Source organism: Wolffia australiana, chromosome 9, assembly GCF_029677425.1.
Source record: "Wolffia australiana isolate 7733 chromosome 9, ASM2967742v1".
Classification (NCBI taxonomy): domain Eukaryota; kingdom Viridiplantae; phylum Streptophyta; class Magnoliopsida; order Alismatales; family Araceae; genus Wolffia; species Wolffia australiana.
In genome coordinates this window covers 2,953,290-3,024,640 of record NC_135843.1, presented here as the reverse complement: position 1 = coordinate 3,024,640, position 71,351 = coordinate 2,953,290, and the positions used below count along the sequence as shown (strand labels likewise).

At 42.6% G+C, this 71,351-nt stretch overlaps 3 protein-coding genes, 1 long non-coding RNA gene and 1 other non-coding gene across 9 annotated transcripts; 2 read left to right on the top strand and 3 right to left on the bottom strand.

Moving 5' to 3' along the window:
• Positions 1–7,195: 7,195 nt before the first annotated feature.
• On the bottom strand, positions 7,196–10,380 carry LOC144707831 (putative polyamine transporter At3g13620). Of its 2 annotated transcripts, none has more exons than XM_078581078.1 (2): positions 8,844–10,380; positions 7,196–8,029 (listed from the first exon to the last, which is right to left on the bottom strand). In XM_078581078.1, exons 1-2 carry the CDS (start codon positions 10,316–10,318, stop codon positions 7,492–7,494), a joined length of 2,013 nt encoding a protein of 670 aa, XP_078437204.1. In that variant the 5' UTR covers positions 10,319–10,380; the 3' UTR covers positions 7,196–7,491. The 2 variants fall into 2 exon arrangements, with proteins under 2 accessions (XP_078437204.1, XP_078437205.1); XM_078581079.1 differs by having other exon boundaries at positions 9,466–10,380.
• Positions 10,381–21,370: 10,990 nt separating this feature from the next.
• On the top strand, positions 21,371–22,940 carry LOC144707349 (uncharacterized). Of its 3 annotated transcripts, XR_013582460.1 has the most exons (3): positions 21,372–21,389; positions 21,850–21,907; positions 22,464–22,940. It is a non-coding gene; the product is annotated as an uncharacterized LOC144707349 (long non-coding RNA). The 3 variants fall into 3 exon arrangements; XR_013582459.1 differs by lacking the exon at positions 21,850–21,907 and having other exon boundaries at positions 21,371–21,389; XR_013582458.1 differs by lacking the exon at positions 21,850–21,907 and having other exon boundaries at positions 21,373–21,389; positions 22,461–22,940.
• On the top strand, positions 21,817–21,950 carry LOC144708136 (small nucleolar RNA snoR74). Its single transcript, XR_013582676.1, has one exon. It is a non-coding gene; the product is annotated as a small nucleolar RNA snoR74 (small nucleolar RNA).
• ADSS (adenylosuccinate synthase) lies at positions 22,480–26,405 on the bottom strand. The gene is made up of 4 exons (XM_078580450.1): positions 25,986–26,405; positions 23,882–24,574; positions 23,465–23,776; positions 22,480–22,784 (listed from the first exon to the last, which is right to left on the bottom strand). Exons 1-4 carry the CDS (start codon positions 26,301–26,303, stop codon positions 22,614–22,616), a joined length of 1,494 nt encoding a protein of 497 aa, XP_078436576.1. The 5' UTR covers positions 26,304–26,405; the 3' UTR covers positions 22,480–22,613.
• A 7,139-nt stretch (positions 26,406–33,544) lies between these two features.
• On the bottom strand, positions 33,545–61,160 carry LOC144707799 (ARM repeat superfamily protein). 2 transcript variants are annotated; one of them, XM_078581046.1, is made up of 25 exons: positions 61,091–61,137; positions 60,815–61,019; positions 60,636–60,736; positions 59,944–60,136; positions 56,170–56,254; positions 55,759–56,053; positions 55,572–55,674; positions 55,341–55,480; positions 48,960–49,133; positions 46,277–46,479; positions 46,043–46,186; positions 45,878–45,966; positions 43,923–44,070; positions 43,742–43,827; positions 43,353–43,408; positions 37,078–37,238; positions 36,369–36,559; positions 36,210–36,261; positions 36,062–36,134; positions 35,878–35,979; positions 35,683–35,779; positions 35,534–35,608; positions 34,625–34,839; positions 33,959–34,099; positions 33,545–33,863 (listed from the first exon to the last, which is right to left on the bottom strand). In XM_078581046.1, the coding sequence occupies exons 2-25, from the start codon at positions 60,996–60,998 to the stop codon at positions 33,645–33,647; spliced, it is 3,327 nt and encodes a 1,108-aa protein (XP_078437172.1). In that variant the 5' UTR covers positions 60,999–61,019; positions 61,091–61,137; the 3' UTR covers positions 33,545–33,644. The 2 variants fall into 2 exon arrangements, with proteins under 2 accessions (XP_078437172.1, XP_078437173.1); XM_078581047.1 differs by having other exon boundaries at positions 55,341–55,477; positions 60,815–61,160.
• Positions 61,161–71,351: the final 10,191 nt, after the last annotated feature.

Below are 71,351 nucleotides of genomic sequence, written 5' to 3'. Positions count from 1 at the left end.
GGCATTTTCGTCTCCCAGCAAAAGTACATTGTTGACCTGCTAACACTTAGTGGTATGACCGACTGCTCTCCACTCCGGACACCCATTGATCCCAACGTGAAGTTGGGTGAAGGGGGTGACTCTCCGCCGGTCAACCCCTATCAGTATCAGCAGCTGGTGGGGAAGCTTCTGTATTTGACTCACACTCGCCCCGACATCAGCTTCACCGTCAACCTCCTCAGCCAGTTCATGCATGCTCCGCATGAGATTCATCGCCAGGCCGCCAATCGGGTTCTTGCATACCTGAAAGGCTGCCCCGGGAAGGGCCTCCTCTTCCCACGAAGCACGGACACCACTGTGAAGGTTTATACGGATGTTGATTTTGCCGGGTCCGTCGTCGACTATCGTTCCACCACCGGGTACTGTGCATCCGTGTTCGGTGGTCTTGTCAGTTGGAAGAGCAGTAAGCAGGACAAAGTGTCCTGCTCCAATGTCGAGGCAGAATTCCAGGCCCTTGCCGATGGGGCTTCGGAAGGCCAGTGGATCTACGGGATCTGGCGCGAACTTTGCGTCAAAGTATTCCGGTCCGATTCACTTCTACTGCGACAACAAGTCAGCCATTACCCTGGCCAGAAATCCTAGCCAGACCGGTCGGATCAAGCACATGGAGCGTGACCGCTACTTCTTTAAGGAACGGATGGACGAGGGCATCTTCGACCTCAACTTTGTGTCTTCCTCTGACCAGGCCGCCAACGTCCTCACCAAGGGCCTGTCTAACCCTCTTCTGGTACGTGCGGTCTCCAAGCTCGGCATGGATGACATCCATACCTCTCTTGCGGGGGGTTGTTAGTGAGATAGGCCCTATATGGCTAATGGGCCCTGGTCTATTAGCCCATTAGTCTTACTCACATTCTCTCTCCTAGGGTACAAGTACACGTTCTCGTGTAACCTTCTAGGAATGAGATTATAGTTCTTCTTCTCCTTCTGGTCTCATCATCTTCTTCCTCCTAACCTAACCTAGGTTAGGATTGCACAGTTGAGATAGAGAAGTTGAGAAAGGGAGAGAGATTGAGAGAGATAGAGATAGAGATCGAGACTCGGGAAGGGTTGAGAAAGGGACAGAAAGAGATGGGGACAGAGAGATATTGAACTAGCTTGTCGGCTATCCAAAGGCTAGTGCGGGTGGGACGAGAACAGTTACCAACCCACAAGAGAATCTACTAAAATCAACTGATAACATTGAAAAAGACCGCCTATTCTCCTCCCGCGCTTCCTGGCCCTCTGACCGGCGTGGTTTGGCATGTCGTGGCTGGCCATCATCGTGTCGACGGCTGTCACGCTGGGCTTCTTCTTCATGAGCTTCGACGACATGTTCGCTGTGGCTCGCTGCCATGTTCGTTGTGCCCTCCGCCTTCATCGTGCTTGTCATGCTCAGGGGAAGCTCAAGAATGTATGCCGTCAGCGCCGGCATGGCAGCGCTCGGCGTCGTCCCCTACTTTATTTCCATGACCCTCAACGCCAAGAAATGGCTCGTGATGGCGCAGCCCCAGCAGCAGCCCCAGAAGCGTCTTTGGAGACGTCATCGTCGTCCCCGACGGTACCTGCAGTAGCCCCGAAAACATCTTCGGAGACGTCACCGTCGCCCCCGACAGCACCAGCCGTCTGTGTTCAGCCCGCCCGGCAAGCCAAGGCGACGGTACGCACACCCGGATTCAAGTATTCCGGGTAATGAACTCTTTATATTCATCTTTACGTCCTCGTTCGTTCATGTTTTCAGTTTTGAACTTCGTCGTTGTCATGTTTTCTCACACGTCTTGATCCTGTGTAAGGAGGGAGGTTCGACCCTATAAGGATCTCCCCTCCCCCCCCCACCATGTTTCGTCATGATTTTCCCGAGTCTCCCACCCTGTTTTCATGTCTTAAGGTCACAGGGTTTTGATTCAGTTTTGGGTCATAGGATGTTGGTCTAAGCAGGTCACTCCCTCTTCCCCTATATAAGGGAAGAGGGTTGCCCTAAACAGATATGCATCGTTGAATTTGGAATAGACTTGTTTTCTTGTTGAAGAGAATAGGCCCGATGGATAATTAGGGTTTCGACCCCAGAAGAAGAGGAGAAGGAGGAAGACGAAGGTGAAGAAGGTGAAGAAGAAGAGAGAAGGACGAGGAGCAGAGAACCCTGCCTGCTGCCCCTGGTGCCCGGCGTCTGGAGCATCTGCCCCGAATTTTCCCACTCCCTGGACCACCGCCATCCTGCCCAGGACCGCCGTCGACCCGCCAGCGAAGTTGCACTCGAGCCAGTCGATCGTCGGCCCTGACGGACGCCGGAGAGCCCAGCCAACACGAGCCCGAGGGGATCGCGCGTCCAGCCACGACCTGCCACCTGTAGCTCCCGCGCCGCCGCCGTTCCCGTTGGGTTCCACTCGCCCGAACTCGTCGCCGTTGGTGCACTTTCGTGCACCCGGTCCGTCGCCGCCGGTCACGCCGACCCGCGGCGGCCCCGGCGCCTTCCAGCTTTCCTGGCAAGTGCGTAACTCCTGGCAAGTGCGCATCGTTGTCACCGCGATTCGCGTGAACAACGCCCGGCCAGGCTGCCCTCCTTCCCGCTCGCGCCCGCGAACCGCGACGCGAACGTCGCCGCTCGGCGTTCTCTAGTGCCTGGGTCCCGCTCACGGCGTCCCTTACTCCGAGCCGCCCCACCCCGGTGCACTGCACCGGACCTGCCACGAGATCCGAGACCGCCCGCAGGGAAGTCAACCTCTGGAAGTCCAAACGAACGGTTCAACAACCCGGGTCGGACCGCCATCGACCTGTCGCCCTGTTCAGTCCAGTCGGACGGGTCGGACCGTCCTCGACCGGTCGCCCTGTTCAGCCCAGCCGGTCTACGTCGGTGCCCCTCCCTGCTGCGGAGCCACGCCACCGACCCCGCGCTTGTCGTACCGCCTTCCCGCGCCTCGCGCCGTTCCGCACAGCGCGCCCGTGCCGCGCTACGTTCCCGCGCGCCGCGTCCTTGCCGCACAGCGCCCTGCGACCGCGCCGCGCCTGCTAGAGAGAGAGAGAGAGGTCGGGTCTCTCTAGAGCGCCTCTCTCTCCCTTTCTCTCTCTACAAAATGCCTCTCTCTCTAGAGCACCTCTCTTTCTATAGAGAGAGAGAGTTCGAGTCTCTCTAGAGCGCCTCTCTCTCCCTTTCTCTCTCTACAAAATGCCTCTCTCTCTAGAACACCTCTCTTTCTCGAGAGAGAGAGGTCGGGTCTGATGCCGGACGTCCTCAAGACGTCGTCCGGTCGACACCGAGGGTAACGGCTCAGTATCAAATCTGGTTCTCAATCGGGAGACGATGGGTAGTGTCGTCCGAGAATGCTAGTAGACAGGTAAGGATGATGACGTGTAATGCGAGAGCGCCTAGGTATAGTACGTGCATGCGCCGACGAGCGGGAAGGAGCCGTTTCAGAGTTGACGGGATCGCTCTAAGTGAGGTCAGACGGACCTCCTGAACCTCGCCCGAGAGGGTCGAGAGCGAGTACGTCGCCGAACGGGGAAGCCCCGCTAAAGTGCTCACGCGCGTCGGGGGGACCCGACTCGTACCGGGCAGGTAAAACTCTCGAAGAATATTCGTCGTTTTCTCAACCTGTCTCGCTCTCACCTATCTATCCCGAGCGCGGAGGAGGCAATACGAAAGCGCACTAAAGAAAGTAAGAGACGTAAGAGCAGGGTAAGGGAGTATCTTCGTCGCGCTGGCGACGGATATCACGAGTTAGGGGAATCTCAGGGAGAATAAGAGGTTCGACGGAGCCAACGTGAGCCAGGTGCAGAGCGGGGGCGGCGGCGGAGGTAGCGTCGATTGGTAGCCGAACGTCGTCGCGAGCAGGACACCAAGCGACCGCCAGGACACGGTGAGAAGTCAGGGCCGGGGCGCACGCCGGGCGCACCGGGCAGGTGCCGCGGGGCGCAGCGGCCGCTCGCGAAGGATGCAGCGCCGGTCGCGCGGTGCCCGAGCGGGCGCGCTGCACACGTCCGGCCGCGATCGACGGCGGGCAGGCGCGCGCTAGCGCACACGCAGGCGAGTGGGCGCAGGACGAGCCCACACGCGGGCGGCGCGGCGCGGGCTAGCGCACATGCTGGCGGCACGGGCACTAGCGGGGCGGAATCGCCTGGGAGACGAGCAGTGGCAGGGACGGTGCGGGCTGGGGTTGTGAAGACGTGGCGGAGCGGGGGTGGGAAGTCGCGAACGCCAGCGGTGACCGAGGTGCGGAGGCGACCCGCTGCGCATCGGCGGCCGGGGCGTCGTTCTGGCGCGCAGAGGAGGCGGCGAAGGGTGCCCGGCCGTTCAAAGGCGACAGCGGAGTCGTCTGGGCGAGCAGAGACGACGGCGGCGCCTAAGCGAGCAACAGCGCAGGCGACGGGGTCCGGCTCTCAAAGGCGGCGGCAGCGGCCTTCAGACAGGCAGGGATGGCGACGGGCGGCGGCGACGTTCCGACAAGCAGGGACGGCGGCGGGAAGGTCGGCGGGCGACAGTCCTAGCACGGGGGGGCGATACCGCGGAGCTCCGTGGACGGACGGTGACGCGGCGATTACCGGCGGTGAGACGGCGGCGCGGCGCAATGGGGAACCTTCTCCTCTTCCTTCTCTTCCTTTCTCCTTCCTCTCCTTTCCTTCTTCCTCTTCTTCTTCTTCTTCTTCTTCTTCTTCTTCTTCTTCTTCTTTCTTCTTCTTCCTTCCTCTCACGATATGACTCTTCAACTTCCACGATAAAAACTTCCAAATTCAAGAGTGTCTGTCTTGGGCGCCCACCCCCTCCTTATATAGGATGGTGAAGATGGGCCCCCTTTAAACAACAAAGAAAGAAAAGAAGATAAAAGGAAAATGAGGCTTGTTAGGCCCATGGGAGGGGAAGATGTCCCCATATGGGCTCTTCCCTCACTACACGACAACAAGGGAAACGGCGATGACAAAAGAAAAGAAAAGAGAATAAAAGAAAATGGATAAGTGGGATGCTCCGACGATGCGGTGGCGCGTGCGTCATGCTGAGTATCTGAACCCGGGGTCGCGCGTCGCTGCAGCGGCTCGTTGTGTCAGCTTAACACGTGTCGGTGCCGGGCTCGGTGACGATGGTGGCTCCTCGCGTGACGGCTCTACGGTGTCCGGCGGTGCCGCGCCATCAGGGTCTCTCTAGAGCGCCTCTCTCTCCCTTTCTCTCTCTAAAAAATGCCTCTCTCTCTAGAACACCTCTCTTTCTCTCTCTATAACCTCTCTCTCCTTCTCTCTCTTGTTCCCTGTTATCGCAAAGGGAGAGAGACCCGACTAACGTCTGGCAGAATGCCTCTCTCTCTATAACACCTCTCTTTCTAGAGAGAGAGAGGTCAGGTCTCTCTAGAGCGCCTCTCTCTAGAGAGACCCGACCGGAGTCCGGCAGAACGCTTCTCTCTCTAGAAAACCTCTCTTTCTAGAGAGAGAGAGAGGTCGGGTCTCTCTAGAGTGCCTCTCTCCCTTTCTCTCTCTACAAAATGCCTCTCTCTCTAGAATACCTCTCTTTCTCTCTCTAGAACCTCTCTCTCCTTCTCTCTCTAGGCCACCTCTCTCTCTCTCTAGAATGCCCCTCTCTCTCTTATCGAAAAACCCTTGGCAGGTCGACATATCCCGGTGATGACGTGGAATCCAGCGTGGCTGCCAGGTGGGTTCCGCCAGGTCAAAATCTGACTGGAGATCCACCTGGCAGCCACAATGGACTCCACATCATCACCAGGATATATCGCAGACGACTTAGTGAGTTTGGGATCTACCGTACCAAAAAAAAAGCTAAGGTTAGATCGCAGACTTTCGACCTGGTTTGGGCTGTACCGTGATATTAACCCTAAATATAATATATGTTCCTTTGCTATTAGTCTAATGCCTGCATAAGATCGAAGTTAAGATTTTGATTCATAGAAATTAGGTGGGATTGGTATTTTATAACTCAACTAAAAGCCATAAAAACAAACACTTGTGTCGAAGTTGAATGACACATAAAATATGGTTAAAATGTCAAAGCAATATCTTCTTTAAAATACGGTAATTGCATGCTGTGAATATTACTACCAATACATCTCATCAGATCTTGTTCTTCTTGTCGACCGCCTCTAGAACTTATTTAGTACACTTTTGGAGCTCCCACATCACACTTCCCATTGCTTTGACCCCGAATTCCTATGTATTGAATTTATTTGTTATTCTAACAAATTATTAGATATTATAATTTATAACAAGTTTGAAAACGACATATCTTTTTACCCGTGCCACCTAAATAATTTATAACAAGTTTCGTCTACCCGTCTTTTAAATATCATGGTGACTATGCCAATTTTTCTCATGGACAACGTGGGATATTTTGCCAGATGAGTGCAACTACAATTATTAAAGTTGCACATGGTTCGGCTTCAGTCGGTAACAGATGGAGCGATTGACATCACACCGTCACATATCTTAATTCGCCCACAGATGCCACAGATAACACCAGCACGAGAGATAGATATAGATAGGTAAATATATATATATGGATGGATACAAGATAGATAGATTTGATGGATGGAAAGATAGAGTAGATAGATAGATAGGTAGAGACATAGATAGAGAGAGCGAGAAAGGTTGAGTGACACACAGAAAAGATAGGGACAGAGAGAGAAAGGGAGAGTGAGACAAAGGTAGTGAGAGAGATATAGACAGCAAGAGCAAGAGAGCTGTAGAGCGAGAAACAGAGAGAGGGAGAGCGAGAGACAGAAATAGAGACAAGATGAGGAGATTTCAAGTGGAGAAAGAAACCAAATCCAAATAGAACTAGGCAACGTCAAAGACACTTATAAACGCGGCATTAGACTCCGTTAAAATCAAGGAAGCGCGAAAAAGAGAGAATAACGAATATAGTAGTAGTCAATTCTCAGAGAGAGCGAGAGAGAGAGAGAGAGAGACACAGAGAGATAGAGAGCGAGAGCGAGAGAGAGGTAGAGAGAAACAGCGAGAGGGCTAGCGAGAGACAGAAAGATAGAGCCAAAACGAGAGAGAGAGAGAGAGAGAGAGAGAGAGAGAGAGAGCTATCATAGTAAACCCGTATAATAGGAAGATTTCAAGCCGAGAAAGATACCAAATCCAAATCGTACAAGGTAACCTCTAACACTCACCAAGGCAGACCTGGACACCTACGTCTGGCGTTCTCAAATCAGCTAAGTTAAAATCAGCCAAGCAAGAATGAGAGAGTAATGGAAAAATAGCACTCTGGCATTCTCAAAGAGAATCGTTACATATTCAAATGGAGTAAAGAGATGGAGAGATAGAGGCAGAGATAGATTGGAGGAACTAGAGACACAGATAGAGGGACACCGACTTCCCACCAGGTTTCGGCCTTCCCTGAGAGAAAGAGAGAGAAAGAGATAGATAAATAGATACAGAGAGATATAGAGGCGAGAAAGGGAGAGAGAGAGGGAGAGAAGGGAAGGAAGAGAAAAATGATAGAAGAGAGAGGGAGAGGGAGGGAGATACTAGTGTTCAGTGCAGGGGGGGTCGGCGTAGGCGAGCCATTTCTTGGCCTTGAGGGCCTTGGATAGAAAGTAGAGAACGGCGCCGAGCGAGGTCATGCCGGCGCTGACGGCGTACATTCTCCAGCTGGCCATGAACATGACGAGCACGATGAAGGCGGAGGGCACGGTGCACATGGCGGCGAGCCACGGCGTGCTGGCGGGCACTCTGAAGGGCCGCTTCAGCAGCGGCTTCTTCTGCCGCAGCCAGAGGAAGGCCGCGAACTCCAGCAGCATGCTCAGCGCGTAGGTGAAGTTGGCCGCCGCGACGATGTCTTCGAACCTCATGAAGGTGAAAGCCAGCGTGATGGCCGTCGACACGATGATGGCCAGCCACGGCGTGCCGAACCACGCCGATCGGACGGCCAGGAAGCGCGGGAGGAGGCCCAAATCCGCCATGCCCAGCAGCTGGAATGAGCACGCGCTCAGCGCCGCCTCGTACAGCCCGATGGCCGACAGAACGGCGCCTACCTCCACGCACACCTTGAGCCATTTGCCCACGATCATGCCTGCCGGGGCCACCCCAAGAACAAACCAGATTTTATTTTTCCTCACACTCATGAAATAGAGGGAGAGAGAGAGAGGTTTGGAGAGGGACAGAAGTTAAGTGAGAAAGAGAAACAGTTTAAGAGAGAGATAGAGAGAGAGGCGGAGAGAAAGAGATACGTTGAGAGAGAGAGCGTTAATGGTGGAGAGAGAGCGAGGGATTGAGATGTTGAGAGATGTGGAGAGAGAGAGATAAGAAATGTAGAGATATCGAAAGAAGTTGAGATAGATAGGCTGAGAAACGCAGAGAGAGATTGAGATATTGAGATATTGGGACATATTGAGTTATAGAAGTTGAGAAGGGGAGAGAGAGAGAGATCGAGAGGGGTTGAGAAAGGGACAGAGAGACTCAGTGAGTTAGAGATAGAGATCGAGACTCGAGAGGTGTTGAGAAAGGTAGAGAGCGAATGCGATTCTGAGATACTGGGAGAGGTTGAGATCGGGAAGTATAGAAAGGGAGAGAGATTGAGAGAGATAGAGAGAGAGAGATCGAGACTCGAGAGGGCTTGAGAACGGTAGAAAAAGAGATTGGGACAGAGATATTGAATTGAGATTCCGATAGGCCGATCTTGAGTAAATATTGACTTGGTCAGTACCCCTGTAGCCAAAGGCAATAATGTCTATTCTCTTGCGTGTTAGAAATATTTCAGACAATGGGAAGAGCTACTCGAGTTCGCGGCTAGTGTTGTGTAGAGAGATTACACGAATAATATAGTATACAGACAGCGTAGGGAGATTTCTAAGGCACAAAACTAGATACGCACAGAAACAACTAACCTGATTTTCGGGCCCAAAGATAGATACTGGATGGATCGATAGGTGGATGGATTGACAGAGGGATAGATTTGGCGAAGAAAAACAAAGTGAGAAAGTATGAAGAGCAGAGAGAGATAGAGACAGAGGGAGAGTGACGGAGACTGGTAGAGAGATGGAAAGATGTATAGAGATGTAGAGATGGCGAGAGGGATACATATAGATGGACTTTGAGAATGAGAGTTATAGACATTGAGAAAGACGGAGAAAGTATAGAGCGACACTGAAGGAGAGATATACAGATACGTAAAAAGCGAAAGAGTCGAGGAAAAGAGGGCGAGAGATTCGTTAAGAGAGAGGGCGACGAGGATCGAGGAAGAGAGAGGGAGAAAAGTATCGGGGCGGAGAGATATCGAGGGGGAGGAGAAAGTGTGTGAGAGAGACAGACAGACAGACAGACAGACAGACAGACAGAGATATGAAATAGATGGAGATAGAATAATAGGTAGAGACTGATATTTTGGGCGAGGAAAAGAGAAATATCGATAGATAGATAGAGAGAGCGAGCGAGCGAGAGAGAGGGAGAGGCAAACAAAGAGATATCCAATAGAAAAAGAGAGATAAAAAAGGAGGGATGAGCGCTTACCGGCGGCGTCGGCGAAGAAGCCGTCGGTCCATTGGTCCTGCGAGAGCTGGAGAGCACCCGTGGTGGCGAGCAAGGGGACCAGATAACCGATGCATATGAGAAGGCCGGCGGTGAGCAGCGCCCTAGGCAGCGTCTTCTTGGGGTTCTTCACCTCCCCGGCGAGCGTGCTGACGCTGTCCCAGTAGTTCAAGTTCCAGAAGAGGGTGTTGAGGTAGAGACTCCAATCGGCCCTCGTCATCCTCGTCTCCGGGAGTCTGAGCCACCTCTCCGGCCGAATCTTGGGCAACGCGGCCGCGGCCATGACGACGAAGGGCGCCATCGCCGCCAGCCCGAGCGCCACGGAGCCCCATCCCACGATGGCCAGGCCGGTGTAGTTGACGAGGGAGAGCACCACGGCGAGGCCCGTTATCGTGCCGTCCCTCACGGCGCTGCCGCCGGAGAAGCGGTGCGATATGCGGGAGAGATAGTCGGCGCAGAGAACAGGGTAGGCGGCGTTATTGATGACGCAGGTGAAGTACTTCCAGGTGCCCATGAGGAAGCCCGGGAAGGGGCCGAAGGCGGCCGTGACCCAGCTCACATAGCCGCCGTCTCCGGCGAAGGCGGTCGCCAACTCTGCCGTGATAAGGGCTTCCGGGACGCTCCATACAAATGGGAAGACAACGAACCCAATCATCGCCAGCAGAGGCCCTGCGGCTTGGACAGTTGGCTCGGCGCCGTAGGCCCCGCCGGAGACCTCGAAGAAGATAATAAATATGAGGGGAATCAATGAGAGAGTCTTCTTCCTGCTCTCCTTCTCTCCCTCGTTCTCGCCGGCGGCCGCGAGTTCCACGTCGACCAGGGCGGGGGCGGCCATCACGAAAGAGAATCTCTGGTATTTCGGACGTGGGTATTAGTTTTTTGGATTCCGGGTGATGAATATATTGTGGTAGATCAGTCTCTTCCTTCTCCTTTACTGTAGAGAGAGACACAGAGAGAGAAGGTTGATGCACGTGGTTGAGTTCTTCAACGTGCTGCCCATGTTTTCGGAGGCGGAATAGTTGCCCCAACAGGGATATCGGGATCATTAGTCCCGAGTATAATTGTCAGAATACCATCTGAACCGGACGGGCAGTTAACAAAGGTGAGAGAGAACCAGAGTGAGAGAGAAGAGAAGCGGGAGAATAGGGAGATATATATATATATATACGAGAGAGAGAGATATAAGGATAGATAATAGGGAGAGAGGGAGAGATATGCAAGAGAGAGAGAGATAAGGATAGAAAATAGGGAGAAAGGGAGAGATCTAAGAGCGAGAGAGACAGAGAGATATATAAGGAGAGAAAATAGGTAGAAAGGGAGAGATATACGAGAGGGAGAGATAGAGATAAGGAGATAAATAGGGAGATAAAGAGAGATATAAGGAGAGAAAATAGGGAGAGAGGGAGAGATAGAGATAAGGAGAGAAAATGGAGAGAGAGAGAGAGAAGGAGATAAATAGGGAGATAAAGAGGGATATAAGGAGAGAAAATAGGGAGAGAGGGAGAGATATACGAGAGGGAGAGATAGAGATAAGGAGATAAATAGGGAGATAAAGAGAGATATAAGGAGAGAAAATAGGGAGAGAGGGAGAGATAGAGATAAGGAGAGAAAATGGAGAGAGAGAGAGAGAGAAGGAGATAAATAGGGAGATAATGAGGGATATAAGGAGAGAAAATAGGGAGAGAGGGAGAGATATACGAGAGGGAGAGATAGAGATAAGGAGATAAATAGGGAGATAAAGAGAGATATAAGGAGAGAAAATAGGGAGAGCGGGAGAGATAGAGATAAGGAGAGAAAATAGGGAGAGAGAGAGATATACGAGAGGGCGAGAGAGAGATGACGATAGATAATAGGGAGAGAGGGACAGTTGTGCGAGAGAGTGAATGATAAGGAGAGAAAATAGGGAGAGGGGGAGAGATATGGGAGAGAGACAGAGGGATTGATAGAGAGAGTACATGTGGGAGGGACGGAGGGATCTAAGAGAGAGAGAGAGATAATGAGAGAAAATAGGTAGAGACGGAGCAATCTTGGACAGAGCGAGAGATGAGGAGAGAGTTAGAGATATACGAGAGAGGTAAGACAGGGAGAGAGAGAGAGAGTGAGAGAGATAAGGAGATAAAATAGGGAGAGAGGGAGAGATATACGAGAGGGAGAGATAGAGATAAGGAGATAAATAGGGAGATAAAGAGAGATATAAGGAGAGAAAATAGGGAGAGCGGGAGAGATAGAGATAAGGAGAGAAAATAGGGAGAGAGAGAGATATACGAGAGGGCGAGAGAGAGATGACGATAGATAATAGGGAGAGAGGGACAGTTGTGCGAGAGAGTGAATGATAAGGAGAGAAAATAGGGAGAGGGGGAGAGATATGGGAGAGAGACAGAGGGATTGATAGAGAGAGTACATGTGGGAGGGACGGAGGGATCTAAGAGAGAGAGAGAGATAATGAGAGAAAATAGGTAGAGACGGAGCAATCTTGGACAGAGCGAGAGATGAGGAGAGAGTTAGAGATATACGAGAGAGGTAAGACAGGGAGAGAGAGAGAGAGTGAGAGAGATAAGGAGATAAAATAGGGAGAGAGGGAGAGATATACGAGAGGGAGAGATAGAGATAAGGAGATAAATAGGGAGATAAAGAGAGATATAAGGAGAGAAAATAGGGAGAGCGGGAGAGATAGAGATAAGGAGAGAAAATAGGGAGAGAGAGAGATATACGAGAGGGCGAGAGAGAGATGACGATAGATAATAGGGAGAGAGGGACAGTTGTGCGAGAGAGTGAATGATAAGGAGAGAAAATAGGGAGAGGGGGAGAGATATGGGAGAGAGAGAGAGGGAGTGAGAGAGAGAGGACAGGGGGGAGGGACGGAGGGATCTAAGAGAGAGAGAGAGATAATGAGAGAAAATAGGTAGAGACGGAGCAATCTTGGACAGAGCGAGAGATGAGGAGAGAGTTAGAGATATACGAGAGAGGTAAGACAGGGAGAGAGAGAGAGAGTGAGAGAGATAAGGAGATAAAATAGGAGAGAGGGAGAGATATACGAGAGGGAGAGATAGAGATAAGGAGATAAATAGGGAGATAAAGAGAGATATAAGGAGAGAAAATAGGGAGAGCGGGAGAGATAGAGATAAGGAGAGAAAATAGGGAGAGAGAGAGATATACGAGAGGGCGAGAGAGAGATGACGATAGATAATAGGGAGAGGGACAGTTGTGCGAGAGAGTGAATGATAAGGAGAGAAAATAGGGAGAGGGGGAGAGATATGGGAGAGAGACAGAGGGATTGATAGAGAGAGTACATGTGGGAGGGACGGAGGGATCTAAGAGAGAGAGAGAGATAATGAGAGAAAATAGGTAGAGACGGAGCAATCTTGGACAGAGCGAGAGATGAGGAGAGAGTTAGAGATATACGAGAGAGGTAAGACAGGGAGAGAGAGAGAGAGTGAGAGAGATAAGGAGATAAAATAGGGAGAGGGAGAGATATACGAGAGGGAGAGATAGAGATAAGGAGATAAATAGGGAGATAAAGAGAGATATAAGGAGAGAAAATAGGGAGAGCGGGAGAGATAGAGATAAGGAGAGAAAATAGGGAGAGAGAGAGATATACGAGAGGGCGAGAGAGAGATGACGATAGATAATAGGGAGAGAGGGACAGTTGTGCGAGAGAGTGAATGATAAGGAGAGAAAATAGGGAGAGGGGGAGAGATATGGGAGAGAGACAGAGGGATTGATAGAGAGAGTACATGTGGGAGGGACGGAGGGATCTAAGAGAGAGAGAGAGATAATGAGAGAAAATAGGTAGAGACGGAGCAATCTTGGACAGAGCGAGAGATGAGGAGAGAGTTAGAGATATACGAGAGAGGTAAGACAGGGAGAGAGAGAGAGAGTGAGAGAGATAAGGAGATAAAATTGGGAGAGAGGGAGAGATAAGCGATGGAGAAAGAGCAAGATAAAGGAGAGAGAGAAGTGGAAAGAGAGAGCTGGGTACGACGTTGAAACTGTATTTAGGCGTGCCGCCTAGGTTTGATAGGTGAAATACCCACCCAGTTGACGTTTGACATTGTTTTTAATTTTTTTCATTTGTATGTTGGAAGGAGGGGAGAGAGGAGAGGCAGTTTAAGGAAAGGGAGAGCAAGGAGAGGGAGGTGGTATCAAATGTCGGAGATGACGAGGATGAAGGAGAGTGGAGAACAGAAAAGGGAGGCTATTCATGGCAGAAACTCCTAAAAGAGTAGTAGTTCCATCATAAATTACGGTTCCATAGACTAGAAAGAGATACTCGTCAATAAAAGTGATTTCACTATATTGAAGTGATGTGTCAAGTATATGACTCCTGACTTTAATTTCTCAAATTGTAAAATGTTTATCAATCTTGATGTGCTTTAATTTCTCGATTCCAGCTTTGTTGCCGTGATCTAACATGAGTGGAGATGCACTAGCTAGAACTAACGATGAAAAGTCATCCAGAGCCACAACTTTATTCATCTTCCTTCTCCTTCACTAGAGAGAGAGAGAGATATGATTAATTTTTTGGAGGTAGAATAGTCGCCTGAGGAGATATCGGGATTCTTGGTCCTGACTATAAAACTCAGAATGCCATCTGCGGGCACCCACTTGATGTAGAGGAGTTCTTCGAACGTGGGTTGCTATATTGAAGTGATGTGTCAAGTATATTGCAATCTTTCAGCCTTCTGGCCTTCATGAATTAACAACTGACAATTGACTGAAAGAAAAAGTACCATTACCACTAAAAGGATCTAGTGTATGATTTGGTTTGTTGATAATGGAACTTAAATCCAAAAGCAATATATCAGCTGTCCAAGACCTTTGACCATAAGATGTTTTCAAGTTTATTCTTCAACTTGGTTATTTCTGCACCATTATTTCCTTAAATAATATTCTGCATATCCGCATTCGGATTTACTAAAAATAGTTATTAAATTCTTAATTTCTGCATATCTCCTCTCATTGCCTAATTACTCAAATTAGTTTAAAAACCCTAATATTCATTCCCTTAGAAGATGGCACTTGCTCATCACGAACCAGTAAAATTATTTTATGAGTCAACATTTATATTTTTTTATTGATTAGCCCAAATGACCCATAAATTTTATTTCATTAGTGGCCTGTAAATACCAAACCAAACGCGGGTGTCTTTTATAAATCACAATTCAAGCCATTTATTTTCAAATGCTATACAGATATTGATGGCAAAGCCCTCTAATATCTAGTTTTTTTCCTAGTTTTAGTTAAAGTTTCATGTTCCAATAAACCATGTATGTAGTGGTCTTAAGAGGGGACCTTTTCCTAATGGGTTCCCGCTCTTTTGATCCCTCCTTAGGGCCCATTATCCTCCCTACATAAGGGAAGGAGAGGGCGCCCGTTCTCCTAAGTCTATTTGGAATTTTTGGAAAAAAAGAAGTCCCGTTCCATTTTGAGAGTAGAGAGTAGGAGAGTGAAGGGCGGACGGACGGGGCCGACTTTGGCCGTCCGTGCCCGCCTGCCGTCAGGACAGACCGACGGAACCCTAAGCGGCCGCCGCCGGGTCCCAGGTCGGAGGGGCGCCGGATCGCGGAGCCGCCGCCCGAGCAGGCGGCGCAGCCGCCTGACCGCGCGCCGCGAGTAGCGGCCGTGGCGCCGAGCGGCCGCCGCCGCCGCAGCCACGCAGCCACCAGTAGCCGAGCGCCGCAGCAGCTCGCAGCCGCCGCAGCCGCTGGAGCGGCCGCAGCAGTCCGCAGCGACCGCAGGCGCCGGAGCGCCGGGCGGCGCTGCCCGCCGGGCGCTGCTCAACGCGCCGCGCGCCGCGGATCAGCCGCAGCGTCGCGATGGCCGCAGCTGCCCGCAGTAGGGCCTCAACCGCTGTAGCGACTGCCACTGCCTCGGCGCCGCCGGAGCCGCTACCGCGGAGCCGCACACGCCGCCCGCCGCCGCGGGATCGCGACGGCGCCCAGACGCGCCGCAGCGCCTCGCGCAGTGCCACACCCCGGGCCGCGCCTCGGGCCGCGCTCCACACTGGTCAGTCCTCAGCCATGCCAACTCCGCCCATTGGGCCCGAGCACTATGGGGCGGTGCCACTATTCCGGCCCAAGGGGCCCACTCGACGATCCGGCTCCCGCATCCCGAGGCGCCGCATCCCGCGCCCCAAAGCACTGCCGCCGCCCTCCCAATCGCCGTGAAGTCCAACCGCCAGCATGCGCCCCGAGGCACCGCAACCGCTCTCCGGGAAGCCCAATCGCCACGCAAGCATCTCGAGGATGCCACGACAGCCCTATGCCCGTTACGGGCCTAATTTAATGGGCCGCCGCAAATCTCGGTGGCCCGCTCCAGCCCAAGCCCGAGGCCTGTTACCCCGAAGGAGGCCCATTACCGCGGCTCCATATCCTGGCTATCTCCAGCCGCCGCGGCCGCTACATCCGGTTGCTGCCGCCGCCGCCATCCTGGCCGCCGCCACCTTCGGTCGCTGCCATCTCCGGCGGCCGGTGCCGCCACTGTTGCTGACCATCGCCGCTCGCCGCACGACGTCGCCCATGGCCGTCGTATGCAGCTGCCAGTTTGTCATTGTCCTCGTCATCCGGCCGGCTGAACCTACCCGCCCACCGGTCGTCAGGCCCACCAACGCCTCGACAACGACCCCATGGGTGCCGACTAAGTGGAGAACGGTCTCCCTCGGCTTCTGAGAATTGAGGCCCCGCACAGGATCTTTCCGGGACAACCACCGACAAGCGGGACGTGCAGTCTAAGATTAACGTCCTCGGAGAAGGACAAACAGATGAGCACTCCCGCCGAAGGACATCGACCACGTCCGTCCTGCATCAGATATAACTGACACTTGCTTGCTGATAGACTGAATATATTGGACGCTGCAAAACATCGTCATCATGTCAAAGCTTAGTCTTTTACCATACGTTTACACTGATCCACAACTTAAATCGGACCCATGGATCAGATGGTATGGGTGGAAAGAGGAGTTGAAGACAAAGCATCCATGGAAATTTTTCAGTTAAATCGGACCTATAGATCGTCAGATGTCAAGCCTTGAAGTTGGAGCAATCCAAGCTGTCCATTTTTTCTTTCTCCTCATCATCCATGCTGATGCTTCCTCATTTTTTGGTGGAAGTTGTGATGTCTAATCCTCAGCTATTAATGCACCAATGCATCGTCTAGTTTTCTTCAATTGCACAATCCAAGAATTCCACATGTACTTGCGACAAAGAGAAATAAAATAATGCTTTTAATTCTTGTGACATGGCATCACATTTATAAAGCAAAAATTATTTATTAATCCATTACAAAATTAATACTAAGTCATAAAAATATAATAAATACTCTTTTACTATGAGTTCATAATAAAAATATAATAAATCCATATTTGTACAAATATAAGGTCTAACAATTCATAAAAAGTATATTTTAAATCAGAAAACTAATTTCTTTAAGAATATGGTGTCATAAAATCCTTTAAAATGCCATTAAATACACAAAATCAGAAAGTATGTAATCCTTTAAAGTACCATTTAAAGGTTGATAACACCTATTTATCATTATTTTAATGTATAAATATGTGTGTATTTTACATGCATAACACAATAACTTATGTGTTATCAGGTAGGTCAAGGAAAGTATACATAGCAATCGTATAATAAGTTTCACTAGCAAGATAGCAAGGAAAGTATGCCGGATCATCTAATAAGAAGGCGATGGTGTAGTGAGGTCCACACAATTTACTCATCATTCCACTTTGTTGGTCAAAGTGCAATACGTTGATATTTTTATTTATACCCACTAGAGTAGGTAATATTTTTATTTATTCCCGCGGAAGATGGCCCTTGCTCATCACGAAATAGTAAAATTATTTTATGAGTGAAGGTTTATATTTTTTATTGATGAACCTAAATTACAATGCCATGTACATGCCCTAAATATGAGTTCATTAACGGCCTGTAAATATCAAACCAATCATGGATGTATTTTATAAATCATAATTCAAGCCCATTTCTTTTAAAATCAAATGTGTATATCTCTATACAGATCTAACTTATGCTTGCTTGCTGACAAACTCCGAATATTAGTGTTTACCCGTCCCGATACGGGTATTGGATTACAGCATCAGGATGGATGCTGTACCGGATACCAAAAATCAAATTTTTGGTATCCGTTTTGCCGATATCCTGATATCGGATAATGATATTGAATATTGTTTGCTATAGAGTGGTTGACGATATCGGATATCGGTGGTGGATATCGGATTCCGATATCGGATTCTGATATCGGATTATGATATCCAACTTAGACTGGTTTTATAAAAATTCAATTTAATCATTATCAATAAGCCTTTAAGCAAGTCAACGTGCGGAAAAGGTTCGATGGGAGCTTTTTATTTTAATGCGAGGCACGTTTAATATATATAGCTTAGCCCGTTTTTTCTTCCATATGGGATAACAGCAGGATTCCGAGTTTAACATCAAACTCCGAATCCTTATCCCATATGGAAGAAAACAGACAATTTGGGCTGTATTTATCGGACGAAATAAACATATTAAATATATTATATATATAACCGGCTTAAAATATATTATATATATAAATATATTACTATATGATGTAATGAATATTATACCTTGTTTAATATATACATGGCATGTTTTTTACTTTCTTCCATATGGGATAACGAGATTCGAAGTCCAATGTAACTCCGAATCCCGTTATCCCATAAGGAAGAAAATAAAAAACTTGCACTGTATAAATTAACCGGGGTTGAAAATATTACCAAATCGTATGGCCTTGCATGTATTTAAATCATTGAAAATGATGATTAATATTTTTTTTTTCTATGCAGGATATCGATGTCCGGATATCTATGTCCGGATACCGGTTCCAATATCCGGATATTGAAATCTGATATCTGGTATCCAATAGCCGGACTATCATAACCCCTTCAATCTCCGTCACCGATATCTGTCCACATCTAAAAGACGGATCCTATGTTGACCGCGGTTGACTGGGGGGACCGTCCTCGCAGCTCAAGGGAGGGTACGCATCAAGGTCGAGCCCGAGGAGCTTTCGACGGGAGGCATCCAGCTCGTCGGTGAGGTTCCTGACTGTGCGATCATGGAGGGAGAGGGCTTCTTCGTGATCGGCGATGCGTTCCTGATCTTGATGCATCTGCTGGTCGGCAAGGAGCTTGAACTGGCGGGATTCCATGATCGTGACTCTCTCTCTCTCTCTCTCTCTCTCTCTCTCTCTCTCTCTCTCTCTCTCTCTCTCTCTCTCTCTCTCTCTCTCTCTCTCTCTCTCTCTCTCTCTCTCTCTCTCTCTCTCTCTCTCTCTCACACACACACACACACACACACACTCACCGCTTTGGCGTGCAACCCTATACTGTGGTCTCCATAGACACCCTGCCCCCCCTATCTTTACTGTTGCTTCTACCACAGCCAGCTGTAGCAGCACGAGGCCCTGCCTAAGGCTTCGCTTCAACTTGCCATGCACCCAAGGACACCCGCCACCAGTATCATGATCGTAATCGTTGGTCCCTTAATACACAGAAGCAGGATGCCCCAGTGCCATCCCCGCTTGCAGCTGAGGTATCCCTCACCCGGACACCCTTAATAACTACCGGTCGCGAATCGCCTTTGAGAAGCCGAGCCCAAGCCCGCAGTTCACATCTCTCTCCCCCTTATTCTAGTATTATTACTTTCATCAGTGGTGTCCTCATCTGCTCTGTTGCCCAAAGATTACAATTTGTAGGTTTAGCCACTACGTCGAGGTATAGTGAATTCATTCTTGGTCCGTCTCACTCTCAACGACGGTTGTGGGTGCCCATGGGCAGTTACCGTCCCCTACCCATCGGTCTTCGAGCTGGCCCGTCGGGTCATCGGGGGTGTGTCTGCTACCCTAGACCCCTCGTGTCCCTATCTAGACTATCATCCCAGGTCGGTCAATTTTCCGTCATTCTTCTCATTATATTTATTCGATTTATTTATTGTGTCTAATATGTTTAAATACACTATATAATAATTTATTCTGCCGTAGCATTTGCTGGAATCTGATTTTTTTGGTTGTGGCCAATGATTAGTCGTGGAAATGATTAGTTGGGTTGATCATTGTGCCAATAATTACAAAGTTTTTATTAAAACATGAGTGAACAATGAAAAGGCCTGGTTTAATTTTTAGTAAATTTAATTGGACATGAAACAAACATTGTAAATGGATAAAAGTTCCTAGTTTAATCTGCAATAATTTCACCCCAAGAATGTTTATTGCATTTGGCACACATGAAAAAATGCAACTTAACATGAGAAAGCACAATAAAACTGTATTAATTACCATTTATTAAATTATTTTTCAGGTCAACATGAAAAAATGTGATTGAATGAATAGGTCAAATGCTTCTTTTTTATGTCAGCCATCGGTTTCTTTGGTGAATCTGAGGACATGAGTCAATAATTAAATAAAATGGATTTTCAAGTGATGGTTTAGATGTAGAATATTCAAGGAATCCAAGGTTTGTGTGTCAAACTGGTGACTCGTGATGTAGATCGAGAAGGGAAAAATAATCATCGACCGATAATTATCATCCAACCATAATTAAAGGACCAAAAAATCTGATCAAAAGTCTTGAAGAAAAAACTTCACTCAGCTTACTGGGCACATGACAAAAAAACCATTGTGATCGTATCTGTTTTCAAATATGAATTACTCATCCTTTTTTCTAGGTTATCTTCTTAAAAAACATCTTTGTTCTTCACATTTCCGCTTTTATCTACCATCAGCGCATATCTGCTATCTGTTTTTGCCACATTCATCAACACTTGTCTGCATCTCTTGCTCCATTCTGCCACTTGTCAATGCATATTTGTCATCAATTAGTGGCAGATATTTGCAAACCCTGCTCAACATATCTTCACATACACTGCATGTGGTACCACGGTCAACTGCCATCTACTGCTCACACAGTCAACTACCCAGCGGACGGGACGATTTTTTTCGTCCTGGGACGAAACAACCATCCCGCCCTTGAGGTTGGATGAAAATCAGGACGGAAATTCATCCCGAGACCTCCGAATGGGACAGTTTTCGTCAAGGGACGGAAAAACCATCCCGCCCTTGAGGTTGGACGAAAATCAGGATGGAAATTCATCCCGAGACCTCCGAACGGGACAGTTTTCATCAAGGGACGGAAAAACCATCCCGCCCTTGAGGTTGGACGAAAATCAGGATGGAAATTCATCCCGAGACCTCCGAACGGGACAGTTTTCATCAAGGGACGGAAAAACCATCCCGCCCTTGAGGTTGGACGAAAATCAGGATGGAAATTCATCCCGAGACTTCCGAACGGGACAGTTTTCGTCAAGGGATGGAAAAACCATCCCGCCCTTGAGGTTGGACGAAAATCAGGATGGAAATTCATCCCGAGACCTCCGAACGGGACAGTTTTTGTCAAGGGACGGAAAAACCATCCCGCCCTTGAGGTTGAACGAAAATCAGGATGGAAATTCGTCCCGAGACCTCCGGACGGGACAGTTTTCGTCCACTCAGAAGAAAAAACCGTCCCGTCCAGAGGTATCGGATGAAAAAACTGTCCCATCCGCGTCCCTGCACTGATTCCAGACATCAAACAGGACGATCTTCGTCCCGTCCCATCCATTGTCCATGCCCGGACGATCTTAGAACTATGCGGACAGGTCCCATTAGGGACCAGGGAAAAAACAGTCCTGAACGGATGACGACCGAATATCCCGTCTCGTTAGTCCCGTCCGACCCAAGTCAGTCTCGTCATCCGTCTGTTAACCCAATTCGGATCACTACCGGATCTAACCATTCCGCGGCGACGGATCCGCGTTCCGGATATTTCCTATAAATAGTTCCCGTATGAACCCTAATTTCAAATCTCCATCATCAGGAGCAGATAAGAGGTGCGTTGATCTTCTTGCCGTTGGTTGAATAGCGTCCGTGCAAATTGTTGCCTTCTTGGTCATCTGCTGTTTGCTCAGTAGATTTTTAACAATCGAGTAGTGCGCTTTGTTCTTGTTTTTGTTCGCAACCTGACCTGTCTCGTTCGGATCTTCGCATGAAATTTCGGATCTATTCATCGTGCACTCGTTTTAGGTGCGGCAAATTGTGTGGCTGTTCGCCTGTGGTAAATTCGGAGAACGATTAGTGGTGAAAGTTTGTTGATTATCTTCAATGTCCGACCTCAGTCTGGTCGCAGTTCTGTTTTTTTTGCTTTGAACGTGATTACATTTCTGAGGCGCTGTTTCTCGTTAAACAGTTAATTGCTTCTCGCACTATCCGAATTTGGTGATTACTTAATAGATAAGTCTTCTGTGAAGCACCTGAGTACAAAAAGCAGGGGTTTGCTGTTTTCGTAAGCAGATCCTTCGTAAACCTCAGGGAAATCGAATCCTCATCATTAATGGGTGAACCTTATGAGGTAATTACCCTTGATTATTGGTTCAATCAATGATGTTACATAATCCAAGTCTATAACTATAAATTCATTTGACGGAATTCAATTCGTTAAGTCAGACATCAGAGACCCAACTTGTTCACGGAAACATGTTAACACATCTATCTATGAATTTATCAGTTAAAACATGATATTTCCGGAGCAACAGTAATTCAATGTAGTATAAGAGGAGTATCCGGATGTTAGAGATCTTCGTCATGTTAATGACATAGTGGAATTTTGAAATATCTGGAGTCCCTTAAACTTAACAATTTTTCCAATTACAATGGAATTCTTGTTCAGAATTTTCTTTATTTAATAATTTTATTGAACAGTCATTTAATTTCAGATTTCCAAGTATTTTTAATAAATTTCGAAGATCGACTTCTTTCAAAGACTCCGTCGACAGTGCATGAAAATTTAAAATTTAGAAATCTTATACAATTGACCACAGATTTTCCTCGACGCTTGATACGCTGAGATTTTCAAAACTCTATTATAAATCATAATTCGAGTTTCTACCATTATTTTGAAATAGCAGAAGAAGACAAGCCGGGTCAACAGAATCGGGCGTTGACTTCTCTCAAACAGGCAACCAACAATAAGAGTGTACCCAATCCAATCAGTTGACCGATGGAAAAGAAACTAAAAAAAAAAGAAAATTTGGAAAAATTGATTTAACCCATTAATCTCACTTGTAGATGAGGGCGTCTCGGCCGGGACCGACGCCGATGTAGTGGATGGGCACGCCGACGAGCTCCTCCACCCTCTCTACGTATCGGCGGGCGGCGGCGGGAAGGTCTTTGTAAGTTCTCACAGAAGAGATGTCCGTCTCCCAGCCCGGCATCACCTCATAATCAACCTGAAGGTATTAAGACCAATGCCACAGATAAATATTAGTGACTTTCGAAAGAAAGATAGGGGAGATCAATAAATATCAGAATGTTAACAAAAATTGAATATACTCCAATTACAAAACTTTTTCATTCAATAAATGTTTAATTTAATATTTTTTCCATTAATTACTCTCATCCTATACAATTGAAATGGTTCGTCAGTCGACATGGTACGTTAATTACTGTTCTTGTTCCTGAATTCCCATTTTTAGTCTATCTACAGTGAAGAAAATTCATACTCTCAACAGACAGAGCAATGTTGTTGTAAATGATGTTGAAAAAGACCATGAATCTGAGGTGATAATAGGATCATCTGTGCTGTAAAAACATCTTCCATTTCCATTATTAATTGACAAAATTGTTGCAGTATATGATGCAGGGTCATACGAGTATTAAATTTCCTAAATGTTGCAAAATTAGAGTGAATTAAAACAAACTATTACGAGGGTATCCTTTCTACAGAGTACGAAATATATAAACGTACCATACATTTATTGTCTTAAATGAAATGTTTTAAATGAAAAAACTGCAATTTTAAACTACATTTTTTAAAAAGCTTAGAATAAAAAGAGAAAAAGAAAAATAAAGGCCTTAATATCGTCGAATATGATATGAAAAGGAGGGCTAGATCGAGGAAAAGACTTGCCTGCAACTGATCCAACGTCTGCAGATCCGAAGGGAACGAGTCCAATACTTTGCCGTCAATAAGACGGTACGAGACGCCGAGCTTGACCTCGGAGAGATCCGAGAGCACGTCAAGCTTGGTGAGGTTCAGAGACGAGAAGCCATTGATCTGGCAGCAGAACTTGAGAGCGACAAGGTCTAGCCAGCCGCATCGCCGCGGCCTGCCAGTTGTCGTCCCAAACTCCATTCCCGCTGTTCGAAGAAGATCCCCGCCCTTCCCGAGTATCTCCGTGGGGAATGGCCCTTCCCCAACCCTAGTCGTATAAGCCTTCACCTGACAAAACCCTAAACCTCAAACCCTAAACCTCAAACCCTAAACCTCAAACCCTAAACTCAAGAAAAATAATAATAATAATAATCGTCGTGTATCGGGGCCTACCACCCCGATAAGGTCCCCGAGTCGTCGAGGCGCGAGACCGAGACCAGTGCAGATCCCGCCGGCCGAGGGGCTCGAGGAAGTCACGAACGGGTACGTGCCAAAGTCAATATCCAACATCGTGGCTTGGCCCCCTTCCACGAGGATCTTCTTCCGATTTAATATGCAATCATTGATCACATGGACTGTGTCTGCAATGTATGGCTCCAGCCTCTCAGCAAACTTCTTGTATCTTTCGATCTCATCCTTGAGCATGTCAGGGCTGTAATTAAACCCGGGAAATCGAGCAGAGGCATCTCGCATTAGAACATCGAGCTTGTAGCCGAAGGAATCCATTCGTCGTAGATCGCCGACCCGTAACCCGTTCCGAATCATCTTGCTTGCATAGCAAGGGCCAATTCCTCTCTTTGTGGTGCCAATGAAGGAGTTGCCCAGCTCCGCCTCCCGGAGGCCGTCGACTGTCTGATGGAAATCAAACAGAAGGTGGGCGCGATCTGAGACGAGGATCCGGCCCTCGCAGGAGACACCGTTGGCCTCGAGGCCGTCGATCTCTTTAAACAGCCCTGGGAGATGGACGACGACGCCATTGCCGATGACGCAGAGGGTCTGCTCGTTTAGGATTCCGGACGGGACGAGGTGGAGGGCAAACTTCTTCCCCTCTGAGTTGTATATCGTGTGCCCTGCGTTCGCGCCGCCCTGCCGGAGAGAAAATTCTTTATTTTTTATTAATCAGATTGAATATTTTAATTACCAATTTACTAATCAGACCAGGTTAAAGTGCAGCAGGGAGTATAATTTTTATATTTTTTATTATGCCGAAAAAATTATTGTTGAAGATTGAAAATACCGGGGACATCGTTTTCCTTTTCTTAGAATGGGACTATCATTGACAAATAATCACAGAGATAAATCAAACCAAGTAATTTATGTCTGGTGTTGAATAAACGTGACTCTATTGTTGAAGATAAGAAATACCAGGGACATTGATATAACTTCTAAAGATTAAAGGAATGAGCTTCTGATACAAACACCACGGACTTCGTTTCAACTTCTAATGATTACAGGAATGATTGTCTGAGAATGGAGAGATCATTTTCTAATAATCACAAGAAATCATAAGAGCAGGTTAAAATTCCTCATTGCGTACAATTCTTAAGCGTAATTATGCCAAAAAAAAAAACGAGAGACGTTATTTCAACTTTGCAAATTATAAAAAAAGAACTTTGCAGGATTACCACGCCAGATCAACCTCCATAAAGGGCATTTTACAAACTTAAGCTTCCAAAAAATTAAGAGTTCGAATCAGCACGTAGGAGTAGATGAAATTAAAATCCAGAATACAAAACGTTCCAGATTCACATTCATCATCCAAAACACGAGTAACGTTAATAGATGTAATTACGCAATTATGCAAAAGAAGGAGAACTTTGCAGGATTACAACCCCAGATCAACCACCACAAAGGGCATTTCACAAACTTAAGCTTCCAAAAAATTAAGAGTTATAATCAGCATATTAGAGTAAATGAAGTATAAAAACCAGAAATACAAAAGTTTCCAGATTCACAATCGTCATCCAAAACACGAGAGACGTTAATAGATGTAATTACGCAATTATGCAAAAGAAGGAGAACTTTGCAGGATTACAACCCCAGATCAACCACCACAAAGGGCATTTCACAAACTTAAGCTTCCAAAAAATTAAGAGTTATAATCAGCATATTAGAGTAAATGAAGTATAAAAACCAGAAATACAAAAGTTTCCAGATTCACAATCGTCATCCAAAACACGAGAGACGTTAATAGATGTAATTACGCAATTATGCAAAAAAGAACTTTGCAGGATTACCACCCCAGATCAACCTCCACAAAGGGCATTTCAAAAACTTAAGCTTCCAAGAAATTAAGAGTTCGAATCAGCATGTTGGAGTAGATGAAATTAAAATCCAGAATATAAAACTTTCCATATTCACAATCATCATCCAAAACACGGAGAACAAAAAAATTTAAACAGATATCATAACGCAAAAAAGAATCATCCATCTCAAGAACAGAGAAAAACGAATAGAAAGCAGCCCCAAACGAAGTAAATCAACAAGAGAAGGTAACCTGGCATCGAGCGACGACATCGAACTGCTTGGCGAGAATGTCGACGAGCTTGCCCTTGCCCTCGTCGCCCCACTGACAACCCAACACCCCCGAGACCTGGCTCAGCGAGCCAACGCGGTCCACCTGCCCCTTCACCGCGGGCTCGGCAGAAGCCGAAGCCGAAGCCGGAGAGGAAGAAGCCGCCACGGCGAAACCCTCGACCTTGTCCCGGCGCTTCGCACACCTCATAAGACTGCCGTTTTGAGGGATTCGACGAGCTTTCCAGCGTGCAGGCGAGGCCGAGAAGGCGCAGGGGTCGAGCCTGAGCACGCACTCCATTGTTGTAGAGCTTCGAGCTCGGATCGGACGGCTATGGCGGGGGCTGAAGAGGAAGAGTGAGAGTGGAGGGAGGAAGAAGAAGATGAGGAAGAAAGAAGAAGAAGCTGAAGAAGAAGAAGAAGGCTTTTTATTCTTTTTTAAAAGGTGGGGGGAGAAAGGAAAAAAATCTTTTTTTTAGGCCAAGTTAGGATGAGACAGATGGCTAAGGGTGGGACCCACCTGAGAATTTTATGTATTTTAGTGAACAGATTTCAGAAAAGAAAAAAAGGGGTGGAAAATTGGTGCCATGATTGTGTTTTTTATTTTGTGATTTTCATGATCCTTCTTTAAAAAAATTCTGGGTTTCTTGAAGGTATTCTTTCTTTTTTTTGCTTGGGATTTTTAGGTATTGGTAAATCTTGGGATGTATCTTTTTTCTTTCAAATTTCTTTTCACCTGGTAGACTTCTGTCGGCAAACTTCCCGCGTGGTCATCCATCCTGAATTGCTCTCACCTCAGCACGCTTAACTTGGGAGAAAAATCTTCTTTTCTGGGCCAAGTCAGGATTAGACAGATGGCTAAGGGGTGGGACCCACCTGAGAATTTTATGTATTTCAGTTATTTCGGGAAAAAGAGGGGTGGAAAATTGGTTATTTTGTGATTTTCATGATCCTTTTTTTTATTTCTGGGTTTCTTGAAGATCTTTTTTTTGCTTGTAGTTTTTAGGTATTGGTAAATCTTGGGTTTTATCTTTTTTTTTCAATTTTTTTTTCGCCTGGTGGACTTCTGTCACCAAACTTGCCGCGTGGTCATCCATCCTGAATCGCTCCCACCTCAGCACACTTAACTTGGGAGTCTTATCTTTGGGTTTCCACTTTGGCAAGCCAAGCGGATGGTTTTAATTAGCCTGCTCGAGTTCTTTTTAAACTATTTTGCCTCAGGCTTTTTGAAGGTTGGCCAAACTTGTCATATAATTTTTTTCCCGAGGTCAGTTGGGAGTAAATATATGTCAAAGGTGGGGGCCATGTCTTGGCCAGAATATTTTTTCCAGGCATGGTTGAGTGTAAATAGATGTTAGAAGTGGGATCTATGTCTGACATTATTGAAACATATCTTTTGGAGGGATGTATAACATAATTTATTCATGTAGATAAAATGATGGAATGGATACTTTACGATTGTATATAGAGAGGCTCTCTTGTGGTGGGTGGTTGGGTAGTTTACGGGGCTTCCGTTAGATCATTTGGATTGCCTCCTAACAAGTATACAATATGTTTCCCTTTGCCTTGTAACACACCCTATCTTGGGATGAATGGGAAAAATATGGTCAAATTTTTAAAAGAAAATTTGCAAAATCTCTACAAGCCAAGTTTGTGAGAGTCAACACTACTTTGGCCTCTGGGTCCTCTCCCCTCCCCTTCTGATTTATTCTCACAATTGTGGTCATGTTTGCCTCAAAAGGTTGAATGTTTGCAGCAGATTCACAGCCCTATAGTGTCTCGGCCTCTATACTTTTTTGAATGCCAGTTACGTTTCCTTCTGCTAGTTTTTTAGTAAATGTGTCCATATGCTTTGATTCTTACATACATGTATCATTTTATGTTTTCCCATTAAAATCATCTTTGAGTCTAATTTTCTAAAATGCTCTATGATGTCTAAAACGTTTACAACCCCATTTTTCGTTGATTGTGAGCTTTTTAGGACAGGAAACCTCAAGTGGTAAGGAGAGTAACTACATCACAAAATTAATAGAGATTAAAAGATGACTTACACGATGACAACTTCTCAGTCAAGCCTTGGGTTCAAAAGAGCTGCAGCATCATGAGTAATTTCAGCATGAAATTTACAGAGTTCAAAACAATGATAAAATGATGACTATTTACTTTTTTCTCCAATAGCAGGTTCTTAGGATATTCATTTCCGTGTATGGGATATTGGTAATGAGAGAGAGCACCCAATATTTTTGCCATTATGTCTCAACTTTCAATCATGGATTCCATGATTTAGCCTGTTGTTGATCTTTGTTTGAATTCTAAAATCACCTATAGAAATGGGTAAACCTTACAGACAAAATAGGATTTGAAATAAAAAACTAGTATACATTTCCATTGAATCATCCGTTATCCCTTAATCCCTTATATCTCTATATCATAGATTACTCTCCAATCTATATTCATGTTTGGCACTCGTGGTATTCATCTGCTCAAGTGACCAACCTCTAATGTATAGACGTGATCCCAAACACATTGAATCCCCTCCTCTATTCTGATAAGCCAAGTTATCTCTTGATATGCCAAAAATAGGTGTAAATTATGCAATTTTAGTATCCCTTGTTAATTTTAGCTTATAGAATAAAATTTATAAAACCTTCACTTAAGATGTATAATGATAAGTAGAGTATCGTTCAAGGGAAGCTAGTAAGGTAACTCAATCAATGATCTACTTAAATAATTTGACCCTAATTAGAGTTCATTTAATCTTCACTGAAAATCAAATCACCCTAATTAGAGGAAGAATTTAGAAAGGGGGGTAGATGAGATGGGAAAAATTAGAAGTGAGGAGCTCTAGATTGACTTCTTTGATCTAATAAAAGGGATCAAAGAGGTCAATTAGAGGGGATAAGAATAAAATATGATTTGGATTTAGTTTGTCTTGGGGGATTTGGTATCAAAATCTAATATCTCCTAGAAATTAAACTTTTTATAATTTTTTCCTTAATGTGCAAATGTAATAGCGCAATCAATTTCATAATTTTTCCTCTCAATCCTAGAATGGGCTTGTACATTCCGCTTAAGCCAAGCAATTTAGAAATGTAGACCAAGATCAAAAAGAACAATCACAAAATTTACTAAAACATAATCCAAATCACACTAAAATTTAAATACAATGAAATAGAAAGCACCTAATAGAGTTGATATAGGATGAAGCTCCTCTCTGTCTTGCAGCTGCGATAGAGCCACCTCTAGAATGACCTCCTCCTCTCAAAATTCGGCTTTTATACTTAGGTTAAATGGTAAAAATTACCATTTTACCCCCATGTAGTAATTAATTTTTATCCATCAATATAGGCTTAATCTGAATTATCCAGTCAACATATAGAAAGAGGAGGTTGAGACAATGAAATCCATAAAAAAGTCATCTCCATCGGACTTCAGGATCAAAAGTTATTAATAAATGAATTTTGAACAATCATAACAGTTAGATCAAATTTTATTTATTTAATTATTTTTTTGCTTCACACGCAATGATGTGTCGATGGCGGATTGGCTGGAGAATTTTGAAATTCAATTTTCTGGTTGATTCCTTGAATGCCACACCCCCGCCCAGAGGAATATTCCTCAGGCGCCGTCAGATTCTCATCCGACGGCCAAGATTCGACCACGTAGGCCACCCGAAAATACTTTTTGGCGTTTTGCAAGTAACTCCTTTCTAAAAGTTCTATTTGTTGGTTGAAGCCGCCCAGAAATATTTTCATATACACCCTTCCGCATTTTCTCTCCTCCTTTAATTTTCCTGAAATCATTAAAAAAATTATGATTAATTGCAATAAAACCCTGCACTTATTTTAATCGCATCTTTATGCCTGCCGTCATGACTGAGAGCTATTTTTAAGGGCATAATTGTAACAAAAGCTTAAGCAAAATCCCACAAAGTTCAGAAATTGCTTTAAAAGTCATATTTCCCTTATAAATATATCCTTTTCCTCTTTAAAAATTCATTTCTTTCTCGAATAAATTCCCAAAAAACCCAATAAAATCCTAGAAAATTCTATAAAATTCTGTAATTCGTCCCCACATTCATTAAGATTAAAATTAATTTTTAAAACTGCCATTTTCATTTAAAAATAATTATTCAAAGCTTAAATAAACTCCATAAAATTCATAAATTAACAAAAAATTAGGGAAAAAACAAAATTCACTTGGAAAAATTAATTAAAATGTAATATATGATAAAAACCCCATTTTAAACTCTTTAAATGCATAAAATTGTGCTAATTGATTGAAATAAATACCAAATTTTGGGTGTTATCATCGCTTCACAGTTGTCGTTACAGATCCCGATAACATCAGGAATGGAGATGAGAAAAGGCAAGGGAGAAGTAGTGTAGAGCACTTGAACAATTCTGTTATGGATGAATTTCATTCAGGGTCATCTCATATTTATATAGTGAAAATTTTAATAAACTCCTAAACTTTAAGTATATCTTTGGACGTCCAAAAGATCATCATGTGTGACCTTCTTGGCCCGTGTATCATTCTAGTAGCGATATCTTTGGGTGAATCTTTTTTATTTTCCTTATAAATTAATTATTTATGTCGTTATATATATTAATGACATATTGATTTAACGCAATTTCTAGGTTGAGTTCCCAGCCCATGGGGTACCAATCTACACCTCATGCTCTAGAAGATATAAAGATCGTATTGAATCACTCATGGACCCTTTCGGAGAACTCTTCTCGGATATTCGGCTACACTTGGCGAAAGGACTTCATGGGATTAGTTTCCTTTAGATGTCTACTCGAATACCGAAGGATGACAATCTCTTCTTCACTAATCAATCATTTTGTGAACTCCTTGATGCATCTGAGCTAAGACTGTTAGGAATGCCTTGTTTAGCAACTCATAGATCACAATCAAAGTGCAACTACTCGCATACAAAATGTCTTTGGTGTCTTAGGTGGAAGGAGCATCTACACCATAGTGATGTGAATCAACTTGATTTACTGTTTTTTATAATACCGTTTGAGATTTCATACCAATCAATTTATTAAAGAGCACCAACTGTATGTCCTTATTGTCTCCACACTAATGGTGACATACTTAACGCATAATTAGTATCATATAGTTATATTCTATATGGATAGTTCAATGCTCGACTCGAGTATTCATCGAATAGGAATATTTAGAATTTTACAAGCTTAAACTATGATCTCATCATAAGTTAGAAAGTTGGATGGTGTATTCATGGACCTCATTATAAGTAAATTATGTGCACTATAATGACGTCACTGTATTGATGAGCATTGAACTAGATATGGAATGTATGATCAGCTTCCCGACCACAAATATTTTCATGGATTTATACAGATCAAATAAATTAACTCTTTCTATAAATAGAACCCACTATATATCCTTAGTGTCTACATTAATATATGGTTACACAATCGACCGTCTTCATCATTTGAGTTGAAGAAGATAGTGATAAAATAAACTAGAGATTGATTAATGATATGTATGATTAGGTTGGTTAATCATTGATTATAATAATTGCTTATTTACGATTAAAAATGAAAAAATAGAATCTCCTATTGATTCCTAATTTATTGAATTTATTGCTTTATGAATCAAGTGGATTATTTTTATTATTTTATGAGAATCTTTTTGTAACCACATGACTTGAGTAATTAAATAATCTATTCTAGATACAAAATGAAGAAGAGAGCCCAGGGTTCACGACCGTGAGAATATGCCCTAAATCAGATTTGAGGAGGAGCCCAAGATCAATTCAATGATAAGGCTTATTCTTAAGGAGGAGCACCAATGTGAGTTCAAGAGACTGCTGACCGACTTTAGGAGATGTGAGTAATATATCTTGGGAAACCTCTGACTTATTCCGGGCCACTCATTCTAAGTTTCACATTACTAAAATAGAATCATCATTTAAACACTCTTAACACATCTTTATCTTTGAAACCTGATTTATGTCCCAAATCTTGTTTGGTGGCCTAGTGCAATATTTTGTTGTACCACTCTTTTTTGTAGAATTTCAGATTAAGTGAAAAGTGAGCCATATATTTTGAACGCCTTATGCCCATACTAATGTGACAAAAATATTCATGTGATGATTTCTAATTATTCACTGTTTCTCTTGTATATTTTCCTAGATTATCATCTAAGGAGATAGTCTAGGTCCATACCTTTCCAAATCTACCAACATCACCTGACAATACTCATTTAGTCAAATTTTTGGTGTTTTCGTCTGCCACATGCAAGCACCAAACCCCAACCCCTCACCACACACCACCACTTGAAACTGCCACCTGCTTTGCATGCTGCCGTCTAAACTATCAACTGCTTTGCACACGACAGTAGTGATTCGCTCTTGCTCTCTCTCTCTCTCTGTCTCTCTCTCTGTCTCTGTCTCTCTCTCTCTCTCTCTCTGTCTCTGTCTCTGTCTCTCTCTCTCTCTCTCTCTCTCCCTCTCTCTCTCTCTCTCTCTCTCTCTCTCTCTCTCTCTCTCTCTCTCTCTCTCTCTCTCTCTCTCTCTCTCTCTCTCTCTCTCTCTCTCTCTCTCTCTCTCTCTCTCTCTCTCTCTCTCTCTCTCTCTCTCTCTCTCCCTCTCTATCTCTCTCTCTCTCTCACTGCTCTCCTCTACAGCTCCCCAGCCCCCAGTGCCACTGGAGTATCGGTGAAGATATTAAACTAGCTTAGATTCATTTCTTGCCCGAAGTCATTTCAATTATAAATATTTATTTCAAATATATATTCTTTTCTATTTACTTTATTTTATTTCAAATAATTCCTAAAAAGAGGAATTTTATAAATTTTATCAAATAAATGTTGTTCTGTATTATAATGCACATGATCTAGCATCTTCTAGTCTTTCTGAATATTGTCACAGTATATGTGAGTTATTAGGCCCTCCAAACAAAACAGAATAAATACTATTCATACAAAATGAAGTACAAAAATATTTTCTAACATGTAAACCAACATCAATATCTAGTTAAATCCTTGCTCACTTGTGGTCATCTTCCAATGTTATTAATCTACTATGTCTGCTGACTGAGATTATCCCAGACTTCCAACTCTGACTGCTTACTCAATTGCCCTATGCCCAACCATGCCAACTCCATTTTTTATAACTGTCAAGAGCTCTACATTTATATCAGTTGTTTCCAAAAAAAAGAAGTTTCAGGGTTAGTTACAGGTTCCCGAATGCTATTTGTGAGTTTTTCCAATTTTTGGGTCCTCAATATAGCTTCTTTGCTCACAATTTTTTGCTTCACTGATACTTCACAATCACATCAGATACCTTGTTAAAATCTAGTACTAGTAGTAATCTAATATATCAGAGAATATGTCTTCATGTCACTTGAGAGAATTTCATGACAAAGAATAAATATATAAAAAAGGATTAGATACTAAAATTTGGAGTTTGTGGCAAATAATAACTTCTATATCTTCACACTCCATAGAGTCAATACACATCAATTCATATGAACTCCAGTTCAGATATATCAGTTTCACATTCTTGCAACCAAAAAAGTCAAAATTATTTAAATAGAGTAAATTCAGGTCAATCTACACTAGTCAAAATGACAGGCCAAGACTTAAAGGAAGACTTCTACCTGTGAGTTCATCTTTTGCAAGCTTCAAGGATGAGACTCTCCAGGGGGGAAGCCAAACAGGAGAGCAGTTTCTCGCTCAGTTGACGGAGCTCCCCGGAAGACGAATCGGCCATGGAAATGCCTGCCAGTACAGATTTAGCTTCCACCAGTCCAGGTGATAACCTTTCTATGATCTCATCATCACTTCCCATGAGAGATGCCAAGAGCTTTGCAGCTGCAATTCTCTCCTGAAAAAATAGATTTAGTTTAGGGATGTAAGAGAGAGAGAGAGAGAGAGAGAGAGAGAGAGAACCCAAGACATAATGTTGAATTTTTGGGTTACCTTGTCTGACCCTTTCTTTAGGACTTTGACAGAGAGTTTTAAGAGATCCACGGAGTACGGGAGGATTGAAAACTTGAGATGGTAGACAGCAGAGTAGAGAACCTGAATGCATGCTACTCTGATGTCCGAATCGGCTATTGCCTGGTTATATGCGGATAAGAGAGATAAAAGAATCAAGAAATAAGTTTAAAAAATAATTTCAAGTATATAGAGGTTTGAAGAAAAATAAACGCCCTCACATGAACTAAACAGTACATTCAAACTATAAATAGACGTAAGAATGCTAGGGTAGCAGTTTTTCCACATTTCTTGAAAAGATTAAATACCAGGATACAGAAAAGCCCCTTTGGTTCTTCAAAAAGACAAAACCCCCTTTCGCACAGAAGACAATAAAGAATGAAAGCCATTTAGAAAATATTTTGAGATAGTCCATAATATGCGATGATAAAAAAGGAAACATAGCCACAAAACCAAATTACAGCCACTGAAGTGGAACGATTGTCAGAAGCAGAGAGTTTCATGTACTTTCCCCTTCAGGGTTCCTATATCGATAAAATGGGCAATTAACTTTATTGATTATAATTGACTTTTGTTTCATCGTCATCTCTCTCTTTCTCTCATCTATGCCATCTCTTCCTACTCCTTCGACAAGTTTAACATAGTTACCTGAATGGAAGCACTGATTATGGGCAGAGTCCTTTGAGCAAGCACTGCCTGACTGGATTTATCAACTTTCTGGAATGCGCTGACAAGAGCACTTGCCATGCATAGGCGCAATATCTGCGATGATCTGAGATCATGATAAGTTGAGCTTTCAGATGCCAGCATCTGAATTGCTTTGGTGAGGACAGAAGTATGGTCGGCATCCGCAGCACTCGACTCTGAAAGAAAGATTCCACTTAAAGAGTGAAACAACATTTTCTGACCCAAAGAATTTAAAAGATTAAATACTAGACTGTTCAAGTTTAATTTATTTATCTGATCAGACCTTGTCAGCCAGTGCACCAGAAAATGTCCATCAGCCAATGACAAACAAGTCAAGGGTTTATAAAGAAATACCTCATGCATTATGTATTAATGACTGATGATGAACCAATTACAACAGGCTGGGTCAATTATAGGTCGTGTGAGCCTAGACCAGAAATAGGTAGCAGCAGAAATTTGGATATGGGCCTGTTTGCGTGTGGCCCACCACCATTGACAATGAGAGAGAAAAAAAGTCTGAGGAAAAGAGGAGACAGAGACGACTGTCTAAAACACCGTTTCTTTATTCTTCATAAAAAATGAACCCAAGACATCAGTACTATAGGGTATGGTAAAATTGAAAGTTATGAAAGATGACTGATTAATCATCAATCATCTCCAACTTTCATGATCTCTTTTAGATACAGGACGAATGATGAGACAATGACAAGACAATGGTGTATTCATCATCAAGATGATTTTATGAATGCCATCCTCCATGGTCGTTGTCGCAGGATGAGCCAAACCCTGATTGCCTATCTCGGTGAAATTTTACCGTTTCGGGAAAGCTAATGAATTTTCGGGAATTTGTGAATATATCATAGAACAAACCTGGGTTAGTTGACTGGATCTCAGCACAAAATATCAAGGCCATGCAATCGATGCACCCGTGTTTCACCTTGGGAACTGTAAACGAAAAGGACTATGGTTTTTAAACCACGAAATGCAGGAGAAGAGAGAAAGAGAGTCCATTTTCTTGCCTTCATCAGAATCAAAGGGTGGTCGGGTCAGTACAGATTGGATTATTTTTACAATCTGAGCAATTAACGGGTGTGCTGCAGTCTCAACGCCCCTCACCTGAAAATTTAAAAATAAAATTAACTTTTTACTGGCCATAAGAAACGAAAGAAAGGAGAGATAAATAGCAGAAAGAGGAAGCGCGAGAGATTAATTACCACGAGTGAGTTGCAGAGAGCAAATAAACAAGCTTTCAGCTTGAGTGCATTTCGGCTTTGACAAGCAGATTTCATATGGTATGCAAGGGTAGGGATGAGAAACTAGAGAGAGCCAGAGAATCTGATCAGAACCAGTTAAAGCAATTCACAAATCACAACTTGTGGAATAAGGTATAAATTGTGCCTGAGGATGAAGACGCCCACATAGCTCAGCTGCCACCTTTCTCACATCACCAAATTCAGATAATGAGAATGCTCTAGACAAAATAAATAACTTTAAATGCCATGTAAGTTGCATTGACTAAAATGGGGTAAAAGAGAAAATTAAGAACCTGATGATGACCAGATCGGCAATGTTATTATGAATCGTCATGACTGAATCATCTAAAATTAAGAATTCAATTGGTTAATTTAAAAATCTTTTTCACTTTCAAGATAAAGTATAGTTTTCATCTCAAATTGCATAGAATAAAGATAAAATTTTAACATACCTTTCCAGGTTTTTTCTTCAGAAAATACGCCATATAGTTCCAGAGATCCCAGATTATCGAAAACTTTCAAAGGGAGTAACCTGATCATCAGTAATGGACAAAGACGGCTGAACAGACAAGCCTCAGGTTTGATTGCTTCGTTAGAAACAAAGCTCTCCGCCATTTCATGTGGCACCATTTTTTTGTCTGATCTGCCAACGGAAAGCAGTAAATTTAAAAAATGTGATGCATTTTTCAAGACGTGCAATGAAATATAACGCCCCTATAAAGATACTGATTAAAGGGTATACCCTATGTCTGTACGCAACTTGCTTTTATGAAAAATAAGTCGAAGATGAAAAAGAGAATACAAAAATACCAGGAGCATTTTTTGAGATTTTCTTTAAACAATATGTTCACAATGAAATCCGTAAGACTGTAATCCACATAATTGAAAATCACATGTTGTTTCTCTATAAATCATGATTTGGATTTTCCCGAATCGGCTATGAGTAGTACATATGGATAACAATTTTATGATTCCAACGGGTTTTCTGCATGACTATCTAATTTTATCATTGCCTGAGGAATTTCCAGATAAAAACTTGTAACCAATCCTCCATTACTGAGAGATAATACAGATTTATACTTTGACGAATCACAAAGAAATAAACAACTTATCAATAACTTGGACTAGAGTGGCTATCTACAACAAAAGGCTTCCACTTACTCTTGTGCCAGCATTTGTAATAGTATGCGATGCAGGACCAAGTCCTCTGCTTCTAGAAGCCGTACACTTGAATAACTCATGAACCGAAAAAGGACAGGGTTTGATGGCTCAGAAAATATCTTGTCCATAAGCATATAGATGAAGTTGTCAAAATGCTTGACCTACAAAGACATAAAATAAGAGTCAGTGAAAGAGTGTTACATGTTTTTCTCGCAATAACGCATGTGTCAAGCTTCAGATACAATATGATATGTTTTTATGCATTCCATTGCCTCAAGTAACAGATATTGTGATTTATCATCCCAAATGAAAGAAATATAACTCTCATATAGTGTAAGATATTGTTAGATTTTGAGATACCAGAGGAGAGAGATGGAGGAAGGGTGACAGAGGAGACTGCTATGCTAGGAAATAAGAGAATAACAGACCAGGTCAAAAGAATTGACCAACTAACACTTCACTCTTTTTTCCTTCAATAGGCAGAAAGAGTGAAACAAATTTTACAAAACATCCAACTAAAAGTAGAGAGTGATGAATATGACCCTGCATTCTGACACCCACCCTCAAGCTGGTCAATAAAATACATTTGCTAAATTGGGGGTTGAACACAGGATGACGATTACTAACTGTCAAATTTTGGTGAGGTTAAAGAGACAGAGACAGGTTGACAGGAGGAGCCTGCCGGCCTGGGAGCAAGGGAATAAACCCAAAAACAACTTGAGAGTCACTCATTTCCATTCATATTCTATTATTTGTAAATAAGCAGATAGACTATTAAAGTAGGGAGCAACATTTTAACGCTGCAGTTTACATTAACAGATTGAGTGGCTCTACGACTGATGTGCCAATGATGCTGCTGCTGATGCCGCAGACACTATGCATTTGACGTAGCTGCACCACCAACGGAGCTGAGGCTGCCCTTCCCACTGATGTGCCTGCTGACTGATGCGTCTGGTTCAATAGTACCTTGTGTCTCTGATGTAGAATGTCAAGCATGAGGGTAAGGCAGCTAAAAGTCTCTTGGACTAGGAACATTCGGCTACTTATCAGTCGAGAACTATTCTGAATGTGTTGGAAATTATCTTTTTCTAAGGATTAAGCAGATAGGTCCCTAAGATGGACTTAACATGGCGAGAAGAAACACAAGCATAACCCAACACATGTGAACTAAGGTACGCATGGCAGTTCAACCAAATAAAGGCAGGAAACTGTTGGCTAAAAATAGGAGGGAGTAACAGCTGATCGGAAATCAAGAAACAGCTATTCAAACGGGAAGGTGGAACCGAGATTCTTCTGTCTTCGTCACCAGAGGGGAGATCTGATTTGGCTCAACTCTCGACATACGACCCCAGCTGATATGGTCAAGTGTGGCCATTTCCTCTTCGTCATTTGCTTGTTTGGAGGGGCATACGCCGATCTTCGATTCTCAGTACTAAACTCTGTTTCTGTCTATTTTGAAAGCACTATCGTCCACCTGCTGAAATTGTAGCTTTGAAGCACACAGTCGTTTGTTTCTCTACCGGTATAGAAGAGTAAAAAGGGACAACGTGCCGTTTGCAGATTGATTCAATATTATAAATCAATGTAAGAAGTCTCCTGATGCTGGGGCTGGCATGAAAATATTAGCATGTAGTCAACTATAAGCAGAACGAATTTACACACATATGTTAAATAGATCTGATTCATCAATGACAGGGAAATCAAAAGAGATTTCTCATTCAATAGTTGAAATTATCATATTTCAGAACATGTTGTGATATGTAGGCATGCCATTTAACTAATCTAATAATTCGTCAAACACTGAAATAGGAGAGTGATAGGAGACTTTTTTCATCCAGGGCTTTCTAACTGACGTGGAACTGCAATCAGACATCCTACAACATTATTTGTAATGTTAGCTGATCAATGGGCTGTCATTTTCTAACGTCGTTGGACATCAGATCTTGGACAAGTTTCAAAATCTCGGTTTTGTTGAAATATGAGCTACCAATAAAGATGCTCAACACCTATGGTGCCTGTGATGAAATTACAGAGTGGTAGTTATCATGTTGGAAGGGTAGGCCATGTTTTAAAGCAAATACTTCATTCAGTTTTTGTCTCAGTTTGCCTTCCTATTCCTGAGTCCATAAAAATGGAAGCTTTCCTTAGATCGGAGAACTGGCATGTTTTGTTTGATTCTTTTCTAGATGCCTTCAATGGCAGGCCTCTGATACCTCCTCCTAAGGTATTTGTTTGGAAAGTTTGGATGAAATCTTCCTCGAAGGTATCCTTCCAATTGGTAATTTCAAGAAGAGCATGACGATGTTATGTGAGGCAAACAGCATCCATCAGATTGAGAGGAAGATCTGAGTTCAAGTATAGAAGCATGTGCGGTAAAAGAGGAAATGGGATGGAACAAGAAATGCATATTCGAGAACGACAGATTAGTCCTCATCTTCTGCTTGCAAGAGTCTTCCACAAACCATCCTTCAGCCGCTCCATCGAGAGTAACTGCTTCCTTGAATTCCCCAGGTACTCTTCTCCCTGTCACTCTTTTATTTCTAGGCCTCCATCAAGGCAACCCCTTACAGTGGCCTCATATTGGCGCATCGCCAATATGTTCATCAGAAGAACATATCAGCCTCCCTCTCCTAGACTGCGCAGTCATAAAAGAGCATAAGCAAAATCTCCATATCTAGATATCATTAGAAGGTAATCATAGTTGGCATGAGCCTGTTCAGGGGGCCCTCAATTACAGAATACCTTGGATGATATTACTTTACTGCTTAATTCAAGCAGTAAAAATGTTGAAGTAGTAATTTCCAATGTAAGTGGTTAAACAGAGTCCCTTTCTGTCCTTTTTATTTCACTGCTTAAGTGACTTCTTTATGTGAATTAATTCACTTAAATCTGGGCTGGGTCTGGGTCCAGGCCGGGACCCAAGGCCATTAAATGTATCTCGTGGGTACTTAAAACCCCTGACTCTGAGCACGAGTTTAAGTTGTCTCTTTCTTTCTGAAACCCTAAATGTGGAGGCTGGCTGATGGTCTGTTATGATCCAGCCGAATTGACATAAGTCATTGACCTCTATGTGGCAGACCCTCTCCCTTTAATTTTATTGCGTCCCCCCAGAGAGCAGCATAGATATGTGTTATAAACCTTGATGTAGGTCTCTATCGAAGATGGAATTCTTGAAGAAAAGATAGAGAACAATGGGAGATAGATTGATAAAATGGAGGACCGCAGAACAACAGTAACAGCTACAGGCCCAGATAGATGCCTATACACCTTTAGGGTATACGCCTATACACCTCACCCATAACAGTTCGATCCATCCACCTCATCTCGTAATCCCTTCTTCATCTTTGACGAATTGGCCACACAGTTACTCCTCTTGCCTACTCTCACAAGAGGCGCAACACGTCTTTAAAGAGAAATGGCCCTAAACAGAATGGCAAAATACCCTTATCAGACATTCAGAGTCCTATCAATAAACAGTTCACTAACTGAAAAACCTGGTTGTGTCAGCATTTTCAGCATAAAATTATATGAAGGATTGCACTTAGGGTCTATAAACATCTTGTAGGTTTGTGGTGATTTTGCCATTGCATCTCTTTCTGACCTTCTAGGTTTAACTCCAATGATGCGTTTGTTTTACTAAAGAACTGACAACTTCCCATAGCTATAACAATATCCTAGTAGAAGTGGACATATTATCCAAACATAGTCATTTTATTTCAGGAAAACATTCCTTCACCACACCAAGTACTGACTGAAAAGTGAGTAAAGGGCCTGTACGGTCCTGATGGGAGGTTCACCGATTCGTCGGGTGTCCATTCCTTGTTATAGTTAAAAAAAAAAAAAACCAAGCACTGATGAACTCTTTATTGAGGAAATCTTTCATCTTCATGGCGTTCCACATTTGATTTTATCAAACAGAGGCGGTGTTTTTACCAGTTCCTTCTGGAAGGAAATCCACAAAGAACAAGGCATGATATTGAAAATGACTTCCTCTTATCATCCAGAGACTGATGGTCAGACAGGTCTAAGAAACTGCTGAAGTCTTGATCTTCTCCCTTTGATGCTCATCTCTATGGTAGTAGCAGACAGACGGGTTGACAGGTAGGGTTTGAATGAGCCAACAAAGACATCCCTTTATTGGCTTACATACCAGTAAATAAAACAGCGTCTTGTGACCCCTACTAACTAATGTGATCCACAGTCATGTGGGCCACTTAAAGTGTGACCCATATAATAATTTAAAGGATATGTGGGTCATTTATAACATGTGGCCCATTTACAGGAATAAAGACAAAAATAAAGAACAAGAGATAAGAACAAGATCTATAATCAACAAGAGGTCAACAACAGGAGCTAACAATACTACCTCCATTGTTTCTCATTTGAGTGTCCAAAACAATGGACTAAGCGGTTAACCTGGGCGGATTATAGCTAAAATACGTCCTACCATTCTTCTATAAAAACAACAACTTTCAAGGTTATCTATGGTAGAGACCCTCCAACCCTGATTAGATATGGATCTTCACCATCACCCATTGACTCTCTGGATCAACTACTCCAAGAATGTGATGCCACCTTCCATTTACTGAAATTGTGCCTTTCAAAAGCACAAGAACACATGAAGAAACAACATGACAATCACATATGAGTTGTGCAATGTCAAGCGGGTGATTTGGATTATGCGAAGCTCAGACCTTAAGAATGAAAACACTGGCAAAAAGACCTTTGGAAAAACTTTCTCCCAAATACTTTGGACTATAAAAATTTAACAGAGAGGACCAGTGGCTTACAAAATAGACCTTCCTCCCATATCAACATCAGCAAGAAAATCTAGTTATTTTTTTGCTCACCTCCGCAAGGTCATAGGTGAACAAAAGAGCAATTTACCTCTAATGACTAATGTCTGCTGATCGGGAATGGCAGGTCCTTCTAGAAGCCATTCTTTCATACTGGTTCACTCTTGACTGCATGCAAATGCTGTTAAAACGCAAAATCTGCAGAAAAAGCAAGGAGGGAACGCTTTCCTCTTATGGAAATAAAATTCCCCCGATTCCAAATTGAAAAGTATTTGGCCTTAGGAGAGGGAAGTATTGATATGAGTCTCACTCGGGCGTACTTGGAGAAAAGGAAGAAGAGTTGTCTCACACGTGCCATGTCAGACGACACAAGAGGAAATGAATAGGCAGGGACTCCACCGACAAATAAAGGATAAGAGACCATTTGAAGGCACCTTCTGGGAAGTTTGGTTGTGACGACAATGGCTGAGATGGAGATCCTCCTCAGAGGAAGAGAAGCGCAGTCCCCCTCATCCCTCCATCTTATCTCCCTACTCCACCTCTCTTTCTCTAACCACATTCTTCTTACACATTGCTCGTGGTCTGTCCTCATCAGCGATGGTTCATGGATAGCATTTCTATATCTGGAAATTCTTGATATTCTCCGAAATTCTAATTGTGATTTGCTTTTTGTCAACGTGATATGAACCTTCCTAAAGTTTACAAGAGACGAAATAAATCACTATTGACTGTCACAGGTGACAGTTATGACAGTTATTCACAGAATTTGTTGGAATCTTATTGGGGAGCAAATCAGATCAACAATACAACTGAATTACCTGAAGAAGCACATCCCACTGAAGCATCCTTTCATGAAGAATCCAAGGGTGGCATCCAGCAGACACCACCCTTGGATATGTTCGAAAAGGATATTGAAGAATAACTGCCTAAATTGTGTAATATAAATATGTGTATGATATGTATGTAGGAGGCAGGAAAAAGACTCTCCTGAGTTAGTGAGAGAATTTCCTAAGGCTCTTAAGAGATCCTTAAGAGATTGGGAGGCGAAGTCATCGTCTTGTAAAATCGCTCCTGTAACAAGGGTCGTGCATTTGTACTTGTGACTGTGTTAAATATATAGTTATTGTTCGTGTTCTAGTCTTAATTATGCCATTCTGAGAGGACTGTATCACAACGCCACATCGATATCCTCCTGGGGAACATATCATACTCATGATTTCAGAAAATTACTCGTCTTTCTTGCCATTGTGTAGCTTTGTCAAGGGCGATGATTAATGCCCAACGAGTAGAAACACTTTTGAAGTCAAGCACAAATCCTGATTTCAGATAGTAGGTTAACGAATGACTGAAGTGGGTGTTCATAAGCAGCATAACACAAAATTATGAAATCCAATTACAGGAAATAAGCTTGACAAAAAACTGTTGTCACGGGATAAAGCATAAAAGAAACTGTAAAGTAGGCCCAGGCGTGAGGTATACATTTCCAATCCATCCTTCAGTCAGCTTCAACACGCGATCGACATCCAGCTTCAGACCTAAAAAGAATTTAATGAAAACACAAATATTAATAAAGATACAAACTAGCTATAGCGTAGATGTTCATAATGAATACGATTATCAACATAAGTCAATTATACTTAATTCATGAACAAAACGCCTTCAAAAATATGTGCTCTCAGTCAGCCATCCCATCAAAGTGATTTCTTGAATGCAGCAACAAGATGGATGAATAACATCCTTGAATAAAAGTGTTTATAAAAAAGATTCCAAGTTCATAATAAAATTGGATATGACTGGGTGCTGCAGTTCAAGGAGTAAATTCATAATTGAAATGGAAAAATCATTCAAAAGGACGATTTCAAATCCACCTGTACTGGACGGCAGAGATCTGTTGTCCAGATGTTGGCCTAACGTTCCACTTTCCAGTGAAGAATCATAACTTTTATTGAGATCACTGCAAAAGGAAATGAAAAGCGCATACATTATTTTGTGCAACACATGGTGAGAAATAATGTTCACTAGTCCAATAGAAAAATAATGGAAAAGAACCTGAGTGAATCAAGAAGTATGTCTATCACACTAAAGTTGTCGTTATGCTGACTTAGCACTGAAGTGAGTGCAGACACAGAAGAAGAGCTCAATTTTACATTACCAGAATAAGCTTGACGGATAAGTTGGGGCAGAAGACAACCAGGATCTGGTGCATGGAAAAATGTGCAACATTTGTCACACTCTAAATAACTAGACAAATATGTATTATGCATGTTTTTACAAAATAATAATTACGAATCAAAAGACTCGATTAAAACATCTTCTGAATTCTATAAGATGGTATAGCTTTGGGAACCTGGAACCATTCATTAAAATGATGCATTCTTTACGATCCCCAACCACTAACAGGAGTATTTACAGCATTTTCATTTAGTAGTTACATTTAAATATTGCCTCCCTAAGGATAACAATCAAGAACATGTCGTGGAATTGGCAGGGAGATCCACCCAGAAGCACAAGTGTCCATCTATGCCTGCTGTAATGTGGTATCTTCACTATTTCTCTTTCTCTCTCCACCTTATAAGATCCCTATCCCCTATAGATAATGTAGCCCCTTCCCCTAAGGGATTAGGCAAAAAGATGTAACTGGATATGGCAGGAGAGAGTGTAGGGTGGCCAATAATGGATCGACAGGGGAGATGCCATGTAGAAGATGTAAAGGCCACAGCTGTTCATTGAATTCTTCCATTTCTCAATCTATCAATAAATCATTATATTTTGTTTTCCAGGAATTATATGATAGAGACCAACAACAAGGTCCCCATCATTGATATCAGAGCCTATTTTATCCAAATATACCACCGTGCTGGTCTATCAGCCATTATGCATGCCACCACCATGCCATCATCACCAGGCCACAATCACCTTTTAAAGACCACCGCCGCAGTTGCCAAATCACTACCATCACCGATATCATCAAGTGCTGTCCTTGCTGTGTTGCCAGATGGGACCCCCTGTCATGCCTTGCCACGGTCACTGCCACAACAGTCGCACACAAAAGTGTTGTTGAGGTGATGGTCACTGATATGATTCCAGCCCCTGTTTACGAACGCCGTTGGCCCATGAAACAGAAGCAGCCCACGAGGCCACCAGACATTCTGACTCAAGGGCTGAAAATGACCGAGAAGGCAAATCTTCTCCCTATCTCTCATCCTTCCCCTTCTCTGGGTCGTTGCTCTCCTGTCTCGTCGTATGCAGATGGTTCTACCTCACCGCATCTTCAGGTGACTGGTCCCCGGTCAACCCCTCCCTCATCAACTCAACCTCATCTAGGATGATTCCCGTTTCTCCTCTCTACCCTGGGAACTTCTACCTCACCTCATCCTCCACTCCCCTCCGATACGAGCCTACATTGAGGATTGTGTCATTTCTGTTTCCCCCTAATCTTCTTTCCCTTTCCATCATCCCCTTATTACTACCTTGTCCTCTTTCCTATGCACTGAACTGTTGCTCGATCTCACGGGCATTGGCATACCTTTTTGGGAGGAGGATTATAATTCATTGATAAACCTGTGATGGGGTACTATCAGTCACCCATGTCATTGTCAAACTGAAATTTCCAGGTCAACTTAACTGCACTGCTGTCGCTAGGTTGCCGTTGTCAAATCTTCGTTATCGTTGGTTTCTTTTATTTTTCGCTCTACCCTTCCAATATCATTCTCAATAGAGACCTACCTAAGGTCTCTATCGCACTTCAAACAAAATCTACTGACTCTACTACCCCACGGATAATCATATCCAATAACATTTTCATGTCTACACTGGGAAGCAAAATGTTATGACAACTGAAACCTGGAACAAGACTTTGGCAAATGGTAAATGCTTCTATAATATGATATGACCAGTGACTGAAAGTGTAGATAACCCACTATGTATCTAGTAAAAGAATGGGAAAACGAGCTAAATGGCTAATACAGAAAAAAGGCCAGAATAATGTTCAAGCCTAGAGTTACCTATATATGGTAAGAGGTTAGAGTCCTTAACATAGTCCACGAGTTCTTCATCTTCAAAACATTCCAGCAAATGGCTCGCCACTTGCTGCCTATAGTTTTGTAGGTAAGTCTCATAAATTAGAACACTGTTCATTAATAAACCCAAAAAGAAGCATAAGCCCTTACCATAGAGCTGAAGATATTTTCTCTTTTGCATCGGACTGTCCACGGAAAATTTCAACCAAAATATCAATTGCGTTCCTTTTCTGACTGTGAGATCCCGACTCTAGCAGCTTTAGGACTTCTCTAATTGATGATTCGTCTTTGCTTCTGAGTTACCAAGAAAGGCAAAAATAAAAGGGTTGAGTGTATATGATATAAAAGAAGCAAAAAAACACTACAAAATTTCAGTGACAGTACAGGTTACAAAACTCAGCCACTAGCAGAACAACAGCCTTTGAAGTGGAATCTCGTTCATTTAGAAGATTTAGCAGCAAGAGAAAGATATCTTGAAATTGATGTGCCTCAGCATTATAGCCTCCAAATAAAGAGCTAGATCCAAAGATTATCTCTCGCAAAATAATGACACTCATTTCCACTAGGTCCTCATCGCTGGACTTCAGCTACAACAAAAGAAGGCAAAAGATTATAGTATTCTGCTCTTATAGTATTCACCAGTAAATCACACGAGTATTTCCACAATAAACCAGGCCACAAAATGAAACAGATTCCAAATGACCATATAGTTTGATTGCCACAATAATCCGTTTTAACAGATATTTATCACCTCAAACGTCAGAAGCTTGTTTGTAGGAATGATCTAGAGCACCAATAGAGTACCTATATGAACGCCATTCAACAAAAATAGATGACTCACTCATATGTTAGGGTACAGTCTACAGGTTATAGATGGTCTCTCACGCGTGTCTTCTGAGAATACAGATCATAGATGGTCTCTCACACTTGTCTTCTGAGTCTGCAGGTCATAGATGGTATCTCACGCATGTCATCTTTCAGGTCATAGATGGTGTCTCACGCATATCTTCTGAGACTACAGGTCATAGATGGTCTCTCACGCAGGCCTTCTGTGAAGACAGGTCATAGATGAAGTCTCATGCATGTCTTCTGAGATTACAGATCATAGATGGTCCTCTCATGCGTTTGAAGTCATCTGCCTGAGACTCACAGGCATACATCTTCCCCTTAAACTAGTAGCGAGTGAGTTTCGCATGCATAGGTCATGGACTACAGGCTGTACGCTTAGATTAGGATACCACCATGAGTCATCAGGCTATAGAAATGGTTCAATAACTCAAATCAGAAAACAAAATAAATTTGTGTTAGCACCTAAAGAGCTCTGACGGTGGATAAAAACACCTTTTGTCACCTAGACTCTCTTTTAACATCGCTTAGAATTTCATAGTAGTGACTTTACATACCTCAGGCAGATCAAACCTCATTAAATGCATGACGGACAGTCATTTGGTATAAACTAATAAAATGGACTTAAATTTCCAGCAAGCAAATTTAAGGAGAACCATGTTACACTCCCACGTAACAACTTACACCAAGATTGAAAGATACCTCTGAATAACTGTAAGAAAACAGATCCAAGTCCAGAACAGAGAGAGCAAGATCAGATGAGAGATAGAGATAACGAGTAGCCCCCGTCAGAAGTCTCTGATACGTTCTTGTATCATAGTTGGTAGAAATTCAGAAATTGAAATGAGACACTTACAGTATGGGATTCGCTCTACTCTGTTTTTCAAGCGGAATGCCCTCTTTGTCTCCGTCTCAAGCCTTCGAGATAGCCCAGAACCTGCTCGGACATCTTCGGCCAAATGCAGCTCCACCCATCCAGCTCTCATGTGCTCCAAGAAAGTCTGCTGTCGAAGAAAGGTCGTGCTCCTTCTACTTTATTTATAGTCTTCTTTATTTCTTTTCCAACAATCGGTCAAGAACGGCGGTTATTCTGCCAGGCCAGCACCCCCTGGACCTGTGACCTGATATGATCCAGCAGCGGGTCTACGTTCAGAGGAAGGCCCAAGTCGAGCCCATTACACAAGATCCGGCCCAACCCGCACCATCTCCTATTTAAAGGCCTTTCTTGAGGCAGTCGGGGAGGAATGCACACAGTAAGCTTCCCTCTCTCCCTTCTCTGATCGGTCGTGACCTTCTCTTCTGTGACTCGTAGGTTGGCACCGCCCAGTCCGGCCTGCAGCTTCTCTCCGGCAACCATTCCCGTTTCTCTTCTCTCCACCCCAGGAACTCCTCTTCCAATTCTCTCTCTCTCTCATTCTGCTCATCTCCCTCGTGTTACGGTTACTTTCAGAACTTCTCTGTTATTTCATTCAAGTATTGGCATTACATTCGTCCCCGTCCGGAACGTGTCATGACCCTTTCCAATCTCTCTTTTTCTCCTCTACGCTTCCTCCACTCATATACTCTTATTGGAATCGTATCAGTCTCCAAGTCCACTGGCACAGCGTCTGTGAGCCAACACAATAATTCTCCAAAACTAGTAATGCCCCAGCAGTAACACTTTTTGATGTTAAGCGGACCAGCAAGTAAGTGACTAATCACTCACACGCTGGTCTTCTGCCTCTTCTTTCTACACACATACATTACAGGAGTTGTTACATTAATCCCCCCCTTGATTGCACCTTGTCCTCAAGTGGAAAGTTGACGAGGCATTGACTGATGGTAGATGCTCATTTCCATGAGTAGTCATCTATTTTTGAAATGGGGCTCTCCGATACAAGAGGAAAGGAATAGTGTTTTCAAGTCCTTTCAAAAATGTCTACATAGGCCTCTCTGATGCTTACTGGGCCTACTTTGAAGAGTCCTAAGCAGAACCCAATCTGATGGATAATGAATTATCCCTCCTCACTCTAGCTCTCAAAGTCTCGAATCATTTCAGTCGGTCCATCCTGACATCTGGCGGCAAACAATTCTTGGATTCGAATATTTAAAATTCGAAAAATATTAATAAAAAATTAAAATTAGCTTCACAGCTAGACCTTCTAAACGACCAAAAAAGGGAGAACAATCCAAAACGTAATCTTGTTCATATTTTTGGTAAAGTTACTTCAATTAGGAGTACCTGAGATAACATAGAAGTGACTATTTTAATTCCAATTTCTGATGTCGCACTCTTTCTCTCTTCGACAGGAAGCCTCCCCCACAGAAGTGCAATGCAGTTCGAGAAGAATTTCTTGGTCTCCAACGAGCTCTGAACTTTCACCGGATTACCCTCAGTGTCATGTTGCGCATAGAACTGGACGCATGAAGTTTTACACAAAGAACAACATTTAACAAAATATAAAGACCCAAAACATGACAGAAATTAAGACTGTACGGAGAATAAAATTTTGAAGCCCAAACCATCATCATCAGACTAGGATACTATTAAAGACACATATTTTGTCTTCAAATCCATGGCCATGGAGACTATTCTGAAAATTCATGGCCAGCTAAAGTCTTTTCCAAGAATTATAATGCAAATTAAATATTCTCCATGGGTAGAAACGACAATGTCTAAATTAAATATCAGAACAACTGCTTCGATGGTCCTCAACATATGTAGAAAACCCATAAAAATACAACATCATAGTATTTGAACCTATGAAGTTAACTTTTTTGTATTGATGATTAAACAAAGCATCTTATTCCCTCTGGCCACATTCCCTTGGATTTTGAACGTAAGATTTTGGGCATAATCCATCTGACCACATTCCGACTTTCGCTCTATATGAAGATAATGATTTTGATTAAGATGATGATGATGATAATGATGATCTGGAAATATATAAGATATCTTGGGCACATTTGATACCTTCTCTGAAATACCTGAGTAGGTCGTCTAAGGGGAAATTCAAAATATGACAACCAGATATTTCTAACTTTTGCAAAATAAACCACGTAATTTTTGCTCAGACTAAGATTTATGCTTCTGACGTCCTTGCATGTCACAGTCAATTCCTCGTTGAAAAAGTATTCACATGGAGTAATAGGAGTGTCTCTTCAAACCTTCGATTTCTCTACAGAACTCAAAAACTGATCTCTCCTGCTAGAGATTTGGTTTCTAGTAGTAAGCCCACTCCTGGGAGATTCAGAGAATGAAATCACTGGGAACAAAATTTACGCAGGCTCTTTTGAATGTTGGATATCAGCAGTAGCATTTTCTCAGCTTCAACCATCCATTCAAATAATCATCAGTCAAAACTTGAAGATATGTTCTGCAGATAAGATCTGGGAGAAATTAAAGGCATGAATTTATAAGTCTGGATTCTTCACTATCCAACAATCGAAGTCTGTGTTTTGACGTATCACATGTCAGACACGTGATACCTCCTTCAGCTAAAGCTAGCCATTGCCCATGTATCTCTATGTGTCGCGGTCCACATTAATAGTTGTACTATTATTTTTGCCCTAAAAGAATCATCTTCTTCCCTTCCTCTGCATCTCTCTCGATCTCGTCTCCCTCTCTCTCTTGGAAACCCAGGCGACAGCTCTATTTCTAGCAGTCTGGAAGGGAGATCATCAATGGGGTTGAGCGGAGATGTCAAGAAATGGATGTCTCGACCAAGATCCTGTCCGCCATAGTAAAGCTAATGCAGAATCATGGTATTCAGATGGGCCTCTATCAATGTATTCTGTAATTCCTCAATCTGATATATGGATATGGTGATGTTTAGTATTTGAAACAAAACTTCATCTTCCAACTGGCCCCAGAGATAAGCCTTTTTGAGATATATAAAGGGAGGGAGGGAGAGAGAGAGAGAGAGCGAGAGGGAGAGGGAGAGGGAGGAAGGGCAATATTGCTGTGGCTCCTGACATATTACCCTGATAACTTTGGCGACACACTATCATAGGAAACAAAAATTTACCCTGCCTAAGTTTCTCTCCCACAGCTTTTCCAACCTTAGATGCTAGCTAGAATCTTTATCTACCTTCTTTTCTATCTTTCTTCATACCTTCTGTTCGCTCACTTTTGTTAGTGGTCCACGTCAGACTTTCCTGTCAGTCTTTCCGATGTATTTGATTTCAGTTTTTGTTACATAATCTTACTTTTACTCCACTTATAATCTTTTAAGTTAGCCACGTTCAATAGTTTACTCACTGTTCCATTCTGCACTGCTTTTTTGTTACATTCCATTTCCAGTTAAGTGACTCACGTGAATTGCTATTTATTCACCAAATGAGAGAATAAGTAACTTCACTGTAAGTGCACAAACTTCACTGATTGTGACCCACCTATTGGTAAAGCACCAGTATTTAAACTGGCTATTCATTCTGAGGGACCAAGTAAAAATAGAAAATCTCACATTGGGTTTAGGGATTGTCAGGTTCGACCTGATGACTTCCACCACGTCAAGATGACACTCTACCTCTGAGTTATATCCCTTCCCTGGCCCTGACGACACGAATAGAATGGGTTGGGCCAATTATTGGGTAACTACTTTGCCCACCCTATAAACCACCTTAGAAAAAGATTTAAAATACAAAAAAGGAGGGAACAGAACCGAACAACAAGATACAAGGATGGCAAACAACCTCCCCTCAAGTGGGGTATGGGTGCTGATGTTACTCATAGCCAATTTGGACATCAATCTCTGGATCCAAGAGAACCCCCCTCCCCCCCTCAATCTTCTCCATGATAAGGAGACAGTATATCTCAATACATATGTTCCTGCCTTGTGATAAAGTCCCACAAACCTAGAATGATTCATGAACGAATTTCTTACTTGAGTAGTTGATGTAGTCCACCACAGTATATAAATTCTCAGCCTCTGATAGGATCCTTGATAGAATCCTCAGCCTATTTAGGAGTAGTCTCATCATATTAGCTCACAAGGCCATCTCAGTCATTGGGTCATTGTGTAATTCCTTTGAATGGATGCCATCCCTTAAGGAGGGCAGCCAAGAAGAATGATGTAAGGTTTCTTGTCTTTATCCTCTCCATGTCTAGGGTCCCTCTCTCCCCCATGATCCCCATCCCTCGTGGACGCCTCTACCTCACTGTGTCTTCAGGCAGCTTGTCCTTGTCTTTATCCCTTTCCTCGAATCATTCCTGTTTTTCCTCTCTAACCCAGGAACCTCTCCTCCTCCTTGCCTATTTCCTTCCCCTGATACAAGCCTACATCCAGGACCATCACAGCCTCCCTCGATCACCATGGATTCCATTCTCACAGAGTCGCCACCCACAGAGCTCTTTATCGAATGCAGCCCTGCTCCCCCACGTTGTCCTCTTTAAAAGTTTGAAAGCACAAATTCCCATCAATTCTTTATTCCTACCTCTCCCCCTTCATTTATACTTCCTTTTACTCCCTTTCTTTATTGTCAGGTGCTTCCGCACAGGGCACTGTCCTTCCTCTGCAATGGCTGTTAACTCCTTTCTTTGATATTGCCGTATCGGAATCGCAGCACTTTGCTGGACAGGATTAAGAGCATTTCATATGACAGACTTATCATCAAAGTATAGCTTGATGCATCCATGATTGAACACTTTCAGCTCTTACATTTATCCTTAGCCCTGGGCTGTTGCTGTACACTCGACCACAGAACTTGAATGACATGGTTCTTATCACTTTTTGTTCCTCAAGGGGGCCAGGTTGATGAGGGGTGTTCAGATGTTGACCTTCCATCAACCAATGATCCTGCATAATGATACACGACGCTTCTTCTCCAAGAAGTGCCAGAGAAAGAAGAGGAAAACTGATACAAGTCGCTTCTTCCCCAAGAATTACCAAAGAAGGAAAAGAAGACTCGTCCAATAAAGGGTCTTGGAAGATATAAATAAAGGGGGGAGGTCTAGAGAAAAGGTATCGAAGAATTAGTTCTCAAGAATCAGTAGCAGGCTGCAACTGGGGCTGGGGAGCAGTAGCCAGCCTGCGATCCAGAGGAGAGAGCTCGTCTTCCAATTTCCTGTTCTATCTCATCGTTTCCTCGCATTGTTTCCTCGCATCTCTTCCTCTCTACCACGCACAATATTCACTCAGACAACTTCCTGTGTCGGGATTCTTAGACAATTTCTACATCATTTTGTATGGATTAACATTGATTCACTTCAAGATCCACATTAAAAAACCACCAATAAGAAGACCACATGCTGACTAAACACCGCAAGTGTGAGAAAGATATAAAGAAATGGAATCGAAAGGGAAGTGGACACTTTTGGCAATTTCAAGATTCAGTTGCAACTCGCAACTGGGAGGCTGGGGAGCAGGATCGGGCCTGCAATTCCAGAAGGGGAGAGCTCCATTCGAGATCTCCAATTATCAATCTCACTCTTCGTTCCATCTTCTCTCATTTCACTTCTACTTGTTCTTGATACAATCTACTGGATTTCATTGGACATCTATCGGCATTATTGGCCATTGACTCTTCTAGATGAATTCAGATCCAACTCTTCTCTAAAGATTTCTGGATCAATATCACATAATCAGCTTCAGTGTATATCTCCACACCAGTATCCTTATTTTATAAACAGAAAATCTAGACCATCTTGACCTTTAAAGAAGGCAAGGATTCAACATGCTGATTGTTAGTGTACTGTTATTGCTTCCGCCATAATAGTTAAGAAATTGCTTTATCAGTGGGTAATCCTTAGAATGTACTTCAATCTTGAAGGAACAGAGGTCAAAATAGAGGGATCAGATGATTAGAGAGAGATGAGTGAGTGAAGAGTGATAGAGACTGAAGGGTGAGAATCAAGAAACAGAAAGATCTTTTTTAAGCAATCAAGAAACAGAAAGATAGGGTGGAGGGCTAGGCTGCATCAGCCAGGCACCTCCTCTGGATCTGGAGCATCAATGAACCGGCCACTCACCTATGCAAACTCAGGTAAGATTCTTCTTCATCTGTCTTGCAGGGGAAAGGTATAATTTGTAGATTCTCCTTTCTAGCAAAAACCTTCCGTTCAAAGGGGCTCTTGTGTCACATGTGCCTCCCTCTTGTGGCACTTCTTAAACTTTCTCAAGCAGTGTCTTGGAAGTTCATATCATGTACCTCTCTTGGATTAAGCATATACTTACGAGGTATGCTCACACCATCCGCTTTCTGGCCGATTATAATATAAATAAGTAAATTTTCCAACAAATGTTTGGAATGACTCTCTACAAGTCCAAATTTCACATTGGAATTTCCGATTGACTGAGAGCTTACATGCATACCACCCACTTTGATGGAGGAGATTCACAGTGCATTTGCATTTAGAAATTGAGGATATGCCATGTTTTCCCTATGCCACCTCAATTCTGAGAAAATACATCAACTTCTCAATATGCTTTAAAAAAACACTAGTGAAAGACCCTGGCTGAGACACTGAAGATCAACTTCATCATCTCTAGTTATGGAGAAATCATCCACAAACAAAAAGAGAACGCTCAGCTTGCAGGATAGTGATACGACCCTGAAACATATCGATGAAATTCCAACTATACTCCTAATTGAATAAAACTTCAATCAACTTCAAATCTTAGAGGTCCAGCGATAATCTCAATGGGATGAACAAGAAAAAGAAGGAAATGAGAGGGAAAGGACGATGGAGGGAGGGGCCCACAAGAAGATCTTCACAAAGCTGTGGAGGAATGGTGCCGACATACAAGAACATCTGCAATGTCTGAAGTTGAGGGGTCTGATACGGTCCTCCCAAGAGCCTATCATTCTCATAAGAAGAGGATACCTGGTCACACATGCTCCAGAGAACACACATGTGAATTCAAACAGATGAAGGCGGGAGAGGGAGATTAATAAAGAGACAAGGGGAGTAGACGGACACTGAACATTTCAGATTTCTTGGAGGAGAGGGAGCTGCGGCTTCTGGACGCAAAGGAGGGAGACACTCTGGCTTGGTGTGGCGGACGAGTTGATCTGACTTCATCTCTGACTCTATCTTCATTCCTAACATTCTCATTATCAGTTGTCATTTGGATTTTCGTTTCTTGAAGAATTGCTTATAATAGCAATATCTTTTAAACATCACATTCAACCAATTGTTTGATCATGACTCAGTCCAGGATCATAACAAGGTCATGGCATGAGGAAAGGGAGAGACAGGAGAGAGAGCCAGAGGACTCATGATTCAGCCTGGGCTACCTTTCTCGATGTGTCACCAACATTTTAAACAGCGGGATGGGTCCTTACAGCTCGACTTTTCTTGTGAACCCTGCCCAGTATCATATCAGATTGAATTTATTTGAACAGTGTGTGATCTGCCAGCCTAACAAATAAGAGTTGTTCTTTACTCGGTCTGGACTTCCCCAAATCAGTACTAACAAATTAATGGGACCAGACTTAACGTACAGTAACATGAAGGTACATAAAGATGTCCTGGACAATAAGTATTGAGACATATGAACGGGCTTGGAAACAGAATGTTTCAACTTTTGTGTAGGGTGATTGAAATGAAGACGCTGTCCCTCAAAGGAAAAACGAAAGTACAGCATATATCTTTTCCACGGCATCCCTCTGTTGATCATACCTCAAGCGCAGATAAGTATTCGTCAAGCATTTGAAGTGGATTTTCAGGAGACTTAAGTTGTCGTAAGCGAAGGAGCCTCCCATAATGTCTCCAGCATGACGAAAGCAGTAAGGCCCCATTCTTCAAAGACTCCCCCCCTACTTTTACAAAATAAAGCATAAATATTTGAATTAAAAGGCGACTGATAGTTCCATAAGAAAACCAAGGAAAAAGGAAGAGAAAAATCAAAACCTGCCTCATCTCTTGTCAAAGAGTAATGCTCTCTGAGTTGTACTAGCCACTTTCTCACTTGCTTTAGCCCTTTTTCCCGCAAAGCTAAACTTTTCTTGCTCCACTATAATAAAAAAGTTTCCTTCCCATAATGATTGATAAAAAGCAAAACTCCAACAGCATTTCCATAAAAAGGTAGAAACATTACTGTTTCAAGTTTCTCCACAAGTATAATGAGCTCGTTCAAACAACTCCATAGAAGATATTCTGATCTTGTACCGTCAGAAAAATCCATTGCAATATCTTGAATATTTCCTTCACAGTCAGAATGTGATACAAATTTGATTAATTCCATCTTCCCCTTTCGGTTAGGCAATGGCCCCATTGTACTTGTTTTATTTGGTTGAGATTCTGCAATGGCCAATGATTCTGTGAGGACAATAATGCAATCTGCAGCAGCCACAGCAAGCCGAGTTGGCAACTCAAACCCTTCAGTCAAAATACTGCAAAAATGATAAAAATTCTCACGTTATTTTTAAGCTTAAAAGGTAAAAACGAATTTACAAATCGCAATCATGGGCAATCATCTTTCCAGCTCAGGGAGAGAAAGCAGTTATACCTCCCCTCTTGGGCTACAACCAGCAGGTTAGGAATGGACCGACAAAGAACTCTCAGTACAGTGATGTGAAGCCCTTTTTGATCCTCTGTGGCGCATTAAAAATACACAGTGACAAAAGTTAAAACATTATACATGTAAGATGATACCAAAGAAAAATTCTTTCAGAAAAAAGTTATAGCAATGAAAAATTCTGTGTCATCCCAACACTTCCTGACTGTGGCATGAGGACTCAGAGAATGGGCGAAAAGGCATGGAAACTCCTACCATAGGATGCCTCAAGTCAGTCAATTGTCCAACCAGTATCTTAAAAACATATCCATCCCCAAACTTTGCACCAAAAAATTCACAAATTCGGGGGAAGGTTAGTTGCATGCAATGTTAGAGAGTAGATTCCCCTTGAGCTGTAACCACCCGCCTTTCCCAATCGAGCCCCAAACCATAACTGACCTTCAGGATGTTCATGACTATATCCTCCTCCCGTTGCATAATTCTGCCAACCCATTTGTGAACAGTGCCAAGTTCATGGAGTGTACAAGAAGCTCCCTTAACCCCTCCTGATCCATGGGTCGACAAACCATGTCTCAAGAGATCAAAGACAGTCCCTTGTCATTTCTTGACACAGATCTTTTTCAAAAAAGTCGCCTCATTGAGCCATCCAAGCGCTTTCCTACCTATCTAGGCATTTTAAAGACCAAGAAGAAGAAAACTGGTATAGCCAAAAGGACAAATTGATTTGACCATGCAGGCACACCAAGTGCCCCCTACAATACCACTCTGTTCTGACAGCCCTATAATCTCCTTTCCACTTTCTCAATCACTAGCTGCAATCCTGTGGTTAGGTGTCCTCTCCTGTCAATGGCAGGCCTAGATAGCATATTGGAACTGACTGGACAGCCGTCCCTAGGACTTTTGAGCATTATACATCCTCATCTGGTGATAGCACAAATCCCACAAAAGCTGATTAAGTGAAATTGATCTGTAGGCCAGGAAAACTACAAATAGGTCTAATAATTTGGATCAGGTCCTACCTTCCTCCGCAAAGCCTGCCATAAAGAATGTGGTGCCATCTATTTACTCAAGCAACAGGTAGCTCATCATCTAGAAACCCCTCAACAAATCATGTGTGCATGCTTGACTGGTACATTTGGCCAAGGCATCCATTGCTAGAACGAAAAATTATAGCACCACTGAACGTTCCTGCCTGAACCCTCCATGTAGATCAATATCCATCACCCCACTGAACGTCAATTCACTAAGACCAAAGAAGAATAAGACATAACGCATCTCGGCACTCATGTAACTCATTAAGGGGGAAAGCCTCTCCTCATAGAAGACCACAAAAAATCCCCGTCGAGGGAATGATATGCCTTTGCAAAGAGTCGACTACACACAAAGTCTCTGGTCTCCTTTCTCTACCATGCCCCTAGGATTTGGCGTACCACTAATGCGTCATCCTCCAGCAGTCTGTCAAGAATGAAGGCTAACTGAAAAGGGTCCACTAGATCTCCAATCACCCCACTTAACCTGTTGACCAAGACCTTTGTGATGATGAGATAAATAGAATTTAACAAGGAGATAGGGCATAAGGATGATCAGTCTGTCAGCAGTCTGTCAGGAGGAATAAGGGTGATCAGTTGATTCACTCTAGTCCATAGTTGCCTCTCCCAAACTGTTCAAATGTGTCCATAATCTCTGCCCTGAGCAAGTCCCAGAACTCAAAGAAGAAGAAAATTGGGCCCATTCTCCATTTAACCCCGTGACTGCCTCCCTCCCCCCATTAATTGATAAAGGCCACACCCAATCAGTTTTATGCTCCTGTGTGACCCTGATTGCCTTTCTACTACACCATTTTCATCAAGTTTCGGGGTCCGCCCAGAGATTGCGCTGAAATGGTCCATGTTGAACTGAGGCTGCATGGAGCTCTCTCTCTCTCTCTCTCTCTCTCTCTCTCTCTCTCTCTCTCTCTCTCTCTCTCTCTCTCTCTCTCTCTCTCTCTCTCTCTCTCTCTCTCTCTCTCTCTCTCTCTCTCTCTCTCTTTCTTTCTATCTCTTCTTCTCTCTTTCTCCATTGTGAGTGGGCCGCGTCCTATAAGTGGCCCACATGGGAGCATACATTCTATTTGAAAAATACTCTAAGTAAAATCCCACGTGTGAACCTTTAAGTGACTCACACGTGGGACCATGTAATGGGGCCCCTTTAAAAGGCCCCAAGCCCTAGCCGCCAGATAGTGTGTTTTTTGGTCAAAGGTTTCTTTCTCTCGGGCGCCGCCCTTGGCTGGAGCATTCTTCTCTCCTACTTTTCTTCTCATTCCTCTTAAGCTAACAGTCCAATATAGCACCCCCTACTACATGTGCCCTGGCATAGTCTTGGTTAATCACCAGCACCTTCGATATATGATTAGATCTCCTCCTCCAATTGGTAAATAGATGAAAAAAAGTGTATGTTGGCATCCCCCTCTTTCAATCATAGCTACTGTGATCAATTAATCTCTAGTTTTTGGACCTTCTCTGGCCCCCTCATGCAGCTGCCATATTATTATTGAGTAATCGCATGTCTGCAAAAGGGAATTTCTCCAATAAGTCCCATCGAGCATAGAAATTTGCCCAAGTGCCAAAGCATGGTGGGCCCCCTCATGTTTCTATAGATGTAGACACAATCCATAGGCCCTATATACCTGCAACCCTTCTCCCAATATTAAGGACCAAAAGGTAGCCCAATGAGGGTCTCGCCCGCCAGCTCCATGAGGTCAATCCCCTATCAATAGCATCACGTTGAAGTCTACCACAAACATCAATAGGAGCCCGCAAAAGGAAGAAAACACTCCAGTTAGCTCATCTCATAGGTTGTCTCATAGGGTGGCATTAACTTGACCATTGACCGATGCCCCAACCCACTCAAAACTGTTGCTCGGCCTTTTCAACTTCAGTGTTACCACAAATTGCCCATCCATGTGTCCTCTTTGACAAAGTCTGTTTCATTCTAGGCCACCACCAAGAACCTTCCATGAAGGCTCACCCCACCAAATTTCAATCCTTCACCTCACAACTTTCCAACATCACCTGTTGCACACATGCTACCATAGTACCCTACTTATGTAGGTATCTCCCCATACTCTGTGCCACCCTATGAGACACAATTCATGGCTGAACTGGTGGCTCCCTTTGCTGCCTCTCCATCATCCGCAGGCCCACTACCTTGGCCATTACACATGCCCACTGATTCATCAGTGTAAATTAGGCATTTAATATCTGAGTAACCAATTGGCTCGAGGAGAAATTGGAAAAAATTGCAGTGGGACTCGTAATTCATAGATGAAATGATCCATGACTCCTGAAAAGGACATCCTTAATGTCTCTTTAATGATCACTTGTCATAAATGACAATGGGACTACCTTTAGCACCGAAGCAAAATTAGAAAGTAGACATCCACTTCTAAAGTGCACATTGATAGATTTTTTTTGACGTTGTGATGACAGGAGCCAATCAAACTCTTTCCACCAACAAACGTCTGATTGCATCAATGACCGGACAGAAACTACTCAAGCCAATTGGTTTATAACATGTCTCATGGCGATCTGCTGATCTTTACCCTCCAACTTTGTGGATGCTGTTCCTGACGATTGTGATTTTATTGTCGTTCCAAGCTTAACTTTCATAAATACTTTGACAGAATCTTATAAAGGACTTATTGACAAATTAAATATCCAAATGTAAAATGTGGGCTAACTTCCCTTCAAAAGACATGAACAAGGAATATCGAGAAAAGCAGTGTACCTTCAAAAAGTCGACTAGAAGACATCTCAACTAGGTTTCTCACAAATATGCACCAGGCAAACGCAGTGAAATGATCAGACTTTGACGATATTAGTGCTGCAAGATTAATTAAGATAACTTGAAGAAGAAGCTCGTTTCTGCATAGCCATCTGATGAGAATGAACACTTGCTTCCGACATTCTTGATTGTGGAACTTCATCATATGTACAAGAAATAAATGAATAGCCAAAGTCAAAATATGATGTATCAAACTAAACACGAATTCTTAACACCTTATAAATAACGCTATGGGCCCCTGACAAATTAGGGTCATATTTCGTGCATGGCCAACCTATAGTTCCGGACATTTACAGAAAAGAGAGAATCAAGATTATGAAAAGAAAGGGGAGTATCGTCATTTTCAAGTGCGCCTAATGATTTTCAGATTTAGGAGAACGAATTTCTAAAATTCAAAATTGAACACAAAAATATTTGGTTTAAATGATCTAAATCCATTTAATTTGCTTTCTTCCCCAAATATGCTCAAAAAATAGTCTCGTTCTCTCAAAATGCTGATATATAGAAAGAAAAGAGACCCACAAGATGCGTTATAGTTAAATTATCAGGAGAATTTAACACTTCAAACAGTTTTTGATCCGACTAAAACAGAAGATAAATGCCATCTAACTTGGGAACAAAGATAAGAGAAGTACTCGTTCAACTAGAGGAACAAGAAGATGATCTAAAGGCTCATTCCTCCTCGCAGAGTCCTCCACCAGCCTCCAGACGAAGCAGAGAGACTCGTCCAAGAGCGCTGCAGAAACTCAAACCACAATCGCCCGTCACAGATCTTAAAGAACAGCAAAAAGGGTACTAGAAGAAGCATTCTCACCGCCAGAAGAACTCTTCGATGGCGAAGGCCCAAGCTCGGCGACAGCAGCCTTGATACGCCGAGGCCGCGAACTAAGGATTTCAGCCAACGCCTGTCCAAGTGAAGATGTCGACGAAGACGAAGAAGATGAAGTGTTCAAAATCTCTCCCTCCCACGATGAACCCCATGAACTATCTTCTACCATTTCTTGATCTCAGAGAAGAAACTGAATCCAAAATCACGCATAGAAATCACGGCGTTCGCGCAATCACGAAAAGAAAAATTGAAGATCACTACATAGAAATTACAGCCTTGTCGACAGATCAAAATCGCCAAACTCGCTCTTTCGCGCGTAGAAATCGACTGATGTTCTTGTCCTCCGTTCAAGTCCAGAGCGTTTTATATATATGCTTCTGTGTATTTATTTTAACCCTTCTCTTCCCTGAAATTTAGTTTCTGCCTCTTATCTATTTAGATTATTCAGAAATTAAAGAAAATGTTAGATCTTAGAAATCTGGCCCTGATATAATTCCCTCTGTAGTTGGTTGGCCATTTTTATTCATTCTGCCCCTTTTGGAGAGAAAATGAATTGATTTTAAAATTAAATCAGATTCCTAAATTATTCAAAAAATTATATGATGATTATCTCCCCAGTCAAGGGTTGAGGTCGGGCTCACATGCATGTGTGCTCACACATGCATGTATGTGGGGAAGCACATACTAGGGAATGGTACGTCCACGACGTGACGCCCCGGACGTGACGGAACGGATGACGGGACGTGATTGATAGCAACATGACAAAATTTTTGTCACGTCACTGTCCCATCACGCGTCCCAGCATATACAAAAAAACCGTCACGTTATGTCACGATTTTCTCCATTGGGCGTCCCGCCACGTCCACGTCACCGTGACGGCGTCACCGTCACCGATGACGTGAGAAAACCCTCGTTCGGGGAGGGGATGTGGGGGCGGCTGACCTGGGCGTTCCGGGTGGGCAGGGAGGCCGGGCTGGGGCTGGGGCTCGAGTCCAGGGCTCGAAGCAGTGCGCGCGCGGTCCAGCACGGCCAGGTATTACGTGACGGTGACGAACCTGCTGGCCGAGAAGGGGTGGTGGGAGGAGATTGAGACGACGAGAAGACGCAAGTCGGTCAGTCTTTCTCCCTCTTTCTCTCTGTTCATCTCCCTCTCATGCTCCTCTCTCGCTCTCTTGGTCGGTCTTTTTCCCTTCTCGCTCTCTCTCTCTCTCTGTGCCTTTTTGTCTTTATTTTTTCTCTGGTTCGTCCTATGTGCCTCCCTCTCTCTGTTGATCTCTCCCTCTCTCACTCGCTCGCTCGTTGTCTCTCTTGCTATCTTTATTTGTCTCTTGCTCGCTCTCCCTCTCGCTATATCTTTCTATCTCTCTCTCCCATGAACTCTCTCTCTCTCTATTTGTGGCTCGTTCGCTCTCTCTCATCAACCTCCACGACAACGAGAAGCTCTACATCGCCAAGATCCTGCGAACATTTTTTAAATGTATTTAGAAATAACGTCACGGCCGTCATCTGTGACGGTCGTTCCGTCACGTTACACATCCTGGGCTCCCCGTCACTGTCACGTCCCCATCATACGCCCTCCGTCATCCGTCACCGTCACTGTCACGTATGCCTAAAACCATCACCATCACCGTCATGTCATCCTTCACATTTCTGCCACAGTGACGCATGACGTGACGGATGACACTTGCCGAACCCTAGCGCATGCAGAACTGATATCTAATACCGTTAACCATCCCTATATCTGCATACGTCATCGTCTCAAGGGTTGGATGATGATATCAGATATCAGGGACATATATCCATTTTTTGATGGCTGACATATCGGATATCAGTGTCAGATGTCGGATATCAAAGTAATAATTAAATATATCACGAAGAAGCTAACATAAATTTGAGATAAAAATAGAAGAAATATTTCCTTATAAGATATTGAATATATGGTATTTTATGACAAAATAATATACCCTGAATTTTTTTTTGTTATTTGAATGAAATACATATTTCAAATGCATCTAATAAATTAATGTTTTGTGTCACATTGTTGGGTTTTCATAAAACTGAGAAATTTTCAATTAGCTATTAATTTTTCAAAAACAAGCGGAAGGAATATCTGATGGTAAGTTATTACTTGAAAAATCCTTATTGTTTATACAAGGATGACTAAACACAGTATATAAATAGATGGACAGGGAGAGAAAGTGTGTTTGTGGATAGTGACTTTCATACTCACCCTCAAGCTATATAGTTTAGATGTTGATCACACCTAGCTTGATGCAAAGTGATTTGTAGGCCATCCAGGCATGCTCTTTGTTAAGATGTCCACAAACTTCTCCCATGAGAACATACAAAAAATAATTATATTTTGTACCATAGTATCACAAAGATATAATGACATGAGTCCTACACTCATACCACCTAAACATGCTTCCTGCTCTCATGAATTACATTACATAGGTGATAAGTCCATTTATTTAGTCATTGATTTAACCCAACTTAATAATAACATTCGTGATGATGTCCACAAGCTTCTCCATTGAAATCAGAAAATAAATAATTATATTTTTATCATATTATCACAAAAAGATAGTGACATGAGTCCACTCATACCACATCAATATACTTCCTGCTCTCGTGAATTACATTACATAGGTGATAAGTCCATTTTTTAGTCATTGATTTAACCCAACTTAATAATAATATTCGTGATGATGTCCGCAAACTTCTCCTATGAATTCAGACAATATATAATTATATTTTGTATGATATTATCACAAAAAGATAGTGACATGAGTCCTACACTCATACCACCTCAATATGCTTCCTGATCTCATGAATTACAGTACACAGGTGATAAGTCCATTTATTTAGTCATTGATTTGACCCAACTTCATAATAACATTGGAAGGTAAGGGTTGAACGACAGGGAGACATGGAACTGACTTCTCAATATATGTAGGTTAAGAAGATGGAATCTCCAAGGGCACCAGAATCTAGGCTTGACTGCCCAATTCTCACATTGGTTGTGCACATCTGTAGTGTTGGTTTGCACACACAAAAAGTGAGAATTTCCGACAAATGCTACACATATGCTAAGCATATATGGTGCATTAATGGGGTGACCAGCTTGCGTGTCATGGTGGCATTTAGTCATCCAAGACTATCACCATCCCAATCATCCATGGTCTTAGTCTCTGTCCTTGATGGTCAACAACACTCGCGTCAACCGTCTCTGTCCTCCTCGACAGTCGCCGTCCCTTTGTCGGCAGTCTCGTCTGATGTCATCGATGATCATCATCCCCATCGTCAATAGTAGTCTCGTTGTCATTGGTCATCGTCCCATTGTCGTTAGTCGCCTTCTCCATCATTGTCGTCGTAGTCGGTCATCGTCCTGTCATCATCATTACTCTTCCTCATTTTCTGTCATCATCCCTATGGTCATCATCATCATCCACATCTGCATCACTCATCATCCCTATTGTTGTTGGTTGTATTCCTCGTCATTGATGGTTGTCTCCCTGCCCTTGCCGGCATCTGCATCGGTCATCCTCCCCTTTATTGTTGGTCATCTTCCTCTTCATTAATGGTTGTTGTCCATGTCGTTGTTCATCATCTATTCGTCATCGCAAGTCCATCACCATCATCAGTCATCCATCCATTGCTCCGTGTGATGACGGATAATGATATATACAGAACTGATGACTATAGTTTCAGATCGCCCTGGATGTGGAAGATGGACAGGACGGGACGAAGATCGTCCCTTTCGACATCCGGATATTTCAATTTCATACAAACTTTCCCATCCAGCGATTCGTCCATTGAAGAAAAAGATCGTCTGGTCCCGATTTTGCCAGTTTCGTCCCGTCCGGAGAAAAACCATCCCGTCCCTCATCTGGGACGAAAAAAATCACGTTTAAAATTCTTAATACACTTTTCTAGGTTTTTTTGGAAATATGGAGGAGAGAGAAAGCAGAGGGACATATGTACGATTACTTTTGGGCGGCGTCAATTTTTGCGCATGAAAAAGCAAGGACTTTGGTGCAAAATGTCAAGGAATTGATTGAGCGATGCCACGTGGCAAGATCTCAACCGTCGAAAGCGAATCCAACGGTTTTTCGCCCATCCCCTACTGTCCATCGTCTGAGACCTCCAGACGGAACAATAGAAAACCGTCCCGTTCATTCGTCCCCAGATGAATTTCCGTCCTGGTTTTCGTCCAATCTCGCGGACGGGACGATTTTTTCATCTGGGCATGAGAAAATCGTCCCGTCCGCGTCCCTGCACTAAACCGATGACGATCCCTCATCCGTCCAACAACAGAGACTCCGACTATTTGGAGACGAAAAATGCCGTCCTGTCCGTCCTATTACGTCATCCGTCCTAAGCCTCTCCATGATGGCTGATAGGAGTTTGTTTTAAGTGGGATCACATTCAGATGACGTGTCCTCATCTTCATTTGCCACGACAGTAAGAAGGCTACAAATCCTCCACGTGTCCCTGCCTCTTCTAGCCCAAGTTACATGGGAAGGTCCGACTGTAGAGCAGAGCATCGCTGCAAACAAGAGCGGCGATGTCAGCCTTCATTTGGAGAATTGATCGCTTGGAATCCCTCGTATGCAAAACCTTTCTCTTATCCATCATCATCATCATCATTATCATCATTATCAGCATCGCCATTATCATCATCATATTGTTTATGTTCTTCTGGTTCTGGAAGATGCTATTGCTCGCGCAAAACTCTATCTTCTCCATCATCATCATTATGCTCTTCTTCTTCTTGTGTCGGACGGTACATCTATAATCATCATCATCTTTATCCTCATATCATTATTATGTTGTTCTTCTACTGCGTAAAACCCTACTCTCCTCTGCCATCATCATCCTAATCCTCATAACATCATTATGTTCTTTCTTCTTCTGCACAAAACCCTACTCTTTTTATTTTCGTTGTCATCGTTTTCATCATATCATCACCACCGTCGTTTTCATCGTATCATTGCAATAAATCATCATTATCGTAATTATCATCATCATCATCAATATATAATCATTATCGTAATCAATAGAACATCATTATCGTAAATATCATCATCATCATCAATATATAATCATTGTCGTAATCAATAGAACATCATTATCGTAATTACCATCATCATTATCATCTATATATCATCATTGTCGTAATCAATATGACATCATTATCGTAATTATCATCTTCATCATCGATTTACTATCATTATCGTGATCAATAGATTGTAATTATCATCATGATCAGTATATCATCATTGTCGTAATCAATATAACATAATTACCGTAATTATCTTCATCATCATCATGATCAATAAATCATCACCGTCGTAATCACTATGACATAATTATCGTAATTATCTTCATCATCATCACGATCAATAAATCATCACCGTCGTAATCACTATGACATAATTATCGTAATTATCTTCGTCATCATCATGATCAATAAATCAACATTCTCGTAATCAATATAACATCATTATCGCAATGATCTTCATCATCATCATGATCAATAAATCAACATTCTCGTAATCAATATAACATAATTATCGCAAGGATCTTAATCGTCGTAACCAATAGAACATCATTTCATAACTATCGTCATTGTCGTCATCAATATAACATCATTATCGTAATTATCTTCTTCGTCATCATCACTATCATCATCGATATGTCATCATTATCCAAAGTATCATCATTCTCGACATTATCGTTATCGTAATCATCATAAAGGCATCATTGGCATCATAATCATAATGAACGTATCATAATGATGAGGTTGGAGAGCTGAGATTCTAGTTCTGGGGCATGAGAGAGAGAGGAAGAAGGAAGGTATGAGCTAGGAGAAGAAGCATCACAAGAAAGGGCCTGAAAAGCCTGGTGAAGTCTTGCATGAAAGTGAGAACCTCAGAAGCAGAGGCCCAACCCAGTGCCTGAGTTCCTCTGCAAGTATCTCTCTCTCCTCTTCCCCTTCATGTATCAAATATAATGGAGAAATCCATCTCTGCATATCATTCTCTCCTAGAATATCTCTGTCTCTCTCTACCTCTCCTTTGCTTTAACATCAAGAGAAAAATACTAATATCTCAGCTTACTCTCTGTCTCTCTTGTCTACTTTCCCATATATATATATTTCATGTGACTATTTCTATTTCCTCTTTACATCTCATTTTCTTTTGCTATTATTTATGTTTCTCTCTACCTTTCTGTTTGAAAATTATGAAAAGTGCTAATTCTCTCTCTCTATCTTGGTTCTAACAAACCTATCTCTTCCGATCTGTCCTATCTTCTAGTACATATCTTTCATATATTCTCTTGTTCATATTTCCATTTCTAGATCTAATAAAAATAGAAATCAACCTTTAAACTCTCTCTTTGGTTTGTTTTATTTATCCCCGCTTTAAAAATGCTATTTAAATCATGAATGAAATGTTATCTCTCTTATCTCTCTCTTATTATCTCTCCTATCTTCCCCACATCCTCTCCTCTGCTCCCATCTTTCTCTCTCATCTCATTAACGGCCTGTGACATACTATTCTTGATGACTCTTTTATCTTATCTTATCTCTTCTGCCGCAAAGATATGACTAAATAAATGAACAATTTAAACTTTGTCGTAATTGAACATCGTGAATATGAAATATGATTTCACGTACGGGTAATACCTGGCTTTATATTAATATCTTTTCGCACCGTCCTCATGGATTACTAATATCTTTTTGGGTTTGATGAGAAGTTAAATCAGCGAAATGTAGCTTTACAATCATTATATGGTGGTATCGTTCTATCTCTTTCTACCCTCTGCTTGAAGATCATGAAAAAAATTAATTTTCTAGCTATCTCTCTCTCTTGTGTGCCAAATATATCTCTTCCAAATCTGTCTATGTAGTACATGCTAATATTTCTCTTTCCTTTCTCCTTCCTGAATGAGTCAAAATAGCTCTCTGGGTCTCTCTCTGTACCTATCCTCTGCTTTAAAATCAACAAAAATGCTATTTAATGCTATCTCTCTCTCATTTTTGTCCATGTTTCCATCTCCATCATTGTCATCATTGTCATCCCTGTCGTCTTCATTGACATCATCAACCCATCGTCAACCATGTCATCGTCATCGCCCACCATTGTCCCTGTCACCACTGTCGTTGTCATCACCCATTGTCGTGAGCATCCTACTGTCGCCGTTGTCTACATTCTCATCATCTTCCTCATTATCATCACTGTCATTGTTGTTGTCATCATCCCCATCATCACTCCCCCCATCATCTTCATCCTGTTGTCATCGTCATCTACATTATTGTTGTCACCCTCATTTTGGCACTGCCATTGTTGTTGTCATCATTCTACTCGTTAACCACCATCATCACCATCATCACCATCATCACCATCATCCACCCAAATATCAAGTCGTTGTCGTCATCATCCCGATCATGGTTCCCATCATTGTCATTCAGTTGTCATCATCACCATCTTCACTGTTTTCATCATCCCCATCGTCGTCCAGTCATTGTCGGCGTTGTCATCATCATCATCATCTGCATCCCCATCATTGTCCATGTCTTAAGCATCATCATCATCATCATCCAATACTAGTTGTCATCCATCATCGTCCCCATCTGCATCCTCGTCCTCGTCCATTGTCTTCTTCATTGTTGTTGTACTGTAGGAGTATTCAAATTTTCTAAAACCATGAGAAAATGAATGAAGATTCGTCATCGTCAAACGTCATCGACCCTCATCGACGTGGACGTGGTTGACATTTTTATTGAAATTTGTGGACGGTTGTTGACATTATTTTATAAAAAGTTAGAAAATTTGTGAGTCATCTTCAACAAATTATCAACCAATCTTCAACTGGTAGAACCCTAATTTAGAAATAGAACTGAATAATTTATTGTTATACTAAATTAGGAAAAAATTATAAATTACTAATTGAAGTAATTCAATCTTATGGATGAGGTTGGAGCAGCTGGGGCAGTTGCTGGGGCATGAGAGGGAGGAGAGGAAGAAGGAAGGTATGAGCCCAAGGGGTGAGAAGAAGCATCACAAGAAGGGCCTGAAAAGCCTGGTGAAGTCTTGCATGAAAGTGAGAACCTCAGAAGCAGAGGCCCAACCCAGTGCCTGAGTTCCTCTGCAAGTATCTCTCTCTCCTCTTCCCCTTCATGTATCAAATATAATGGAGAAATCCATCTCTGCATATCATTCTCTCCTAGAATATCTCTGTCTCTCTCTACCTCTCCTTTGCTTTAACATCAAGAGAAAAATACTAATATCTCAGCTTACTCTCTGTCTCTCTTGTCTACTTTCCCATATATATATATTTCATGTGACTATTTCTATTTCCTCTTTACATCTCATTTTCTTTTGCTATTATTTATGTTTCTCTCTACCTTTCTGTTTGAAAATTATGAAAAGTGCTAATTCTCTCTCTCTATCTTGGTTCTAACAAACCTATCTCTTTAGAGGTATCTTTCTAATATATATCTTTCATGCGAGTATTCTCTTGTTCATATTTCCATTTCTAGATCTAATAAAGAAATAGCCTCCCTTTACATTTCATTCTCTTTTGGTTTTATTTATCTTTATCCAGAAAGGAAATATGAAAGATAAATACTCACATGAAAGATAAATATTGGAGAGATACCTCTAGAGAGAGAAATTTGTCATAAACGAGAAAGATACCTCTCTCTTGTTCATCCTTTCTTTACATCTCATTCTTTCTTGGTATTAATTTTCTCTTTCTACCTTTCTGTTTGAACATCGTGAAATAAATATAGTTTCATGTGAATACCTCTCTTTCCTCTTTCAAGCTCATGGATAAAGATGAAGAAATTATGTAGCTTTACATCTCATTATATGGTGGTATCGTTCTGTCTCTTTCTACCTTTCTGCTTGAAGATCGTGAAAAAAAAATTAATTTTCTAGCTATCTCTCTCTCTTGGTAATGCCAAATATCTCTTCCGATCTGTCCTATGTAGTACATACTTTAATATTTCTCTTTCCTTTCTCCCTTCCTGAATGAAGATCAAGAAATAAACTCTCTGGGTCTCTCTCTGTACCTATCCTCTGTTCAGAATCATTATTTCAATTCTTCGCCGCGGAATTAATCTTCATAATTATCATCTCTTCCTATCTCTTTCATCTTATATCTCTCTCATGGTAAAGATTAGTAAATAGTCTCTTTCTAAATCTCTCTCTACTTTAAGGTCCTGACATCTCTCGCTCTTCTGTCTTCTTTCCAACTCATCTCTTGAATAAACATTTATTATCTCTCTCTGTAATTCTTCTATCTCTCTCTCTACCTTCTCTCTGACAAGGCATACCCATGCATCCCTCTCTCCTCTGCTCCCATCTTTCTCTCCAGTCATATTAACGGCCTGTGATACTATTTATGATGACTCTTTATCTATCTATCTCTCTCCTCGCCGTGCGCATGACTAATAAATGAACAATTAAATCCACATTACAGTCTCAGGACGCATCACGTTCTTCTCACGTCAGAATTAATCATCATCATGCTTGGTGCGTTCCTGCCTCTGTAATCAGTAGTCTTTCTCGCACTGTCCACATCATTATATTCTTAATCTCATTACTGCTCGCAAAACTTGGAATCATCATATCATGTATCCTCGTGCATCATCCATCTCCGATTCAGTAGTTTTAAAATCTCTTATTGCACATTTTCATAGTTGGGCCAACTAAAAGTTTTTCAGTAGACTTACTACTTTATCTCTCTTCTTTTGGGTACATAAAACTGTAACTATTTTGAGATTAGAGGACGTATGACAGGTCCTCGTATTTTAATTTTAATCCGTCATTTTCATGATTTGACAAAGTCATTGGGCTTCAGTCATCCATCTGACTAGTGAAATAATTATCATCGTCATCATCCTCGTATCTCCATCTCCGATTCAGTAGTAAATCGTCTCTTGCCTAATTTCCTGATAGTTTTATCTGAATTTTTCTTGATTTGTTTATTGTCTCATTGATCGCAAAACTGGAATCATATTCAGAATTTCCTACATCGAAATCCTCATGCTCACCATTCATCATCATCATCCTCGTGTTCTCCATTCCCCATTCAGTAAGTTATAAATCTCTTATCGCCTAATTGCCTGATTTTATTTCTTCATTAAATCGAAGGTCTCATTGATTTGTGTTTCTTGAATCTCGATTATTGCAAAACTGGAATCACGTTCGAATTCCTCATCTCACCATCATAATCATCACCAAAACGATCATTATCTTCCTCGTGCTCTGCATCTCCGATTCAGTAGTTTTAAATCTCTATCGCGGATTGCCTGATATATTATTGCCAAACCTGTTCATGATTAGCTTTTTCTCAAAGAAAAGTCACGTTCAGAATTCCTCTCCTCGCCATCATCATCATTTATAATTCTCATCATCATCGTCAGGCTCTGTGTCTTCAATTTAGCAGTTTAAATCTCTAATCTTTTGATTGCCTGATTTTTGTCTTGATTAGCTCTCCACTGGAAACT

Excerpts from the sequence above, each read along its gene's own strand:
- LOC144707831 (XM_078581078.1), bottom strand. The coding sequence starts at position 10,318 with ATGGCCGCCCCCGCCCTGGTCGACGTGGAACTCGCGGCCGCCGGCGAG. Across the intron at positions 8,030-8,843 it reads TCTTTGGGCCCGAAAATCAG|GCATGATCGTGGGCAAATGG; the intron begins GTTAGTTGTTTC and ends TGGCCCCGGCAG.
- LOC144707799 (XM_078581046.1), bottom strand. The coding sequence starts at position 60,998 with ATGGTAGAAGATAGTTCATGGGGTTCATCGTGGGAGGGAGAGATTTTG. Across the intron at positions 43,828-43,922 it reads ATACTTCTTGATTCACTCAG|TGATCTCAATAAAAGTTATG; the intron begins GTTCTTTTCCAT and ends TTCCTTTTGCAG. Across the intron at positions 35,609-35,682 it reads ACCCTTTGATTCTGATGAAG|TTCCCAAGGTGAAACACGGG; the intron begins GCAAGAAAATGG and ends TTTCGTTTACAG.
- ADSS (XM_078580450.1), bottom strand. The coding sequence starts at position 26,303 with ATGGAGTGCGTGCTCAGGCTCGACCCCTGCGCCTTCTCGGCCTCGCCT. Across the intron at positions 24,575-25,985 it reads ATGTCGTCGCTCGATGCCAG|GGCGGCGCGAACGCAGGGCA; the intron begins GTTACCTTCTCT and ends TCTCTCCGGCAG. Across the intron at positions 22,785-23,464 it reads AGACGTTGGATCAGTTGCAG|GTTGATTATGAGGTGATGCC; the intron begins GCAAGTCTTTTC and ends TAATACCTTCAG.